This window comes from Hippopotamus amphibius, chromosome 3 (assembly GCF_030028045.1).
Source record: "Hippopotamus amphibius kiboko isolate mHipAmp2 chromosome 3, mHipAmp2.hap2, whole genome shotgun sequence".
In the NCBI taxonomy this organism is placed as follows: Eukaryota; Metazoa; Chordata; class Mammalia; order Artiodactyla; family Hippopotamidae; genus Hippopotamus; species Hippopotamus amphibius.
Window position 1 is genome coordinate 1,390,251 of NC_080188.1, and position 72,089 is coordinate 1,462,339.

The following is a 72,089-nucleotide window of genomic DNA, read 5'->3' on the forward strand; positions in this document are numbered from 1 at the left end:
GATGCTCCTGGCCGGTGAGGGTCTTTTCTCCATGTGGTGACTTAGGGGCTCTGCAGTGCCCTGGGAACCCTTTCATCCAGCAGGCAGAAGGGGAAATAAACATTAAGAAGACATGCTTTCTAAATGCTCCAGCCTGAAAATTATACATATAACTTCCACCTACATGGCACCACCTGTTAGTCTCGTGGCCAAATCTGAATACACGAAGGTGGAGAAATGTAATTGAGTCATTCATTCAGGCAAAGAAGAAGGAAACGAGTTCTAAGAGACAGCCAGGTCTCTCTTCCAGAGACAGCTTTAACAATTCTAGCATGGAGTTGGTGTCACTAGTTAATGTAAACAATACACAACAGGAAGAGTGATACTAGGATGCTGACTATGTTTCATGTAAAGTTTTAGGACATTTTTATTGGAGATTTCCAGCAGAAATTTGGTCCCCAAGTCTGAAACTTGGGGAACACATTTGGGTTGCTTTCTGAATATGGGAGAGGATTTATAGGCTAAGCTGACTTGTAGAATTTATTCGATTAATAACAATATGTTGGTGCTAGAAATAAAGTGATAGAGGAAGTAGATATGATCCCTTTTCTTTAGTGAAAAAGAGGGAGACTTAGGAAATTGACAAGAGAGCAGTTTAAGTCAGCACTGTTCAGTGGCAGGTTCTGTGATGGGGGATGTGGTCCGTTTCTGTTCTGTTGAATGTGGTAGCCACGAGCCACGTGCAGCTGTTGAGAACTGGAAACATGACCAATGTGACTAAGGCGACCAATGTTAAATTTTATTTAATTTGTATTCATTTAAACTTAAAATCTAAATAGATTGCAATCCGTAATGGATGGAGACTATATTTCAACTCATCTGAACAATAACAGCCAAGAGCAATGATGCCAAGTCCCTCTGGGGCACTTACCGCCCACCCAGCGCAATTCAAAACACTGTAGGTATCAACATACAACCCCGTGCGGTTGGTAATAGTATCATCATTATCCTTTTTTTCTGGCAAGGGAACCAAGGCGCAGGGCTGTGAGATCGATTTCCTGTTCTTAGAAACTACAGCGTCCCATGCATGAACTCTACAAACAGATCACCCTTTTGCAACGCTGCTGAGAGCGGTGAAAGAAACCAGCAAGCACCTGTGGGAAGCAGAGGCTGGACCTCCCCCACTGAGAGAGTGGTGGGGACTAGGATGACAGATGCAGTGTGCTAGGTATGGACGAAGGCAGGCCGGCAAAGCTGGCTGCACAGACGTGCTCGCTGGTCAACATGCAGGCAAGAGTCCTCATTCCTTCATTTCTCTATCCTGGAATTATCAAATATTCGGGATACGCATTGGCCGATCAGGCACATGCCTGTTCTCGTTTCTGTTTACTTTGATCCCATGTTGGATTACAGCCTATGGAGCCCCTGACACTATGGAAATGTTGAAATTTCAAAACTGAAAGGTCTTTCCCCTCGTCTGTCCTCTGCCTTCAGTGGATCCGACTCTCGGTCTGCTTAAAGCTGGACATAGCTACCATGGCCTGGCTGCCCTTTCCTCAGAGTAGGTCAACCTGCCTGGAGCTGAGCTCAGCCCATTTCCATGCATCATTAAGGCTAGATAATGATTAGCTAAATTATTTCTTCTCTAAGCTTAATGAGCTGTGATGTGATACATTTGTAGTTCATTCTAAAACATATAAAAGTAGATGAAGTTTTAGTTCAGAAAACCTTCCTCTAGACACCATTCACCTGGCTCCTTCTCTGTCATCCTAGAGAAATAGGGCCCACATGGTAACCCAAGTCGCTTATGAACTATCATCAACTTTGAGACGATAGCAGGGGATTTTCTTAGTTACACTGTGTATATATGTGTACATATGTGTGCATTCCTTTTATGAAAATGTGACAATGTAGGGTCCTGGAGGTCCCGCAACCGGGATAATATTAAATACCTTTCTTTTTTGTTGTTGTTCTTTTCACTTTCCCTTTGAATTAGTCTTTTGTTTATGCCTTACTTCTATGTTTAATATAGACTTTTTTCTATCTCAATTTGTGCAATATAATATTGTTTCTGAAGGGTTACATTCCCATCTTTTGCGAATAAAAGAAGAAACTGAGAGTTTAAAGGAGTTGTGGGTGCATGCTCATGTGTGACTGTTTAAATCTGCACAGATAGAGTTGGATATTATTTAAAGAAAGTCACAACTGGATTTACCAATGTCACATTTTGCGCCAGAAATCCTATGTGTTTGTTAGGGCAGGCTCAGCTATGCAAACAAAAATGTCAGTGGCTTGACGAAATAGAAATGTATTTCTTCCTCACATAACTGTCCTGGGAAGTTGTTCAAATAGAGCAATTCTCCTCCCCTCAGTCATGCTGGTACCCTATCTCCCTCTAGCCTGGGGCTCTGTCATCCCTCAGGGAGATAGAGGAAAGGAAGTGTGAAAGTGGAACCCCAAGTCTCTTAAGAATTCTGGCCAAGAGTTTTCCCACATCATTTCTGCTCACATTCCAATGGGGAAAACCTAGTTTCCTGACCTAACCGCAGGGAAGATTGGGAAATTACTCTAGATTTGTGTCCAGCTATAATCCCCATTTTGATGGAAGGAGAAATTTGATTTTGGTAAGCAGTTGCATTTCTGTCACATTCTGGATATGTAAAATACGATACAGATCCAATTGACATATTTTCTACTTTTTTAAAATAAAAATATAACTCATTTTTCGATATTCCAAACTTACAGTCTCACTGTCTTTCCTATTCCCACGGTTTCTTTTGTCATATATACGTGACATTTTGTGTATGACACATATATATGACCTATGTATATACATTTTCATTTATCTGCCCTTGAAATGTTTCGACTCCTCCAGTTTATCCCGGGCTTCAAACCTCGCACACAGAAGGAGATCTCTACAAGGTTTATCACCTCTTTCTCTTTATTACTATTCTTTCTGCCATTGCCTTTTAGACTTTGAGTCCATCTTAACTGAATTTGCTGTCAGTCTCCCAGGGAGACTTCCTCACTCCTATGTTTTTCTCTTCCAATCCATTCTATATACTGCTTCTAGATTAAATCCACACAACCCCCCACCCCCCAAATCCCTAGTTGAAAATTTATGATGATTTCTCACCATAGTTCTGAAGTTGACTTGCCTCACCCTAAAAGTCAAGGTGTTTCTCGCCATGGCACCACTCTGACTTCCACGCACTGCCTTAAATTCCATAGGACACACTGTGATTCAGTTCTTTCCTGCAATTCATGTTTATTGCTTTTCTATCACTGCTCTAGCAAATTACCCCAAATTTAGTAGCTTAAGACTAGACAAATTTATTATCTTACAGTTCCGGAGGTCAAACTTCAAATGAGTCCCACTGGGCTAAAGTCAACGTGTCATGCTCTGTGTTTCTTTCTGGAGGCTGGAGGAGAGAATCTATTTTCCTGACCTCTCAGCTTTTAGAAGCTGCCCCTATTCTTTAGCTTGGGGTCTCCTTCCTCCATCTTCAAAACCTACAATTTCATCACTCTAACCTGCTTCTTTTGTAATCTATTTCTCTCTGTCTCTCTCTTGTGATTACATTGAGACCACCCTGATAACCTAGGGTAATCTTTCTATCTTAAAGACAGGTGATCAGTAATATTAACTCTGTCTACAACATTAATTCCCTTTTGCCATGTAGGCTACCATATTCACATATTCTGGGGATTAGGACACGGATCTGTTGGAAGGGGCAGTATTCTGCCTGCCATGCCATGTTTTCCTTCCCTTTAGACTCCTGTTTATCCTCCCCCAATCTTCCTTCCCTTCCCCCACCTCAGAACGTTCTCTCTAAGACATTTTACTTCTTGAAACCTTATCCATCCATTCTCGAATTTCATCTTATATTCCACTTCCTCTCCAGATTCTACTCACTGGGATAAAATGCATCCTTTTATTTTGTCTCTTTTTAAACACAGCACCTGCGTTGCTTAGAATTTTAACTTTTCAAAAATTGAGTGCATTTTGAATTATCACTGTGGGTTGATTGTAGTTGTCTAGGAGGAAAGGCATTATGCTTTGTTTGCTTTTTATAGCCTTCATAGACTTTAAAAATTTTCTTACACGTAATAACCACACGTAATTTCTGTTGCATTGAATAGAATTTACTCATTTACCAGGAGCAGCAAGGGGGCACAGCAGCATAAGTCATCCTTTAAGAGAAGGCAACCCACAACTAACTTTCATGCATTTTAGGAATGCTTCTTATGTGACTTTTGCAAGAGACGTCTAGTTAAATTTTTTCTCCCCATGCTGATTTTATTTTATATAGCTTCTCTCCTGTAGGGACTCATGAGTAAACGTGAAGATATCTTTGACAGTGTGCTTACCCACATTGATCACATTGATTGGCCTTCTCCTTAAAACGGATTCTCTGGAGAAATAGGATTTAGACACTTGTCTGAAGATTTTCTCACAACAGAAATGCTTGCAGAGTTTCCCCCTGTGTGAGTTCCCTGCTGAATGACAAAGTTGATTTCCAAACTCATTTTTTTCTATAAGTATCCAAAGTATAGATTTCTCCCCATGGGAGCCCCTTGGTTGGCCTTTTGGCAAACTACTTTCTCAGTCTTTCACCCTGATGTGGATTCTGTCTTATACTTTGATCAGATGTTAACGTAGCTCACTTAAATCCTATTTTCTGGTGTTTTTTGTTTGTTTGTTTGTTTGTGTTTTTTTTTTTTTTTTGCATTTTAATCTCAGCTCTTTTTTTTTTTTTATTTCTAAATCCTATTTTCAAACACTCTAATTACTTTTCTTTACTTTAGGGATTTCCTATAAATACCAGGTTATCTATATGTCTCAGTTTTTGAGGCTCTATATCGTTAACTTCTTTAACTGGAGTTTTACTGAAACTCTTCTAAACTCTACTTAAAACCTTAATTCAAGAGTAAATTTCACATTTATGTATAATCTCATTAGAGCATGTGTTTTGTGAACCCAGTTGCTTCCTCTTGTTTTACTGGGATAGGGACTGTGGAGTTCGTGGTCTAAGCCATGTTAATTGGGCTAGATAATTGGCTCTCCAGCTTGAGCTTGCATCACATGCATCAGACTCACTGGGACAACTTGTCAAATCAGAGAAATCAGGGAGCTTACTCTCAGAGTTTCTGGGAGTGGCTGAGAATTGGCATTTCTATCAAGTTCTCAAGGAATGTTGATGCTTCTCGTTGGGGACCACACTTTGAGAAACCCTGATAGAGGTAATATGCCGCAGAAAGAGGGGCAATGTAAAGAAGAGGAAGGAAATGTATTAATTTATGTATTAACTTATTCATTCATTCATTCATTCATTCATTTAAGAAATATTTACTGTGTACCTACTATATCTGATTCCAGAGTTTATATTCTTTTCTTTATATTAATTTCATCTATTCAAAAGGCAATATGGAAGTGTCTATATTTTACATAAATTAATATTTAAGATAAATTCATGCAAGTCAATCCATACATTAACATCTAATTTATTATATGCTTTTTACAAACTGTAACTCAATTCAGTGATTACTTATTGAGTGCCTCCATTATACAAGGCCTTGTACTAGCAACAGAGAACAAAATAAGAAATTAGAAACATTAGAGGTATTGAAAGCTCCTCTACGTCTCTGTATTCTCCCATGTATCATGTAAGGATTTGTAAATTTGGCTATTACCTTATTATAATAAAATATAATAATTGGTTTAAACTTGTCACACTGCTGTCATCCATTGTGCTAGTTGAATTTCATTTGCCTTTCTTTTTAATTTTAGCTTTTGCTGCTAGAGCTAAATAGAGAAAAAATACTGCTGGGTGCAGAAGTACGAGGTGTATAGAAATATTATGTTAACTATACCTTCATTTTAATGTTTGGTTGTGTTTATATCAGTAGGCTTTTATTTACCATTCAAACATTATAGTAAAATGAAAAAAAGAAGCTTTGAAAAGAAAATAAATGACTCAAAACCCCAAATTTAAGTTCATCAATAGCTCTCTGTGTGCGTGCGTGCACGCGTACACCCAAATGTCGTCTGCTGGCTGTTGTCTGTATGCATATTTCTTCCTTATAATCTCAAGGTATTCATGATTTTTATTTTGCTTTCTTCACTTATATTACAAACAATCTCCCATTTTCTATAGTCTTCATAATTATTTAAATGGCTCCATAAATTTTCATTTAGCTAAAATTGCACAGCATTTCCCTTCATTTTAAACATATAAATGGTTCTATTTCTCTAATTTAGAAAAAAAAGTGTTGAATAATATTCTTATGAAATATTCCTAGTAGAAAGATTCTTGGTCAAAGCTATGAATATTTTTATGACTTTTTAAAGGAGAATTTTATTAATATATAACATAAACATATTCCATCATCATTGGAAGTTTATGATTTTTAGTCATTTGCTAGATATTAAATGTGCTTTTTATTTTTAATTCAAGTGCATTTTATTACCAGTGAATTTAATCATTATGCTATGTTTTTATTTTAGTTTAGTTTATTTATTTATTTATTTATTGGCTGTGTGTGGGCTTTCTCTAGTTGTGGCAAGGGGGGCTACTCCTCATTGCAGTGTGCGGGCTCCTCAGTGTGGTGCTTCTCTTGTTGCGGAGCACGGGATCGAGGCACACAGGCTTCAGTAGTTGCAGCACGCGGGCTCAGTAGTTGTGGTGCACTGGCTTAGTTGCTCTGCGGCATGTGGGATCTTGCTGGAGCAGGGATCAAACCCATGTCCCTGCATTTGCAGGCAGATTCTTAACCACTGCGCCACGAGGGACGTCCCTATGCTATGTTGATTTATAATTTTCTTCTTATTCTTGAGTAAAGAGGTCATTTGAACGAATAGAGTGTGTTCTACCCCCCCGTTTGCTTTCAGTGATGAGACTGCGTTCCTCGCCTGTGGACCCCGGCACAAGCCACAGCCTCGCGAACCTCTATGAACACTGAACAGGAAGAGCACGTTGCACTGTGAACTGAAACTGCGTTTTCAAATGAAAATAAACACTTTTCTCATCAAGTATTGAGATTTCAAAGAGCACAAATATCTATAATGAGCCACTCCAAAAAGAGTTCACTCTAGTAGTAAGATAAGAAAATCATAAAAAAGCTTTTACAAGGTAAAAATGCATACAAAATAGCACCACCAATGAGGTATTCTATTGTCTGTTAGGAGACTGGACAACACTACAGAGGGAATGCTTGAAAAAGAAACATTTTTCATTGTGTTAGTGCGATGGACTGAATGGTATCCCCCAAAATTCATACGTGGAAGCCCCCGTCTCAAGTGTTACTGTATTTGCAAACAGAGCTTTTAGGAACAAATTAAGGTTAAACAAGATCAAAGGGTGGGGATCTTTGTCCAATAGGATTGATGGTCTTACAGGAAAAGGAAGAACAAGATCTCCGTCTCTGTGTCTCTCTCTCTCCACAAGCATGCACGGAGGAAAAGAGCTCTCACCAGCACCTGCCTGTGCTGGCAGGCACTAAAGTTGGACTTTCAGCTTCCGTATTTCTGTTGTTAAAGTCCCCCTGTCTATAGTCGTGTATTATGGCAACCCGAGCAGACTAAGGCATGTGATTCACAATCATTATAATCATGCAATGAAAGTGTGTATCACATCTAACAATAAAACACACTACTGATAAAAGCACACCTTTCCCTGCTCCTCAGCTGGAGCCTCATGCAGAACTGTGTTTTGGAACAGTCCAGAAAGTGTGATTTCAAGTTCTGACAGGATTTCCCCAATTGTGTAATAGAAATGATAATATCTGTCCTATTCTCTTTCCTTTTCCCACAAAAGGTCATTATGTTATTGTATATGAAAGTGGTTTGCAAGCAGAAAACACTAATAGATGAAAAGAGATTAATGAATGATAAAATCCATTGGTATCTAATGAGCAACTACTATATTGCCTGGGCCATAATTTTTTGGTCATAATCTACATCATCAGAATCATTTTCTCTAATGCAAATTACAATATAGAAAAAACTGAATGCATGTTGGATACATCCATGGGCAGGTACTTCATGGTCAGAAGTGTCTGAAGCCTTAATCTGGTTCTTAAATTGAGGAATATGGCAATTTTTAACAAGACAGCTTCTGAATATACTTACAGACATGTCATTACCCTTATACAGCAGTGTGGGGGAATGCTTTCAAAGGGCATCATGCAATGTGCTGTCAATTCTGTTACATAAATAAATATAGCAAAGGATGTAATTGCTGGGGAAGATTGTCATCTGAGATAAAGAAAAAAATTGTCAGCTAAACCAGGGACAAAAGTCTTAAAGCGTCTAGTCCCAGATTTATGCTCTAGAATCACTACCAAAAACTATTCCATCTGTATTAGGAAGAATTCATATCCCTCGAGGTAAAAAGGTACAATGAATATTTATCATGGCCCAGGGTCTTGTTCTCGTTTTCTTATGCCTGCTTGTTTTTGTTCCTCTTATGTAACTGGGAAAGCTTGCTGGGATGGAAAGCCAGACCAGGACACCAGGCCTATGGGGTGGCTCTTAAGACCTATTTGTTGAATTGAATGCATTTCCTGTTATCAAAACTTCAGATAAAATCCTGGATTTACTTATTTACTAAACTTGTGGCCTTGTACCAGTTACTTTTATTCTGTGAATCTCATCTAACAAATGGGCATAAGACTAGGTACCCAAGCTTGATGTAAAGATTAAGTATAAAGTAATATTTATAAAGTGGGTGACCTGGGTCTGGAACTTCCTAGTTACTCCCTTCTTCTTAGTTACTCTATCCCAGCCCCTCCTATTCTAAAAAGAGAACTAAAAATCTATTGCCATTTATGTCAAATCATCTCATTTAAGAAACTCTGAAGAGTTAAAGGTGAATTCCACAACATTAAAAGATGGGGGCAGTTTTTGACCTCTCATGTCTATAGATAATTCAGCAGAAGAATGAATTACGTTTTCTTGCTATTATCTGGATAATTGCCTCCATTAAGAGTTGGTGTTTTCAGAAGGCTTGCCACTTTTGAAAGGCACTTTTCCATAAAATATCTTATTTGCTCATTATGGTAAAACTCGGAGGGTCGAGCAATTATCAGTCCAGTTTTAAAATTTTGAAGATAATAAATACAAGTAAACACTTACCTGAATTGAAATAGGCTCCGTCTTATTCCCCCAAACCTGTTCCTTCTTAGTCTTTACCATTTCAAGTAATCATAATTGTGTAATTAATCAAAACTACGACCCAGGAGGCAGCTTTCCCAATTTTTCTTCTTCTCTCTCACTTCCAGTTGCCAGTTCCATTGCCCTGTTTCTAAGATATATTCTGAGTCCATCAAATTGTCACCATTTCACATTCATTCCTTTAGTCATTGCTACCATTATATATTATCTTGCACTGTTGTGATAAGATAAATATGGAAAAAATTAACTGAAAAGTTAAAAATAAATGTGTTATTTTTATTATTGAGGTTTTAAACTTTCAATAAATAATACCCCATTTCTCCACCCAAATTCTTTTTTTAAATTTTACTGAAGTATCGTTGACTTACAATGTTGTGTTAATTTCTGCCGTACAGCAAAGTGACCCAGTTATACATATATATTTTCTTTTCATATTCTTTTCCATTATGGTTTATCACAGGATTTTGAATATAGTTCCCTGTGCTGTACAGTAGGACCTTGTTTCTAAATTCTTAACTGCTAGGAAGAGAAAAATAAGAATTTGGCAGACAGAGATTAAAGTACCATCTTTATCAAGTCCCTGAATGCAGTCCAACACTTTCATTTGTTCATTAATGAAACGTATGACCCTTCTCTGGGTGAATTTGTGGCCTGAGTTTATAAAATCTCTCTTATTCTGTCCATAAGCCTGGGTGTTCTAAACCAGCCTCACCATTTGATTCTCCTTTAAGCCATGAACAACCAGGTTAGAGCTTTTCTACTTTATATTAGTTGGAGGGTTGGCAGCCAATTTAACTGCCAGACCACGATGATGCCTACCAGGCTTCCTTTGTGTCCTCTCGCCTTCTCTCAGTCGGGATCTTGCAGCGTAACATCTCTGCCCCACCCGAAGAAAATGCTGTTCTTTCCTGTCTGCTATGCGGATGACTTGAAGTCAGACTTGCCAGAGATCTTTACAATTTTACACTTTTTCACCTTAGCATCATCTTACTATAATATCTAATCTATGCCCCACTGGCTTCTGCAGAGGTCAAACCATGCTCTTGAAGTTCAAGATCAAGCTGTATCTTTATGCAGTCAAGGTCAACATGAACTGCTCAGTAAGGTAGAGCTGTCCCAGTTTGCTAAGGTCCTTGCAAAGTTTGTTTGCTAAAGATCTATATTTTCTATGAGCTGTGCCTGCTATAAATAGCCCTACCTCTATCAATGAAGCCACTTGACTGTGAACAAAGCTGCCATAAACCATAATGATCCACCAAGGACAAAATTCCACTTAGGCCACTCTTACTAAAGCCTTAAGAATAAAGCTCTCGGCCAGTCTCTCTCTCTTTCTCGCTTTCTCTCCATGCCATTTTGTTCTCCATAGCTACTTCTTGACTTTTCTCAAGGTTCCTAACCAATACATGCATGTATTGGAGTTTGAGAGAACTTAATAAACAAGTTTTTTCCTAACATTAATTCAGAACAAAATGAAATCCAGGAGACAGAGGGAGGTAACCTGCTTTATTGACATATGGTAAATGTAGACCCTGGCTATATGTCTCTAGGCAGGTGAGACTGCTAATACTTTACCCTAAATTGAGCTGACAAATCCACCTTACCAGAGGCAGTACTGCACGATTGAAGACTTTGTACAACATGGCAGAGTCAACCCACTAAATTATTTGCTCTGTGGAAGAACAGAATGCAGTTCCATGTGAGCAGGAACCCCGAAGGGAACAGAGGAGGAGACTGAGACAACAATGCTGACTTCCATTTCTAACCACACCTATTGGCTGGCTGACTTCTCCCAGCTCTGAGAGGAATAAGATGGGTGGGGACAGAGCCAAGAGACGTTATTTAGCGGACGTTTCTCCACCTGGAAGCATGAAGAGTGGTGAATTACTGTTCTGCTACCAAAAAAATATCATCATGATTCTGAACTTCATTTCTTAAATGAAGAAATAAGCAGTGAACCTAAATGATCTGAGAGACTAATGTTCATTAATTGCATGCTAATATCAATGAAAGAGATGCTCATAAATATGCAGCTGGTATAATTTTTTTTCACATTCCACTTATTTTGGTGGCAATAATGATGATTAGAAGATGCTGGTTGCTTAGGATAATAAACAGAAGCTTCCCTATAGAGCATTATCTTTTTAAAATTCTTGGTGCTTTTTTTGGACCAATGCTTCTAAGTGTAGTAGTAAGGAACATGGTGACATATTGGAACGAGGGGAAGAGGAGAGCTCTTTTCAGACTAAATTATTCAGATAGAGATTCTGATACTCAGTTTTCATCTTCAGTTGAAAATCTCCTCTCAAGTGGGCTACAGAGCAGCAGTTTTGGAGATGAGCATGTTTTATTCTTTAGATTCCTGGGCCTGGAAGTATTTGAAGACAGCTGCTTCGGAGTGCTGTTGATTTCCCATCACCATGCCCGTCTGTGGCCCTCTAGGCCCTCCATTGGCTCTGCACCTTATCCTTACCCTCCAGCTACCTAAGGTTTGCTGCCTCTTATGAGCCTTTCCTCCCATTTTGCTCCTTTGTATTCCCTTACCCCACATGAGCACACTCTTCTCAACCTATTAGAAAAGGTACCTGACTTGTAAACCTTATCACAGATCAAGGCTCCCGAGTGGTCCATTCTTTTACACACCCACTTAACCTAGGATAGTTGTGGGTAGCTCCACGTGCCAGACCCTGCACAAGAGCTCAGGTTACTAAAGTGGGGAAGACACAGAAATGACCATGAAGGACCTTAGGTTGCAGCCAGAACTGTGTTTCCTGAAGTATCTTTCTTAAAACCTTGCTACTCAAAGTGTTGTCCCCATGGTATTGTGTTAAACATGCTGAATATTAGGTCCCACTCCTGACCTACTGAATCCAAATCTTTAAAAAGAATCATAATTTTGGGGTATATGCATTAAACTTTAAGAAGTATTGCCTTAAAACACCTTCTCTGATATGCTCTGTCTTAGTCTGCTCAGCTACTCTAACAAAATACCATAGATTGGACGGTGTAAACAACAGACATTTATTTCTCACCATTCTGAAGCCTGGGAAGCAGGGTTGGTTTCTGGGGAGAACCCTCTTCCTCTCTTGCAGATAGCTGCCTTCTTCTTCTATCCTCACATAGTGGGGAGAAAGAAAGCATGCTCTCTGGTCTCTACTTATAAGGGCACTAATCCAGTCATGAGAACCCCACCCTCATGACTTCATCTGAACCCAATTACCTCCCCAAAGCCTCATCTTTTAATACTCTCACACCTGGAGTTAATGCTTCAATGTATAACAAATATATAACAGTGCTTCAATATAACAAACATTCTGTCCATAATACTCTACTATTAAAAATATTTAATATTCTATTCAAATTCAAAAATTCTGGATGAAATGAATTTAAAAAGCTTTTTGTATTACATAATCTTCCAGAGGCTTTCTATGGTAGTTTACCATTTTAATCTCCAAGAAGCACATATAGTACATTGTGTTTCCAAAATTTTTGACCAGGGAAGCACACTTAATCCAAAATGTTCAATGGAACTAAAACATTAGAGAGTGCCTTTCGAAAAAAATGGGGTCACATGGGTTTTTTTTCTGCTTTTCTCTTTTAACTTTCATATTTACCACCTCCATGTCTCGTATCAGAATGTCAAAGTGCATTACACGCGTTATCTCACCCAGTCTCCTGCACATTTCCTCAGTAAAGTACACAATGCTTAGTTAAATTTGAATTTCAGACAAATAATAAGTGTGTTTTTAGTACGGATATGTCTCAAACATTGCATTGGACATATACTAAAAATATATTAGTTTTTGTATGAAATTCAAATGTAACTGGGCTTCCTGTATTTTTATTTTCTAAATCTGGTAACCCTATGACCTCATAACAACCTATGAGGGAGGCAGAACAAGGATTTGTCTTATTTGATTTTATAGATGAGAAAACTGATATCCTGCAAGCCTGTGACTTTCTTCATGTCACGCAATTAGTGAGCTATAGAGCAGAAATCATATCTAGGCTTTCTCATTTCTAGCCTAGGACTCTAGCTTTCACTTTTAGCTTGAGGGATGATCTAAGAATGATGATACTGTGCTCCTGACTGCTGTAGTTTATTTCCGCATACATTATTTCAGCATATATCGGGGGCAGAGGGTTACCTGCTTTTAAATTGATGCTTGGATTATAAATATTCGGGGATGGAAAATTACATATTCCTATAAACTAGTGGATAATTGGAAGAAAGTAGGTTTATTTAAATACTGGTTAAATAGGAGTCTCTGTGGGTCTGGAGAAAGTCCAGTGAACGTAGCTGAAACCATAATATGAGTAAGAATTCAGTATAAAGCTTTATTTAATTAAGGAATACAAGGCTATCTTCCTTAATCGAATTGGGTAACTAGTAATTAATATGATGGTCCAGGGATTGAAACCTTTGACTCTGAAGTCAAACTATATGGTTTAACTTGGATCTAGCTCCCTTACTCTGTGCCCTTAGGCAAGTTACTTAACGAATCTGTGACTCGGTTTTTCCCCTGTAAAATGGATCTAATCCTTGTAAACAGCTCATATGGTCGTTATGAGGATCAATTAATTTAATGCACATAAAGTGCTTTACAACAGTGACTGGCAAGTAGTAAACACTCGATAAACTTAAGCTGCTGTGATTATTATTTTCCTTCTGCAGCGCCTGCTGCCCACGTGTGGCATGGTTATTCCAAGTCTCCTCTTGCCCCAAACTGCTTTTCTTACTGGTTCCACTAACAGCAGCAGTAAATCACATAACTTCAAATGAAGGTTTGCAGGTTTGCCTCAAGTGCTCCATCTATTAATAGCCAACAGTGGCTATAAATGGTGAAAGCCTAGAGTGGTGCCTAAGCTGTCACATTCTGCCCCTAATTCTAAAAATTCAGCTAATACTCTGCTTATACTCACCCACAATGTGGTTTTATATAACCATCTCCTAGCTTTTCAAGGTAGATATCTTCAGGCAAGGAATCACCTTGAAAACACAAATTTGTCATAAATTCAGCCTTTATTTCTAATCTTTATTTAATCAGTGGAAGAAGACTGGAAATTAGAAGCAATAAGATATACAGACAATTTGGAGTTCGTGAGCCTGAGCACGTCAGACTAAGGTTTAAATCCTCTGGACACGTACTCTTAAAATGAGTCTGGTTATCACAGCCAGCTTCTGCAGTCCGGCATATTTTCCTCCATCTGCCAGGAGCGTTTGCTAGGTCTGTGCCCTTCCTTCAGCTGATTGCACTGCCCCATTACTGCTGACTTTAAAATATTCAAACCACGAATGTAATATGCAGCACCTGCAAACACTGTGAAATATTAGCGGAGTGGTAATGAGAATTGACTGCACATATAATGACAACAGGTGAAATTATTCATAGCCTGCTCGTGTAGCAAACTTAAGATATAAACTCAATGAACATAGATGGAATAAGGTCATGACAAATATGAAAATATCCCAAACTGCTAAAGTAATAAAAGAAAATATCATAAATCTTGCCTGCAAATATAATAAGGTCCCTAACTGCAAATGTAATAAAACCTATCAACAGCTGCAATGTATTTGGAACATATATAGCTTTACAAAGAATTATACCCCCTGCTGGTGTGGCCTCAACAATGTCATGCTTTGTCTTTTGCCAGGGAGCCCAGATCTAGCAGACGACAGGTTGCCCAGTGTATATTAAATATGACAGAGCGTTAATACGACCAGGTTTGGATTGAAAATGAAATGCTCAATCCAGATGTGCTCTTTGGCCATTCTGCAAGCAGAGCCAGCGGCTGTGCAGCTCCCACCAGGGGCTGAAACGCAGCCAGGAAAGCGAAGCTTGGGGGGCGAGGAACTGATGAATCGCTGGGTAACTTTTGGTTGCTTGGATACGGTATCCGAATCAGGAAAGTGAGCAGTACGTGGACCAAGGGGATGCAGGGCAGAGGGACTGAAGCGAGAGAGAAAGATGGGGGTGATGACATTCTGTAAAGATCATTCATGTGCCAGGCCATTTGCTAGATGTTTTGTCCCTCTTCTCCCATATCTGTTGAATACCTACTAGTTTACATTCAGGGAGAAAAGAGGAACGAACCTCATTGTCCTTGGCCACGTGAGGCCCTTACGTCCTGTGGGAGAATCAGAAAGTAACAGCACCAACACAGTCACAGTATTCATACAACCCTAATACACGGCAAATACACCTGTCACTGGGCAGGAGGACAGGCTCTGGGACAGAAGCGTAAGGAGCATCAACTTTAAGGGATGAGTGGGGTTAGATACACACATGTAGGGGCCTTGCAGTTTTTTATATACATGTATGTTACTTTTCATCTTGCTTCATCCACCTAATACTGTAGCACGGATATCTCTTTAGGTCAGTAAAAACAAAACCGATTCATTATTTTGACATACGTCATAATATTTCATGCACTGAACTCCCTCAATTAACCAACATTTGGGATATTTTCAGGTTTTTTTCCCCTTGATTTCTAATTGCTTGCTGTTTTGCTAGCATCGCCCTCTGCCAATACTACAGAAAGTGTCTTCATACATGTTGCTTTGCATACCGGAGCTTTCATTCTGCAATACTGGTAATCGAAAGTGAAAATATAAAGGCAATGGGATTTTTGTTTTTAATAGATATTGCCAGATTACGCTCCAAAGCGCAGTAGTAACTCATGTTCTTACCAGCAATCATGTGGCTGTCTGACTCCCATGTACAGTCACTAGACTGATCTATTTTACTTTATGTGTACATATACACATACATAGAATTAGAGGTAAAATGTGGTTTTTCATCACGTCTTCAACTTCCAGCTGCCAGCGAGGCCCATGATCTTTGTGTTTATTGGCCATTTGGATTTCTTATTCTGTGACTTGCCTATTCATATCATTTCCTTACTTTTTTGGGTATTTTTTTTTCTTATCAGAGAGTTTTGTGTATATTTGAGATCGTAATCTATTACCTACCACGTGAGTTGCAAACATCGTATTTTATTATTTTATTTTATTATTTTATTTATTTATTTGTTCTGTTAATGGAATTCTTTTTATGTCCATTTTCCTTTATGACATCTGGATTTCTTCGCACTTTGGTGGGTCTATTCTTTCCCAAAAAAAGCTATAGGAGAGCTCCTAAATTTTTCTAATATATTGTTTTATTTTAAAAATAACTTTAAAGATATGTACAAAGCTATAAAATATATTATATAAGGGCATCACTATTCATTATTGACTTTATTTACATGTATTTACATAACAATTGTTTTATATTAGATAATCACACATTGAGTTACTCTGAAAGGAATTTACTTTTTATGTGGCATGTACTTTGTTTTCTCATAGATGGCTAACCATTTGTGTTGGCTATGAAATAAACTTCTATTTTGCTGCCGTATTGAACTGTATCTTGTCATACATTCAATCACACTTTCAGGTGGGTCTATTTTGAATGTTATTCTGCCCAGTTTGTCTATACCTATACAGTTGCCAGCCTATGTCTATTGTAATGGGTTTATTATAAGCTTAGGTATCTACTTAGGCAGTGTTCCCTTCATATTCCTTTCTGTTTGGTTTGGTTTGTCATATCAGATATTTTATTCTTTCATATGAACTTCAACATCATATTCAGTTTTAAAATAATAAGACAATATTCTAATTTTCTTCAATTTCTATTTTTTTAGCTTTTTAATAGACTTTATTTTGTAGAACAGTCTTATGATCACAGCACAATTGAGAAGTTACACAAATTTCCCAATTTCTAATTTTTAACTTAGAAATTGTGCATTATTAAAAACATGATTGTAAAGTTTTTGAAGTCTTTTTTCATCCTGACATATTTAAAGTGTTCATTAATTTCTAAAAATGGTATGGGGGATCTCAATCTTTTGTGACCTGTAAAATTTTTTAATAGCACTGGATTACATGTTATTTAAAGATTATATAGAACTCAGCTATACAAGAATCTAAGCTAATAACTTTATAAATGGTAAATTTTTTTTTATCAATTCCACTACGTTTTTACAATTGTCTATTTAAAATTTTCTACATACTTTGGGATAAATTTTGATAATTTATATTTGCTAGGTAATCATCCATTTTTCTTCAAATATTCCAATTAGTTGCCTTAATTTTGCACACAATATTTGTGTTTAAATATTTTTAAACTCTTTTGAATATGTGATTATGCCTTCTTTCTTATTCTTTGTTAATACGTTTTTGTTTTCTCCTTTTTTCTTAATTAGAATTTTATCAATTTTGTAGTCTTTTAAAAAACCACACTGTAGAATTCAAAAAATAATTTCTACAATTTATTTTTGCCTTCTGTGTTTCAATGATCACATATTTTTTATTGATATATATAACTGATTTTTAAAAACAGTAGACAATAGCTAAATTCTTTTAAATACTACCAAAAATTACTGACAAATATCATACGCTCTCCTCTCCCAATATTTATTCAGATAAACTTTTGTCTAGTTACTATGATCACTTATTCATTATTTTATCTCCTTTCCCCTTATTGTTGCCTCATTTATTTTTCCAATTATATGTGTGTAAGCCTCTTAATTTTCATGTCTAATGTAAATAATGTGCAATTAAATTCATTTGCCAGTCTAGTCATTTATATCTTCTCTTTTTGCCCTTACCTGTTTGTGAATTGAAACTGCTCCCAGTTATCAGAAATAATGCACAATACACCAATAAACAGTATCATCTAAATCTTTCTCTCCCTCTCTTTTTCTTTTCTTTTTTTTTGTTGAATTCCTTCCTTAGAATGACTCTCTAATGTGGCTGTGGCAGACAGAATCTTGAGGTGGTCCCGTGATCTTCGCATTCTGTTATTCACAGTCTTGTGTAATTCTCTTTCTTTAGATGTGGGGGTGTCCTGTCACTTGCCTTTAAACAGTGGAATATGGCAAAGGTGACAGAATGTGTGTGATTATGTCACAGAAGACTGTAGTGACCATCCGTCTCACTAGAGCCTCTCCCTGGTGGCTCTGAGGAAGCAGTCAGCTAAGCTGGGGAGCCCCGTGTGGCAAGGAACAGTGGGTGCCTCTAGGAGGTGAGGGCAGCCACCAGCCACCAGCCAGCAAGAAACTGATGGCCTCCACATCACAGCTGCAAGGAACTGATCTCCCAGCAACTCCGGTGAGCTTGGAAGTGAGTCATTTCCCAACCAAGTCTCAGATGAAACCCCAGTCCTGGTTGACACTTGATTGCAGCCTTCTGAGACCCCAGGAAAGAATCCAGCCAAAGGATGCCCAGAGTCCTAACCCACAGGAATTGTGGTACAATAAGGATGTGTTGTCTTAAGCTGTTAAGTGTGTAGAAATATTGCCCTGCAGCAATAGAAACACGGTAGTATTATCAGGTCACATGGTAACCTTACTCTGATATAGTGAGACATTTGAAAATTTCTCCCCAGAAAAATTGTATCCTCTCAGTGCAATCAAAATATATCAGCACTATAAAAATATATCTATTTCCCTGCACAATTTCAGTTATTGAATATTTCCATTTGCTAATTTTTGCTGTTATTTGTTCATTTAATTTGTATGTATATATACACACAAATGTTCATGTATACATACATTGTGTGTATAAACAAATCAAATGGTGTGTATATATATATATATATACGTACATACATATGTTTGTTTACTAATGAGGCTAAAAAACTGTCAAGGTTTTATCTGGTATTTGTTTTATCCTTGGTGTGAACTGTCAGCTCCTATACTTTGCCTATTGGCTACTGAAGTTTGGGAACTAATTCAGTATACATTTTTAATCAGTTCTTCTGTATTTTGTATTGCAAATCTTTGTCACAGCAATCAAAAATTTTCTTCCACTCTATCCAGGCAAATCATTTTCACTTTCAATAGCCTCTCTATATACACCCACCAAATATGGAATTCAAATTTTTAAAAAATACATATAAAATTAACATTTCTTGAGCTCTCACTATGAGCCAGACAGTTTCTGCATGACATAGGGTCCTTATATGACATGTTCATGATTGAATCTTTAGCACTGTGCATAGTGATTGGCATATACCAGTTGCTCAATAAATCGTTATTGGGTAAAAATAATCAATCATATTTATTTGAGTGATTAATAAGTGTAGTCAAAGAAGAACTCAACTTGAAAGCGAATGAAAAAGAGAACTCAAGTAGAAACCTCTGAGTACGTGGTTCACTGAACTGTCGTTCCTTGCAAGGAAATTACCTTGACTCATACTCTGTGTATTCTTTTGTAATTGTAGAATCGCTTTTTAAATTTTACCCTTTCCAAAGTCTAGAAAAGTTGGCATAACAGGTATATTTAGCTGAACTCAAAATTTAGAGACTTTAAGTAACTTGCTGTATGTCATCATATGTGGTACCACATGTCACGGTTGGGACAAGAACCCAGATTTCTGACTTTAGTGCTTTTACCATTATTCATAAGCTGTCTAGAACTGCTTCTTTTAATGTATTTCTCTGTGTAATTGAAGTCTCTTGTGTTGCTGTTTTACATTCTTATTTATATTCCGTGTATTATGTTCTATCTCCTTGGCAAGACCCTGCGTTTATAATTATGGCGGGCACTTGGTCCCATGTCTCTGTTTCAGGTATATGGGAGTTTGTAGGTCCACAACACATAGCTAGGGAAGGTAGCATAAATGGATTATGCCTGTGATTCAGCTGTCCATACAGTCACTTCTTTGAACATCTCAGCTCTCTCGTCTACCTTCAGGCATAGACATTGTGCAGCTGAACCTGGTGTTAGACTATGCTCATGATGTGGAACATGGAAAGTACACCATTGGCCATCTCCCTGTGACAGAACAGAAATGAATGGGTCATGCTTTGATTTGTGCAGTGCCTTTGGCTAGACCATACATGCTGTTTTCTAAGTACCTAGATTATAAAGCACAGGCATAGAAAATTCAGAGACAGCCAATACATCAGCGGGAATGACTAAACCTCCCTACTGGACCAGTTAAAGGAAATATATATCTGTCTATTATATACCCTCAAGCAGTTATCTTAATGGCTTTATGGAAGGTTACATTTCTTATATGATCTTTTGTTAAATATAACATATTTCAATGTCTTCATAGTCATTTTTTTGAAAGTGAATCTTCATTTTTTGAGGATATAACTTTGTGAAGGAAATTAACATGAGATTTTGCTCCTTCTGGGCGCTGGGGAGTAAATACGTATTTTCCAGTGATGAAGGAAAAAATAAAGTAGAGGAAGGCATTTGAACAAGGTAAAACAGCACATGCAATTATACAGAGACAAGTTCAGGGAAATTCAAGAAATTAAGTACGTCTAGGATTTAGGATGAGTGTAGAGAGATTGAGATGAAGGAAAGGGAAAATGTAAACAAACAACCATGAAGGGCCATTAAGCAGCTTGAACCTTCTACAAAAGGCAAAGGTGAACCATCAAAAGCCAGAAGAATAACATACTCCTTTGGTGAATCGGTGTAATTTAAATTACAAGCAAAAGTATTTGCTAATAACTTAAAGAGGTTTTAGGGAAAGGCAGAAATGAGAAAGAGAGATAATGCAGTTGTAGCTCATATTTGAATTCGAGTGCATCAGAATCTGTTAGAAATGAGTTACATCAGAATCTTAGTTTTTCAGTCTGTAAAATCAAAATATCTTTCAAAATACAGTTACTATGATGAAGTACACAAGTGTCTAATCAGATATGGCAGTACAGTAGGAATTTAGTAACATATTATCAACGTTTTGTTGTTTTTGTTTTTTTTTTAATGGCACACAAAACTGCATGACTTGGCCTCTGCTTCCCTCTGTAGCTTTACCTCTCATCATTTCCTACTCCCAAAATGTTAAGTTTCAGCCGCGTTGAATGGAGCTCGTAGCATCTTGTATCCATGCCTTTGCTAACTCTGTTTTCTCTGGAATCGTTTTTCTGTGGTGCTTTCTTCTCATCCCGAAGTCTCACCACAGGATTGTAACCCACCCGGAAGGCTTTCCAGCCTTCCCCTCTGATCCTCATATGCTTTGTGTGTGTATCTTCAACACACCCTGAATTCAAATTCTCTCTTTATGTCTCTATCTCTTGCACTAGGTATGATCCCACTGGAGCCTGTGGCAATGTCACAGTGATGGTTACAGCCTCAACATGTTGCACATATCTTATCATAAGTGCCAACAACTTCTGAATATAAAGGGTAGACAATTATTCAATAAAAACTGGCTATAGGTTTTCTCCAGATTAAAGAGAAAAGGGCATTTAAATAAGTAAATGTTACTGGAGATGAAGAAGACGTATAAGCTTCAATAAACACCTAGCAGATGGGATAGAGAATGTTTGGTGCTTCCTTTAAGATTGTAGTTAAAGGAGAGGGAAGAGTCAGGTTTAACTCATGCTGTCTGGAATGTGGGAAGAGGTACTCAGGATGCTTTTGCCTGAGATGGGGAATCCAGATGGAAGTGCACGTGTGCAGGGCTGTGGATGAGAGATGGTCACGAGACGTCCGAGAAAGCACAGGATTTAGGTGGAAATGCGTCATGATCAGACTGCACTAATGTGGTCTGCATGCACCTCTCATTCTGCCTGCGAAGGCCTTCCTCCCAGTCCTTCATCCTGGTAATTGCTGCCTGTTTTCAAAATTCGACCCTGGTCCCTATTCTCTGGGGAGCTTTGCCTAACTTGCGGGTTGGATGAAAGTGCTCTCCTGCGTGCACATCTCACTTCTCTCTGGCACGGGACTTATCACACTGTCTCTGAGGAGATGTTCAACACTTATTCATTCATTCTTTAATGAAGACTTATGGAATCAATAAAGAGTGATCTCTTTAAAAGTAAAATAAATTGTTTAGTTCCACAGCACTAAAAATTAGCCCTCACTGTAAAAATGTAAAAGAAACAATATACCCCTACAACCCGGAAAGCGCACATCTTTATTAAGGCCAGATGGATTTTTTTTTTCTCAAATCAAGGCCTGCCACAGCACTACATTAGAGAAGGTATCATTTTACTTTTAATTTGTATTCCTCCTTTCAGAATTATGAGACCTCAGTCTTCTTCAGATTACGTTAAACTGAATTTGTTTTGCATTAATTGTTTTAAATAAAGGTTCTTGCTTGAGGGTTTCACTGAACTGGTTGAAAGGAAATTCAGGACTCCAAACTAGCATAAACCTTCCAACACTGAGGAAATGGTTGTACTTCTTGTAAAATTTTAGAAAGAATTGTGTCAGGTGGCCCTCACTTTAGGAAGCAACCCTTCTGGAAAGAAATGATCAGAAATAAAACTCTTCAAGCGTCTCTCAGTAAAAGAAGTTACCCACTCCGGGCATGAGAATTTCACATTCATGATTTTGAGTGCATCTATCTGGTTTCAAGGTCTTTCCAAAACAGGCAGGAAGAGTTGTTCAAAGGGGCTTTAGAAAGATAAAAGTGTTACTTAAGAAAACTGAACATGTTCAAAACATATCCAGTTGAACATACCTGTAGATGGAATCTATATGTACATATATAGCTGTAAGGGATATATTATAGGGATTTGAGGCAAACATCATTTTTTAAAAACATTCACCAAATATAGCTGGGTAATTGTTCTACATGGTTCAGATTTTCTTTCTTTTCCTTTTAGTTTTGTGTATCATAGTGAGGATGATTCAGACATTATCCACCCACAGGGATGTGATAACAGTAAGAATCGTATAATTCAAATCATACGCATCAAATATATCACACATTTCAGTGCCTGCACAAAAGCAGGTGCTCAACGAATATTCTTTCCTCCACTCTTCTGCTCAGCACTCCAGTGATAGAATAGTGCTTGCTTTGTGAATGTGATAAGGTACTAATTTAGCTTTTGGTAAGTATGTTTCACACCCTGGTTTCTCTTTCATTGTAGTATAACTAGGAAAAGTGAGAGGATTTAAGTTCTAGCCATCATGGAGATCTATATATCTGCTAGCTATTGATCCAGCTTACAGAAAGGCACCGAGAGCCTAAATTGTGCTGAGCAAGTGATTTTTTTAAACACAATTACATTTCTTTGACTAGAAGCTTTGGTACAGTAATTACTTTTCTTCAAAAGAAACTTCTTAGCCCATCACAATAGCAACAGACCTAATAAAGCCAAATAGATCCCTGAAGTTATTGGAGCTGATCTTCTAGCTGATACAAGCTATTTCCTCCACTTGAAAAGGAACACATTTCTGGCCTTTATTTTCTTGTTATAAAATTCAAATAAAGTATTTGGTAGCATTTCACTACAAAAACTTTCATGCTGTGTCTCTTTCAAGCATTTCTAAGTGTACTTACAAGTTCTTTGATTTTGGAATACATTTCCCGTTGAACTTTAATTTGTTATCATGATTGTTTAGGGGACTGAAAATGTCTAAGGCTGCCTTACAAGTTGCATGGCATTGAGTATAAGATATATGGGAATCTTGCTACCTCATTCCTGGCAGAGGCAGTTTTGGAACTAGTATCCTGAAAACGCCCCCACACCTGAATAGGACCCTAAGCTCAGGAATTCCACTTGCTCTAATGGCTGCTAATGGAAGAGGAACTTGGTAAGTGAGACACAAAGTTTAAAAGGTTTATCAGGTTTACTGGGGCTAGGATGAGGGTAGAGTGAAGGCAAGTGAGGCAACCGAGGTGAAATATTTAAGGAAATGTTCCCTCTCGGGGTCATTTAAGTCTATCACTTACTTCACCTCAGTCCTGACCAATTTCTCAAGATATTTTGTGATTCAAGCAAACAATGATGGAGGGCATTCCAAACTAGAGGTTATAATAATGAAAATCAATATTGTTCTATGTGTTCACTGTAAATAAACATCTACCCTAAGTGTTTTATTTTTCATTACCACATTTTGTCCTCTCTGCGATACTACGAGATTGATACAGATATCTTTATTTTAAAGTTGAGAAAACTGAGGCACAGAGAAATAAATGTATTTGTCCAAGGTCTCATGGTAAGTTTAAGATAGAGCTAGGATTAAAACACAGATACCTCAGAGAGCTGGGATTCAAATCCAGGTTGGAGGACTCACTACATTTTAAATGGAACTCTAAAGCGCCTTTCCCGTGCAAGCAGGAGGCCAGAGTGCCCATCTCCAGAAGAATTAGGATAAAGCTTATCTGTGGTAGTGGAGTCTGTAATTAAAAGAAATTGAAAAGACGATTGTGAAGCCTGTGGAAACGAGATTGTATTTGTTAGGGCTGCAAAACACCGCGGGCTGAATGGCTTCAGCAACAGACACTGATTTTCTCACAATTCTAGTGGTTGAAAATCCAAGATCGAGGTGTTGCTAGATGTGGTTTCTCCTCTTGAGACCTCTTTCTTTGGCTTTGCCTATTTTTTCTTTTTTTTTGTTTATTTTTTCCCTCATGGCCTTTCCTCTGTGTTTTCACCCCCCAGGTGTCTTTGACTCTTACAAGGACACCAGTCCTACTGGAGTAGGGCCCCACCCTTATGTCCTCATTTCACTTTACCTTCCTAAAGGCCTATCTCCAGATACAGTCACACTGGTGTTAGGGCTTCAGTCTGTGAATTTTGGGTGGATACAGTACAGTCTATAAGAGGTACATAGAGACCATCTCATTCCTATTCTCCAATATTGCCTAGTATCAGTCAGGCTAGGCTAGGCTCTGATGTAGTAACAAACTTAAAATCTTAGTGAGTTAATGCCATAAATGTCTTTTCTTGTTCAGGCTATGGGCACAGTGTGGCTTGGCAGGGGCTCTGTTCATGTGCTTTCTCAGAGACCCAGGATGTGACAGCCTTATCTTGACATAAGCTTTATCAGCTCAGAGACTGGAAAAAGAAAACTTGGAGAACTGTGCACTGATTTTTAAAGCTTCTACCTGCAGGTGACATATCTCACTGTCTTTCACATTACAAGGGCCAAAACAAACCATATAGCTATGTTTAAATGGAAAGGAGATAGAAAGTTATAATCCTAGTACTACAGGTCTGGAAGAAACACAGCGTGCTAGGGTGAGAAGCAAGAATCACATCTTGAACAAATGTCTGTAATTTCCTTGATGGGGAGGTAGCTTTATTTAAGGATGTAGGCTGTCTCATATATTTTTTATTTGTTTATTTGGTTTGGTTTTGGTTTAGAGAGAATTTATAATTTGTATTGCAAGGTATTCAGCATTTCTGGCCATGCCCAATAAAAGCCAGTAATTCCTCCCCACCTCATTGTGAGAACAAAAAACACCCCCTACTTTTTCAAACCTCCTGAAAGGGGGAGCTGTGGGCTAGAAGAACCAACTACTAGGATAGAAAGTGCTGTAATTTGAGGAATATTCACTAACACTCAAGGCTTGCTCCTCAACCCCAGACGTTGTCTGTTTGTTAGTAAAAGCAACCAAAAGTCACGTGCTCACATCTATCACTCATTTTTGAACACAAGCAATGGGAATGGAGTGAAGACATTAAAATGCACCTACCAAGAATCAGGTACTAGGGTATGAATAATTGTGTAAGAGATATGATGTCAGGGAAACCAGAAGGAAGAAGGGAGAGAATATAGAGCAAAGGAAACAAAGCAGGGTTTGGTGTAGCCCTGACAGCTCCAGAATTTGCAGGGAGAAATTTGCCTAAATGCCTGCAATATTTGGACTTAAAAAGCAGACCTAAATATTAATTGCAACAAATCATAAATACAACAGTTGGAAGAAACCATATGGAAACCTTCAGCTGGCTGTGTTACGGTCTGCATACGTAAGCAGGGAAACATTGCTGACTACCGCCAACATCAAACCTAGCGAAATGTACAGATTTTAATACCCCATTTCACTGTTGTTTTGCAGCAGTAAAATACTTTTGCAATTATGTAGCTTCGAGTACTTCTTATGGAAAATTACTTTTTCTGAACATAATGACCTTTTAAGTTGTGGTAATACTTCATTTTAATTTCAGAACTATTTATACCACTTATAGTTAGTGCCACGTGATTTATAACTCCTGTTTTATGGGCTCTTGTTCTCTATTCTGTGGTATGAATATTTCCCCCTTAATATAATTTTTTAAATTATACTGGTATAAATATGTCAAAGGAGGAGCCAAAATTAACATCTTTTGTGTTTCTATGCATTGTAAAAACATAGCAATGAACAGAAATACAGAAAATATTAGAAAAATGAAGGAAATTTATTGATAGTTCAATAATCAATATATAAAGCATTAATATCTTTTCTATATAAAAATAATAACCAGATAAGAATCATAATAGAAGGAAAGTTTCCACAGACAATTATAAGAAAAAAGATAAACTGCCTAGGAATAGACTTAAGATATATGCATGATTTATATAAAGATAAATTTTAAAATATATCGAGCATAAATGAGGTTTTAAGTAATTGAATATTTTGTGTTGGCAGACTCAAGGTAGTAAACATTTAAATTCACACAAAATTCATCTCAAAACTCAGTGCAATCTCAAAACACAATTAGATTTTGTTGAAAAAAAAACATGGGATAATAGCTATGAAAATAATAAAAAATTAATAATGAGAATATATTACACTAGCTATTGAAATCTCTGTGGTGATTGAAACAGTTTTCTAAGAATGAGTGCATCAGGATGGACTAGGATAATTCCATAGCAACAGACTGTCTCAAGGTCTGCATGACCTCCCAAGGGCTTAGCTTTTGCTTATTCAGCAGAAGGACCATTGCAGGTCACCACAGAGCACTGTCCACCACTCCTGACACCAGGACTCAAGCTGACAAAACAGTATCATCTTGAGCATTTCGAGTTACCATGCAGATGGATAAAAGAGTACTAAAGTCTCTTGCATTAATAATGAAATGCTCCAGCATCTTTCACCTCTGTTCACAGATCATTGGACAGAAATGGCCCATCCAGCTTCAAAGGGGGCCTGGGACATGGTGTCCTGCCACGTGCCTGGAAGGTAGGAAGCAGAAACATTTGGTGATGCGTGGTAGTGACTGGCACCATTAGAAATATGCAGTAAATAAAGCAGACAGAAGCGCCCAAGGGTAGGATACAATAAAGTTTCTAATAGAGTCTGAACTATAATATTGAAATCTTATGTCTGCCTGTGTATGTGTCCTGTACGTGTTGTTTGTGTGTGTGTGCGTGTGTATTGTCTACTAAGTAGTTAATCATTCATTCGAGAAAGACTGTACCTCCTCCCTACAATACGCAAGGTGTTGGTATAGGCCCTAGAGATCTACTGAAGAACAAAACGACACATACCTTGCCTTAGTTTATTTATTGGAGACACAGTTCTGAGGGATGCATGCCCTCATAGACCACAATCTGTCCATGAAAAAAGTGGATATTCCTAATAACGTACATAACTTTACACGAGTATTTTCATCACATGTACATTATCCTTCTGAATATATTGCGTTTAATTCTCTACTTTCTTTTGGGTTAATATCCAATTCTAGTTAAACTGTTTCTTTGTAACACAGAAATTTATACCCTATTTTTAAATTTGATTTTTTTATTATTAGGCCATAGACTATAAGTTAAATGTTTCATTTATACATTTCAATTTCAGAAAATTTCATTATTTTTTGCATACTTATGTGCGTTAATTGCAGACATTTAATAAAACGCTAAAGTTTTAGAAAGAAGAAAATAATTTCTTATGAGCTACCATATGTTGATGTTCACTTTTATCATTTTGATGTCACTTTATCCCTTTTCTTATGTGGAAAATATCATACAGGAACTGGCTGTTTTTTTAATGTTTGAAAAAACTAAGTAAAAAAAACTTGTGACCTCTCTTGAGTTTTTAATCTTAATATCAAATAACTATTTAATAACCTGTTCAAATTACCTCCATGTATTTTTCCATTAAGATCTTCTATTTTTTCTTCCTGGATAAATTTTATTACATATACCTTACAAATAATGGATTTTATAAATATATAAAATTATAATATTTTCCATATCAGTCATATACTTATTTTTAACTCATAAATAGACTTTATTTTAACTTGTTTTATTTTTCTTAAGCTCTTTATTGGAATATAATTGCTTTACACTCTTGTAGCAGTTTTTGGGGTACACCAAAGTGAATCAGCTGTATTTATACATGTATCCCCATATCCCCTCCCTCCTGTGACTCCCCCCTACCCTCCCTGTCCTGGCCCTCTAAGGCATCACCCATCATCAAGTTGATCTCCCTGTTATACAGCAACTTCCCACTAGCTATCTATCTTACAGTTGGTAGTGTAAATATGTCTATGCAATTCTCTCACTTCATCCCAGCTTCCCCTTCGCCCCTCACCCCCCATCCCAGCCCCGTGTCCTCAAGTCCATTCTCTACATCTGCATCTCCACTCTTGCCCTGTCACTGGGTTCATCAGTACCATTTCTTCAGATTCCATATATATGCGTTAGCATATGGTATTTGTTTTTCTCTTTCTGGCTTACTTCACTCTGTATGACAGACTCCAGGTCTATCCACCTCATTACATATAGCTCCATTTCATTCCTTTTTATGGCTGAGTAATATTCCATTGTATATATGTGCCACATCTTCTTTATCCATTCATCTGTTGATGGGCATTTAGGTTGCTTCCATGTCCTGGCTATTGTAAAGAGTGCTGCAATGAATGTTATGGTACATGTTTCTTTTTGGATTATGGTTTTCTCTGGGTATATGCCCAGTAGTGGGATTACTGGGTCATATGGTAGTTCCATTTTTAGTTTTTTAAGGCATCGCGAAACTGTTTTCCATAGTGGCTGTACCAACTTACATTCCCACCAACAGTGCAGGAGAGTTCCCTTTTCTCCACACCCTCTCCAACATTTGTTGTTTCCAGATTTTGTGATGATGGCCATTCTGACGGGTGTGAGGTGATACCTCATTGTGGCTTTGACTTGCATTTCTCTAATGATTAGTGATGTTGAGCATCTTTTCATGTGTTTGGTGGCCATCTGTATGTCTTCTTTGGAGAAATGTCTATTTAGGTCTTCCTCCCATTTGTGGATTGGGTTATTTGCTTTTTTGGTATTAAGCTTCATGAGCTGCTTGTATATTTTGGAGGTTAATCCTTTGGCAAGTATTTTCTCCCATTCTGAGGGTTGCCTTTTAGTCTTGTTTATGGTTTCTTTCACTGTGCAAAAGCTTTTAAGTTTCATGAGGTCCCATTTGTTTATTCTTGATTTTATTTCCATGATTCTAGGAGGTGGGTCCAAAAGGATATTGCTTTGATGGATGTCATAGGGTGTTCTTCCTGTGTTTTCCTCTAAGAGTTTTATAGTGTCTGGCCTTACATTTAGGTCTTTAATCCATTTTGAGTTTACTTTTGTGTATGGTGTTAGGAAGTGTTCTAATTTCATTCTTTTACATGTACCTGTCCAATTGTCCCAGCACCACTTATTGAAAAGGCTGTCTTTTTTCCATTGTATATACCTGCCTCCTTTGTCAAAGATAAGGTGTCCATATGTGCTTGGGTTTACCTCTGGGTTCTCTATTCTGTTCCATTGATCTTCCTTTCTATTTTTGTGCCAGTACCATACTGTCTTGATCACTGTGGCCTTGTAGTATAGTTTGAAGTCAGGAAGCCTAATTCCACCAACTCCATCTTTCCTTCTCAAGAGTGCTTTGGCTATTTGGGGTCTTTTGTGTTTCCATACAAATTGTAAGATTTCTTATTCTAGTTCTATGAAAAATGCCATTGGTCATTTGATAGGGATTGCGTTGAATCTGTAAATTGCTTTGGGTAAGATAGTCATCTGCACAATATTGATGCTTCCAATCCAGGAACATGGTATGTCTCTCTATTTGTATATATCATCTTTGATTTCTTTCATCAGTGTCTTATAGTTTTCTGCATGCAGGTCTTTTGCCTCCTTGGGCAGGTTTATTCCTAGGTATTTTATTCTTTTTGTTGCAATCATAAGTGGGATTGTTTCCTTAATTTCTCTTTCTGCTTTTTTGTTGTTAGTGTATAGGAATGCAAGAGATTTCTATGCATTAATTTTGTATCCTGCTACTTTACTAAATTCATCGATTAGTGCTAGCAGTTTTCTGGTAGAATCTTTAGGGTTTTCTATGAATAATATCATGTCATCTGCAAAGAGTGACAATTTCACTTTTCCAATTTGGATTCCTTTTATTTCTTTTTCTTCTCTGATTGCTGTGGCTAAAACTTCCAAAACTATGTTGAATAATAATGGTGAGAGTGGCCACCCTTGTCTTGTTCCTGTTCTTAGAGGGAACACGTTCAGGTTTTCACCATTCAGAACAATGTTGGCTGTTGGTTTGTCATATCTGGCTTTTAATATGTTGAGGTAATTTCCTTCTATGCCCATTTTCTGGAGAGTTTTTATCATAAATGGATGTTGAATTTTGTCAAAAGCTTTTTCTGCATCATTAAGATGATCATATGGTTCTTATCCTTCAATTTTTTAATATGATGTATCACATTGATTTGATTTGCGTATATTGAAGATTCCTTGCATTCCAGGGATAAACTCCACTTGATCATGGTGTATGATCTTTTGAATGTGCTGTTGGATTCTGTTAGCTAGTATTTTGTTGAGGATTTTTGCATCTATATTCATCAGTGATATTGGCCTGTAATTTTCTTTTTTTGCGACATCTTTGCCTGGTTTTGGTATCAGGGTGTTGGTGGCCTTGTAGAATGAGTTTGGGAGTGTTATTCCTTCTGCTATATTTTGGAAGAGTTTGAGAAGGATAGGTGTTAGCTCCTCTTGAAATGTTTGATAGATTTCCCCTGTGAATCCATCTGACCCTGGGCTTTTGTTTGTTGGGAGATTTTTAATCACAGTCTCAATTTCCGTACTTGTGATTGGTCTGTTCCTATTTTCTATTTCTTCTTGGTTCAGTCTTGGAGGGTTGTACTTTTCTAAGAATTTATCCATTTCTTCCAGGTTATCCAATTTATTGGCATATAGTTGCTTGTAGTAGTCTCTCATGATCTTTTGTATTTCTGTGGTGTCCGTTGTTACTTCTCCTTTTTCATTTCTAACTCTGTTGATTTGCATCTTCTCCCTTTTTTTCCTGATGAGTCTGGTTAATGGTTTATCAATTTTGTTTATCTTCTCAAAGAACCAGCTTTTAGTTTCATTAATCTTTGCTATTGTTTCCTTCCTTTCTTTTTCACTTATTACTGATCTGATCTTTACGATTTCTTTTCTTCTGCTTTTTGGGGTTTTTTTTTTCTTGTTTCTCTAATTGTTTTAGGTGTAAGGTTGGGTTGTTTATTCGAGATTTTTCTTGTTTCTTGAGGTAGGACTGTATTGCTATAAATTCCCTCTTAGAACTGCTTTTGCTGCGTCCCATAGGTTTTGGGTGGTTGTGTTTTCATTGTCATTTGTTTCTAGATTTTTTTTTATTTCCTCTTTGATTTCTTCAGTGATTTCTTGGTTGTTTAATAGCTTATTGTTTAGTCTCCATGTGTTTGTATTTTTTACAGTTTTTTTCAGGTAATTGATATCTAGTCTCGTGATGTTGTGGTCAGAGAAAATGCTTGATACGACTTCAATTTTTTTGAATTTACTAAGGCTTGATTTGTGACCCATGATGTGATCTATCCTGGAGAATGTTCCGTGTGCACTTGAGAAGAAAGTGTATTCTGTAATTTTTGGATGGAAAGTTCTCTAAATATCAGTTAAGTCGAGATGATCTAATATGTCATTTAAAGCTCGAATGTCCTTATTTATTTTCTGTTTGGGTGATCTATCCATTGATGTAAGTGGGGTGTTAAAGTCTCCTACTATTATTGTGTTACTGTTGATTTCCCCTTTTATGGCTGTTAGCATTTGCCTTATGTATTGAGGTGCTCCTATATTGGGGGCATAGATATTTACAATTGTTATATCTTCTTCTTGGATGGATCCCTTGATCATTATGTAGTGTCCTTCCTTGTCTCTTGTAATAGTCTTTACTTTCAAGTCTCATTTGTCTGATATGAGTATTGCTACTCCGGCTTTCTTTTGACTTCCATTTGCATGGACTATCTTGGAATATCTTTTTCCATCCCCTTACTTTCAGTCTATATGTATCCCTTGGTCTGAACTGGGTTTCTTGTAGACAGCATATGTAAGGGTCTTGTTTTTGTATCCATTCAACCAGTCTGTGTCTTTTGGTTGGAGCATTTAATCCATTTACATTTAAGGTCATTATTGACATGTATGTTCCTATTACCATTTTCTTAATTGTTTTGGGTTTGCTTTCCTAGGTCTTTTCCTTCTCTTGTGTTTCCTGCTTAGAAAAGTCCCTTTAGCAATTGTTGTAAGGGTGGTTTGGTGGTGCTGAATTCTCTTAACTTTTGCTTGTTTGTAAAGCTTTTGAATTCTCCATTGAATCTGAATGAGATTCTTGCTGGGTAGAGTATTCTTGGCTGTAGGTTTTTCTCTTTCAGGACTTTCAGTATATCCTGCTCCTCCCTTCTGGCCTGCAGAGTTTCTGCAGAAAGATCAGCTGTTATCCTAATGGGTTTTCCCTTATATGTTATTTGTTGCTTTTCTCTTGCTGCTTTTAATATTTTTTCTTTGTGTTTTATTTTCATTAATTTGATCAATATGTGCCTCGGTGTATTTCTCCTTGGGTTTATTCTGTATGGGACTCTCTGCACTTCTTGGACTTGATTGTTTCCTTTTCCATGTTGGGAAAGTTTTCCATTATAACCTCTTGAAATATTTTCTCAGATCCTTTCTTTTTTTCTTCTTCTTCTGGGATGCTTGTGATTCGAATGTTGGTGCACTTAATGTTGTCACCAAGGTCTCTGAGACTCTTACATTCTTTTTATTCTTTTTCCTTTTTCCTTCTCTGTGGCAGTTATTTCCCCCATTCTATCTTCCAACTCACATATTTGTTCTTCTTCCTCAGTTATTCTGCTGTTTATACCATCTAAAGTATTTTTAATTTCAGTTATTTTGTTATCTATTACTGTTTGTTTGCTCTTTAGTTCTTCTGAGTCCTTATTAACTGTTTCTTGTATTTTCTCTGTTTTGTTATCGAGATTCTGGATCATCTTTACTGTCATTACTCTGAATTCTTTTTCAGGCAATTTTCTTATTTCCTCTTCATTTATTTGGTGTTGTGTAGTTTTACCTTGTTCCTTCATCTGTGACATGTTTTTTTGTCATCTCATTTTCCCCCTGCTTTGCATGGGTGGGATTATGTTCCTGTCCCAGTGGGTGTTTGGCCTGAGGTTTCAAGCACTGGAATTTGTAGGTTGTTGAGTATAGCTGGGCCTTGGTGTTGAGGTGAGAACCTCTGGGAGACCTCACTCTGATGGATATTCCCTGGGAACTGGGTTTCCCTGCTAGTCCAATGTTTTGGACTCAGAGCTTCCACCTCAGGAGCACAGGCCTGACCCTGGGCTTGTGAATCAAGATCCCACAAGCTGTGTGGAGCAGGAAAATGAAAAAAGAAAAAAAAATAGTAGAACAGCAGAACAATAGCAAGATAAAAAATATGATAATAGGAAACTAACAGATGTGTTAGAAAGAATTAAAAAAAAAATGGAGCAACAACTGGAAGGTAAAATAACTGCACTAGCCTAAATGAGGAGGTGGGAAGAAAAAAAAAGGAAAAGAAAAAAAAAAGCCAGAAAATGCCTTGGCTGTGGAGGCAGGGCTTAGACAAGGGCAGAGGTGGGGGGGTTGGGGGGGAGGTTAGGTAATGGGCAGGGCCTATGCTTAGAAAAGGCCCTGGGGTGGTGGGAAATGGGGCTTAGGCCCAATGAGGCAGAGGAGCCCAGGAATGCCTCTGGTCCTGGGAGCAAAGGACCCAGTGGCTCGAGGTACCCAGCAGGCTCCCTGGGCCTGAGTTGGTGGGAGAAATGCTAGGCACCTCCCATAGTCCTCCAATCTCCGAGGGTCCCTCCCCCTCGGGTTCTCTTTTTCCTCACCCCATCCCTTCTATTCCCCTAGGACCCTCACAGCTGCAGGGGGCACTGGAAGGCAGGAGGCCAGACTCTGACACCCAACAGGCTTCCCAGGGCCACCTGGGCTAGGGTAATGCCTGCGGCACTTCCCCAGATCTCCCAGTCTCATAGGGTCCCTGTCTGCCTCTCTTCCTCTCCCCTGCCCCCCACTCTCCTAGGTCCCAAGCAGCTAGAGGGGCCCTGGAGTGTGAAAGACCAGGTCCATGAGCCTCACAGCCTTCCCAGGGCTAGTGGGCAAGGGAAATGCCTTCTCCACCTCCCTTGATCCTCCAATCCCAGAAGGCCCCTCCCCTGCCCGCCTCTCTTCTTCTCCCCTGCTTTCCTTCTACACCCCTAGGACCAGTGAGACCTAGATGGGCCCCTGGAGGACGGAAGACCAGGCCTGGGGGTACAACAGGCCTCCTGGTGCCAAGTGGGTAGGGAGATTTCCTGCAGCGTCCCCCCAATCCTCCGGTCCTGCAAGGTCCCCCCCACTGCTGTCTGCCTCGCTTCCTCTTCTCCTCTCCTCCGTCCCTCCCATGCCTGTACGACCCACTCAGCTGGAGAGACTGAGGGACCAGACTCGGGAGCCCAGCAGTCCTGCCAGGCCCAAGTAGGCAGGGAAAAGGTCCTCCGCACCTCCCCTGGTCCTCTGCTCCTGAAACATTCCACCACCGGTCTGCCTCTTTTCCTCTTCCCCTGCCACGCTCCAACATCCCTGGGACCAACGCGTCTGGGAGGGGACCCTGGAGAGTTGGAGACCAGGCCCGGGAGCCCAGCAGGCTTCCCGGGCCAGTGGGCAGCAGAAATGCCTTCTGCTCCTCCCCCAATCCTCTGATCCCAGAGGGTCCCTCCCCACTTCTGTCTCTCTTCTTTTCTCCGCACTGCTTCCCTCCTGTACTTCTAGGACCAACGGCCGGGAGGAGCCTTGGAGGTTGGAGGACCCGCCCAGAAGAAATACCCAGTGGTGCCTCCCTATTCTTCTGACCTGGAGAGATCCCTTCCCACCCCCACTGTCTGCCTCTCTCCCTCCCCCCCCATTGCCCTCCCCCACACAACCCCCAGGATCCTCATGCTGGATGGGGGCTCAGAGAGTGAAGGACCAGGCCTGGGAGGCCAGTCGGCCTCCCTGCCCAAGAGGGCAGGCAAAACGCCCTCTTGCCTCCCCGTCCCCCAATTTCAAATCCCCCACCCCCACCTGTCCGCCTCTCCACCTCCTCGCCCCTCCTCACTCCTTCCCAAACCCCTCCGACCCAGGCAGCACGGAGAGGGCCTTGGAGGGTGGAGGAGCCCTCTGGGGAGCCCAGCAGGCCCCCGAGCCGGGGAGCTCAGCAGGCCTCCTGGCCTGGGCGGGAGAAACCCAGTTGCGGTTTCGGGTCTCCCCAGCCCCCGACGGTCCCTCCAGATAGGATCCTCCCCCTCCCCCAGCCACCCCCCCAGGGACACCAGTCCCCTCTGGCTTCCCCTTCCCCACCCCCCTGACCTCCCCCAGGTCCTACGCAGGTGCTCTGGGGTTCCTGCAGTCTGCTTGGGCCTCAGGTCCCTCCCCCCGCAGCCTGCCCTCCGGCAACCTGTCTATTTGTGGGGAGAAGCCATCTCCTCGTCTTCCCATGCTGCCATCTAGACTCTATTTTTAACGTCGTTTTAGATTCATAGTTGAGAAGAAGCTGTAGAGGCCCACACACTCCCTGAGCCCATGCAGGCACAGCCTCCTCACCATCAGCATCCCTCACCAGAGCTGCACATTTGTTAGATTGCTGGGTCACGTGGTAAGAGTGTGTTTAATGTTGTAAGAGACGGCCAGACTGTCGTCTAAAGCAGCTGCACCACTCTGCACTCCCAGCAGTGATGTATGAGTGCCACACTCTCACCAGCATTTGGATTGTCCACGTTCTGAATTTTGACCACCTCTAATAGGCTCATAGTGACATCTCATTGTTGTTTTAATTTTTAATTAATTAGTATCAGTTCCTAATGACATATGATGGCGACCATACTTTCATGTTTATTTACCACCTTTATATCTTCTCTGGTGAGGTGTCTGTTCAGGTTTTTTGCCCATTTCTTAGTTAGGTTGTTCATTCTCTTATCGTTGATTTTAAGAGTTCTTTGAATATTTTGGATAATAGTCTTTTATCAGATATACACATATTTGCAAATATTTTCTCCCAGTCTGTGACTTGCCTTCTCAATCTTTTGAGAGTCCTTCATAGAGCAGAAGTTTTTCATCTTCATAAAGTCCAACTTATTAATTATTTCTTTCATGGACTGTGTCTTTGCTCTTGTAACTAAAGTCATTGCAATATCCTGAAATATCTGGATTTCCTCCTATGTTATCTTCCAGGAGTTTTATATTCTTGCACTTTACATTTAGGTCTAGGATCCATTTTGAGGTAATTTTCACATGGGGTAAAGGTTTTTGCCAAGAATAGTTTGTTTACAGATGGATGTCCAGTTGCTACAGCGTCATTTGTTGAAAAGGCTATCTTTTCTCCATTCTATTGCCTTCACTTCTCTGTCAAAGATCAGTTGACTATATTTATGTGAGTCTGTCTATCTCCAAGCTCTCTACGGTGTTGTGCTTATCTGTGTGTCTCTTCTTTCACCAGTATACGGTGTCTTGGTCAGTGTAGTTTCACAGGAGTATTGAAGTCAGGTAGTGTCAGTCCTCCAACATTATTCTCCTTTAATGTTGTGTTGTCTGTTCTAAATCTTTGTCTCTCCATATAAACTTTAGAATCAGTTTATTAATATTCACAAAATAACTGGTTGGTATTGTGATTGAAATTGCATTGAATCTGTACATCACTTTGAGAAGAACTGACATTTTCACAATATTGAGTATTTCTATTCATTTATATGGAACATCTCTCCATTTACTTAGTTCTCCTTTGATTCTATGTGTCATATTTTTGTAGTTTGCCTTATATAGATCTTGTACATATTCTGTTTGATTTGCACTTGAGCATTTCATGTTTAGAGGTGCTAATATACATGGTATTATGATTTAAATTTCAAATTCTACTTGTTTATGGCTGATATATAAAAACAGGATTGTTTTTTGAATATTACCCTTGTAACCTGCCATTTTGCTAGAATCGCTTACTGGTTCCAGGAATCATACCCATTTTTACTAAATTTGTGTTTTTTCTTTTTGGTTTTCCCAGAATTACTATAACTATAACTATTTTTTTTCTTTAATCTAAACATTTAGCACTAGGCATTTAAAAATATATTCAATTTTCTAATTCACTAATTACTGTTATCTCTCTTTAAAATATTTCCTTCCATTTTTTTCTTTCATTGATTTTATGCTAATTTTACTTCAATTTTGGTCTGAATGATAACAGCCAATATTGCCTTTGTTATTTTTTATTTTTTAAAGTTATTTATTGATTATATTTATTTATTTTTTAAATTTATTGTCTGTATTGGGTCTTCGTTGCTGTGCACGGGCTTTCTGTACTTGTGGCAAGTGGGGGCTACTCTTCATTGCAGTGTGCAGGCTCCTCATTGCAGTGGCTTCTCTTGTTGTGGAGCACGGGCTCTGGGCACATGGGCTTCAGTAGTTGTGACACATGGGCTCAATAGTTGTGGCTCATGGGCTCTAGATTGCAGGCTCAGTAGCTGTGGTGCAGGGGCTTAGTTACTCTGCAGCATGTGGGATCTTCTCGGACCAGGGCTCAAACCCATGTCCCCTGCATTGGCAGGCAGATTCTTAACCACTGCGCAACCAGGGAAGTCCCTTGTCTTTTTTAATTATAAAAATATTTATGCAATTTGATTTGACACTGACTACAGTCTTATTTGTGTCTTATTCCTAGGCTGAAATAGGAGATCAGCTGTGCAGTTAAATGACTGAAAAACTTACTGGCTCTGTGACACTGGACATGTAAAATAAGACAACAGCACTTTCCACAGAAGGTAGTTGTAATGATTAAACAAAATAATCAATGGAAATGACTGAGTAGAATATTGGGTACATAATACACACACAATGGGATATTACTCAACCATTAGAAAGAATGAACTCCCGCCATTTGCAACAGTCTGAATGAAGATACAGGGTATCATGCTAAGTGAAACCAGTTAGACAGAGAAAGACAAATGCCACATGATTTCAATTAATATGGAATCTAAAAAAAAAAGAAATAAATGAACAAACAACAAAACAGAAACAGACTCATCGATACGGAGAACAAACAGGTGCCTGACAGAGGGGGAGGGGGTGGGGAAATGAGTGTATGTATTTGATAGATATCTTTGGATATATATTTATTTAGGTTCAAAATTTGAGAAGCTTCTACTAAACATACTTACAAGTTATTGCATTCAAATTAATTGTCTTCCGTTTTATTCTCTGTTCTATCAGTAAATGACAAATAGAGGTGGTTTATAGAGATAAAACTACCTCATAAGTTCAGAATCTCTTCCAGTGTCATCATTCTATTTTCAGGACAAGTTGTTTTTCTATATCTAGATGCTGTGAAGCTTATAAGACACATTTGACATAATATCATTATGGACCATGTGGAATACAGCTACACCCATTTGTTTGTGTATTATCTATGGCTGATTTCACATCACAATGCCAAAATTGAGTAGGTGAGACAGATAAATGGGCTGTAAACCCTAAAATATTTACTATTTGTTCTTTCATGGGGAGAAAAATCCCTTGTACATTCCTTTGGAAACAGCAGTAATTGGCGCCTTCTATATGACATATTGCACTCTTTATTTTGCTAAACGAGGGTAAGATTTTTTAATGGGGTAACATTTTTAGGCTCAAATGGAATCAGGAATGGTGAAAGACAGACTAGAGGATCACAAGAAGGACAGTTACTGCAAGAAGGCATCTGGCTCTCTATCTGGATCTAGCTATAGATCTAGAAACATATCGGGAGAGAGCTGTCTGAATTTTTCATTCAGATCATCTTCTTGAGGATTTAAACCCTCTCAACATATTTGTAAAACGGGAACTGAGCCCATTAGAGGGTGATTTGATGGTATCGTTTGCACAGAAGAGATGGAAGAAGGGAAGGGGTTACAGATAGAATTTATGAAAAAGTTTTCAATAAATTTTAGGATTAAGTGAACTTTCACAATAATTTTTAATGATAAACTGCAATGCTATGAAAAAAATATGATAAACAGGACATATAAACTATTTTCCTCGTGTTCCCCTAAAAGTGAAGATTTTCCCAAACAGCCACTTTGGGGCTGCTCTGCTCCCCTGACCTCAGTACTGCTTTTGAAACACTAGTGTTGTATCTTCATTTATTTCAAGAGGTTTTGGAACATTTTTTGAAATAGTCAAGAGAGAGTTGATTTGAAATAACTTTAATTTATGAAATAAACACATGAAATATAGCAATTTTAGGAAAACCTACGATATGACATTCAGTTAAACAAAGAGAAAAATCAAATAACCACAGAGTCGAGCAGCATGAACTCAAAGAACAAGATAGTATTTACTGTAAAAGGAAAAAAAAAACAAAACACAATTCTTCTTGTAATATGCTTGGTTAAACTATCTATGCAAAATCAGAGCACGTACTGTCTCTGATTATTCTGGCACACAGTCATGTCCAGTCTTGTTGCGTTATAGTAGTATTGTTGTCTTGAGATAATATCTTGTTTTAAGACCTAGATTCAGACTTTCTGAGACAAGGGGCTGAGTTTTTTACATGCACAAGTTCTCCAGCCATGAATTGTAAATAAAACACAATGGAGAGAGCTGATAGGCATCCTAGACACTACTTAGAATACACTTCACTTGCGTAAGCAATACAACCTCCCTGCGGCTGGTCTCCTGGGTGACAGGGATATGTCAATGAGAAAGCATGGTCTCTTCTTCCGTGAGCGTACCTTCTGGTGGAAAAGTTAGACTCTACACGAGTACACAAATAGACAACATCTTCGTAAGTGATGATAAAGAGCAGGGGACAACGAGAACAAAACCAGGGATGCTACAGGGTGACAGCTACGCTAGAGAGAGCACCTTCAGAGTCAGTGCTCAAGAGGCCTTAGAGCCAAGGGTTGAAAAGGAGCCAGCCTCAAGACGATGGGAGGAAGGCATCTTTCAGACGCAGAGAAGAGTAAGCGTGACGTTCCTGAGGAAGGACCCGATCTGCTTGCTCCGGCAATGGCCACAGTTTGCTGTGACTTGAGCACGGTTGGCTAGAGCAGGGAGCAGCTGTGGGATTCCGTGTTGGAAAGATGTGTGGGGAGGGCACCGCAGGTTTTAAACCAGGAGGCACACGGATCTGATGTTCACTTCAAAGAATAATTTAACTGCTCGTGGAAAATGGATGATGGGGTGCAAAGAGTGAAAACAGTGACCAGTTAGTGATCTGTTTTTGAGTCTTGGCTAGGAATAAAGAGGGCTTGAATGTTGGTGATTTTATTAGGTTTGAAGCAACATGGGGGGGTCAGGACATGTTTTGGAAAAAGAGACTTGCAAATCTTACTGCACTGCAGAAATGTAATGTACTATTATTACAGTTAATGGATATTAATAAATTCATCTCAAAAATCAATTATTTAAGCCCCTTCCCATTTTTTTACTGGCTCACCGCTATGCACATTGCTATTCAGTAGCAAACTTTTAATTTTTTCCTGGTCCTTTTTCAGTATAAGAAACTAGCATCTCATAAAATAAGATCCGGGGACATGGCTGTTACTGGATAAATATTTGCGATATTAATCACTGCATAAATAAAATATGACAGCCTTGCTACGAGGCTACTGGGTCAAGGAGATATTCGCATGAATGAAACATAGATTGAAGGAGTTTATTGTTACAAGATAAAAATCTGTTGACAGTCTCTTCATTTCAGGATGGGAATTTTTACAATGTCACTGACCCTGGGATATATTTTTACATGAAATTTCTTGGCAGCATTGGGCTTAGTATGTTAGCATGAAATAATGTATATAAATGAGCTTTGAAAAGAACAAAGCTTTGTGTCAATAATACTAAGAATTGCTATCTTTTATTTTCTAACCCCTATGTCTCAGATCTCGTGCTAGACATTTGCACATACATTACCTTGTTTAATTCTCACAAAAACCACAGAGGAAAGACATTATCCCTTTGTTTTAAAATTGAGGTATCTGCTACTCAGAAATGTTATTTAACAGCTGGATGAAGCTTTCAAATCCTGATCTGACTAGTTTCATTGCCTCAATAAACATTACTATCTTGATTTTGAAATAAATATTAACACAAAAATATTGAGTACATTGTTGATTTTCTTTGGAGAATGTCATAGAAATTATGCTATATATGCTTCTAAAATAATCATAGAATTACAGATTTTAGCTATGTGACCAGATAGTTCTTTATGTGTAATTCCTTGCTTGACTTTCATATGCTCGAGGTCATTGGAAAGCAAAGCTCGGATTCAAATCCAATTTGGTGCTCTTCAGACCATAGCATACTGATTCAGAATTTGACATTTGGTTCATCTCTATGTTTATAAGAAGACTAAGATAAAAGACCCAGAGAAATCGATGAAAGGGCTCATTTTGCCATTGGTGAAAAGAATTCGTGGTTTACTTGGAAGAAAAAGATGACATGATAGCAGTAACACATAGCTTTTGCTTTTTTTTTTTTTAAAAAAAGGGTAAGCCCTACAAAGTGCCCACCAATAATGAAACCACAGTGCTTCGCATCGCCGTGAGAGTGCAGTGCGCCGAGGTCCAGAAATGTAGGAAGGACGTGGAAGCCGCTGGACGTCAAAGGCAAACTTTGCCAGTGTCACCAGTGTCGATCGCAGAAACCACTAGAATGCGTGGCGGGACAAGGGGGAGGACGCGATCAACAGCAGGAAGAAAGATGATTGCATTGAACATTTCAGAAATTTCTCAACTGGAGAAGAGCCTTTCATACTCCTGATCTGTGCCGTTCCACACGGCCCCCAAGTCACAAGCACCCAGGCTGCCTTTCTCGCTCTCCCTCCTGCACCGTGACCTCGGAGGCAAAGGAGCACCTGCCGGGAAACAGAAGCCTGGGGAGGGCGGGCTCATGCAGCCAGGATGCCGCAGTACCCTAAACGTTTACTCTGAACCCGTCCGGAGCAACACATTCAGAACGTCTCCTCCCCCCACCAAGTTCCTCAGAAGTGACCAGGCTGGACGATGCAGCGAAGGCAACGGATTTCTCAGAACACCGTGCTGGCGCTGAGGACGTTGAGTACAATTTCCTTCAAACGAGGGTTGGTTTTTCCCTGTCTCAGATAAGCAACGCCCCAGGATTGTCATGGGTCCCGAATCCAGAGCATCCCCTGACGTCGCGGGAGGCTCTGCCTGCTAATCACACCCGTGGCCATAGAAAGAACGGAGCAGAAGAATATGAGAAACGAGGTCACCTGGACAGGCTGTAATGTATCACAGGCGAACATTAGGAGTCAGCTGGAACCCTAAGTTCCATATCCTTTTTTCAGGTTTCCTTGCCATTTGCCACATGCATGGTTAAAAATGAGTTGCAGGCCCTCAGCGGGAAGCCTGGTAGGGTGTCATCCGCAGTTGCACAGATGAACATTTGAGAGGCTTGTGTGTAAATGTCCATGGAAGTTTCCTTGCTTATACTGACTTAACTGCTTCCCCATTGTATTGGGAACAACCACAGATCAAGGTTTATTTTACTTTGTTCCCCCGATGCATCGGGCTTGGAGATCCTTCAACCTACTGTGAGTAGAAATGTCAAGGTGAACGGATTTTTATGTAGGGAAACAAGATCATTAAAACAAGAGCCAGAAGAAATTAAGAAAGACCCAAAGCAGTAGTTTTCCATGAGAGATGTATCCAGATCACCTCAAGGCACTGCCCCCAAACCATCTCATCCCACTTCATGCCTAGGCTAAGGCAGTATATGCTTTACTATTGTTCTGTGTAACAATTATCACCTTGTAGTTAATTTTTATGTAATTTCTTGCTTGACTTCAGAGCCAATTCTAGGCCATAAAAAACTGAAGAGAAAAACTTGTGTCTGTATTGTTTTCCATCTGAATCTATCACCCAGTAATCTATCTCCCTTCAACATAGGAGATATGTAGTAGATATTTGTTGAAGGCATGCATAGGATAAATGGAATATTTATAAATGGAATATTTCCCGCCATATCAATAAACAAAGGATGTCACCGTCATCGATGACTGCAGCCTTCCAACGTGAGCTGGGGAGCCCTGAGGAGACTCAGGAGGTGAAAACACAGGACACCGGCCCCAGATGGCTGAGGTGCAGATCAAAGGAATGACCTCAGTGAGCCCAGACTCCGGCACCTTCCCACACCCAGGAAAGCCCTATGTTCCCCAACTCGGGATGTCTGGGTTTCTTTATTTAACAATAATCTGTTGCCGTCCGACTACCTGCCCCTTGTTGCAAAACTTCCATATTTCCTGGCTTCACCCTCGCCCCCTTGGAGCCGTGGCTCAGAGCTCTTCTGAAGTGCTGTCTCCGGGGCTGCTGTCCTCATTTTGCCCCAAATAAAATTTAACTCGCAACTCTCACGTTGTACATTTCTTCAAGTCAACACATGAATGAATGAGTGAATGCGTGCATATTCTTTGCTTTGCCCTACCAACGGTATATTCCAACACTGAGTCTAGATGGATGGAGTCATATATATTTTCATAAGGTTTCTAAAATTTATTTTTTTGAAGTACAGTTGATTTACAATGTTGTTAGTTTCTGCTATCAGCAGGGATTCAGATATATATTCATAAATTATATTCATAATATATATTTATCAGATTATATATATATATTCATAAATTTGTAGGAACTTCTGCTAAGAATTGGTCATCTCCGTGCCCTGATTTTTTTTTTTAAGCTTCTGCTTGTAAGATCGTGTCCATATCATCATTTGCCTAAACTTTACAGGGCCAAAGTGCCCATAATAAATCCCATCATTGTCTTCATATGTTTTTTTTTTAAAGTATTTCCTGGCACTTACTATGCTCTAGTGTCCTGCCTGGGACGAATGGCACAGGGTGAATGATCTGGGTCTTGCATTCAAAGACCTCTCGTTTGTCTGGTGGATGAGACAGATGGACAGAGATTCTGTAGGTGACACCACAACCTCTGGAGCAGTGCATGGAAACTCCCAGGAGCACAGAGGAAAGCACCAAGGCCGGCTTTGCGGGTTTGTCTCTGTTCAGACCTCTCCTGGCCTTGCTCCCGGGCCTCAGGATACTTCCGCAGCAGTGCTTGGGACGACTTACCCTCAAAGGCGCTATTTCCTGGGCCAACCACGAGCCTTAGGTATCTGAGACCTCCCTCCACCTTCCTCCCCATTCCAAGTTTCAAGGACAAACCATACCAGGTGTCACTTTTACAAGTGTTGTGTTCATTCTGTCCCACATCTGAGATGACCTCCAGTCGGCCTCTTTCATGCCGCACCAGAAACCCGCCTCCTTGGCTACTGCTCTGATTCACAGTGCTTCGCCCAGCGAGCGTTTATTTAAAATGTATTGCTTTGAACACTTCCTTTCGAGTGTACAGATGCCTAACTTCCTTGTCGCTGGGACACACACTGGAAGGCCAAACACTGCCATCTTTCTAACCTTTGGAATTGTAAACCCACTCCATCAAAAGTGATAGAGGCTAACGATTTGGGGTCATTCTGATTTTCATACGATTTTAAATTTAAATCTTACGTAACATTAAGAAATCTTTTGATTAAATACTAACATTTCTTTGGGAAGAAACTATTTGGAAAGATACAATCTTGTGCAAAATTTCCCCCAATAACCTCGCTAATGATTCCCTCCAAAAGCAAAGCAAGAGTTATGTCAGTATTTCCAGGTGACGTGCAAATAGAGCAACTTTCACTGTGAATGGGAAAAGTGACAAGAATCTCTTCAAATCCTTACTGTCCTCTATAATTTAATCCTTATGATTATTCTCATTTTACAGAAGAGGAAACTAAGTTTCACAGAATTCTGATGATATTTCCTAGATCATATAGCTAGTAAGATGCAGACGGAGGGATCTGACCTCAGCTCTGATCCTCCCCCAAAGCCCCTATTCTTAGAGAAATAGAATTAAGTAATTGAAAAATGCAGTGTCTGGGTCCAGCTGGCTATAGTTTCCGTCCCAGCTCTTCTATGTGACCCTTATTGATTACGGAATTTTCCTGAACACTCATTTCATTATCAATAATATAGAAATTAAAGTGACTAAATGACTAAATTAGCTGTTGAGTGTGCTAAATAAGTCATAGTGAGAGCCAATGCCTATCCAGTGGTTATCATATGCTGCGCACTGTTTGAAGCAAATGACATGTATTATTAACTCATTTAACAGTAACCATATGGCTTAGGGGCAAACGTTATACCTATTCTACAGCTCCAGAAACTGAGGCATGCAGAGTTTAAGGGATTTCCTTGTCCAAATGTCTTAAGCAAGAAGTGAAAGAGAGGGACTTGAACCCCGTCAAGCTGGCTCTATGATTTTATTTATCTTTATGCTGTATAGTCTGTGCTAGTTTACAGCTTGGCATATTAGGCCATAAGAAGCCCTCAAAAACGGAGTCTCCCTTACTCTGTCTATTTATTGCCATATATTTCAAGCAATAAGTGTGCCACCTGACAACAGCTTACTCCAAACTAGCACAATGCTCTCTTTAAGACTACAGCAGGTAGCAAGTAAAATAAACATATTCAAATCAGTACGGATGAATTAGAAGTCAGTAAAATGTTTTAATTCCTGAAGAGGTGCATATTCACACTTTATTTCTGTTTATTTGGTGTTTTGTGTTTTTTTTTTTTTTTTTTTCAGAGTAGCCCTTTGCACACCACGTGCACACGTTATAATAATCACTGTCTGTCTGGGCAAATACCCCCACCTTCCTATTTGTATTGGGGAAATCCATGCTTCACTACCTAGGTTTCTGCTACGCTTTGGTTCGCGTATTGCACGTAAGTTTCTGGTGCGAGTTCAGGTCTTTGGAGGGCCCTACGGAGACACCGATGACACGCGCCACCGCGGCGAACAGGGGGGGCCCTACAACCGCTCCGTGGTGCGTCTCCCAGGCCTGACAGCTTGACCTATAGCATATGTGCGTGGAGAGCTTTCGAGGGACAGCAGACTACATTTTTGGCCTTATTGTCTCAGGCTGCCAAGGCATGACGGGGACAGGACTGTTCACAATAGGGCCTGCCATTGTTTTGCCGTTACTTTTTCTCAAGGCTTTCTGAGTGACAGTCCCTGGGGGGAGTGAATTATCATCCTTAACTTGTAACGTAACTGCTCCGTTTGTCATTCTGCATAATTGCTGTCACCCAGGTGAAACGAAATGGTTTTTCTCCCTGGTAGGTTCTCCCACACTCAGCTTGGAGCCCTCCAGGCAAGACAGGCGGTGGGGAAGCTGGGCACGTCCTGTGCGGATCTAAAATCACTCCCAGAGAAAAGGAGTCTTTGAAAAGCTTTGTCTCTGAAAACACATGTCAAGCACAGGGAAGACATTTGTTTAAATAACTGAAGTTGCCATTTATTTAGGAATTACAAAAATAGGTATTAAGCTAGCGTGCGCCGCATAGAGTTGAGAAGATTACTGCACTGAACGTGCCTAGCCCCGTGTGTGGCACAAAACAAGAGGTCAGCAAGTGTGAGCCTTTACTGCTTTGTGACCTGTGTTTAATCATTACAACCATCGTTCAAGGTGATGTTACTTGTCCCGTTTTCAGATGAGAATACTGAGCTTTACGGGAGCTGGGATTTAGAAATAAGTCGGCTGAACTCTGAAGTCAGATGTGCTTAACTTCCAAGACGCTCTCTGACGCATCCAGCGACTCGTGTCAGGAGAGAGATGGAGAGAGCTGGCCAGCGAAGGGACATGGACAATCTTTGGGGCCGATCACAGACCATCAAGTGTACCGGTTAGTCCCATTGTTTGAAGTTTTCCATTTTCCCATAAAGCTATATTTTCATAAAACTAATATAATTGGTTAAATACAATAATCTATTTTGAGAAATAACTGCTTGGATACTGTTTTTTTCCATGAAGGCCTTGAGGCTGATAATAGATATCGATAATAATATTTATAAAAATACTGACAATAATATTCTCAGTGTTGTATTGATAATAGTCATATTTGGCAATAGTCCCAGTGGAATAAGAATGATGCCAACAGAAGCAGTTACCATTTACTGAGCACTTACTATGTGCCAAGGATTGTTCTAAGAACGTACCATCAATTATGTCATTTAACCATCTTTAGGCAGGTGCTATTATTATCCTTGCTTCATATGTTATAAAACTGAGGCTCAGAGAGGTAAAGTAACATATAGAAAGTAACAGATGAGACAGAATTTGAATCCAGGCAGTCAGACCCCGGAGTCATGCCCTTTACACGGGTAGTACATGATGCATCGAGACTCAAACCCAACACTCCCTTTCTCACGTGCTCCCACGCTGTCCTTCTCATTCAAATCCACGATAAGCATGGATGCCTCTTGAATGCACCTTCTGCTGTACTTACCTGTGGTTAGATGAGAGAAAGCGAATATTGCAGTGGGTCCATTTCTTGATGAAATTCCTCGTAAGGGGTCTTAAAATGTACAAAGGCTTGGTTCCATGCTGATGGAAAAATACTTAAAAATAGTGTGACGCCCAGCCTGTTCCCTAGAAATGCACGGAGTTGGGAATTCCAGCTACATCCTTCGAGGGGTTCCAGTCATCCCCGGGGAGAGCCCCTGAGAACACATCACCACAGTGACCGGTTGGCTGTGATACTGCCACCTTCCCGTGAGCTGGACCTTAGTTGCCGGGGTCAGATACTCCGCAGCTGTCCTGGCAGTCAGAGGCAGGAGTTGATGTTTAACCTAGGGCCGCAGCCGAGAGCTATGTATCTGTCACGTGTAAGTCAGTGTTCCTTTGCCGGCTGAGCCCTAGACTGTCTGCCCGCCTGATTTCCACGCGGGAGACCTCCAGATAATTCCTATAAAGGCAGGAAAGGGCAGCCTCACCGCAAACGGTAGAAAGAGAAGTAAGACACTCTTCCCTGACTCTTCTCTTCCACTAAAAACAAACGAGCATCCTTTGGCTTTTGAACGCGTTGTCTCCACAAGCAGCAACACTGACGTCTGAGTCAGGAAAGCAACACCTTCCTTTCCCCGGGTCCCCTCCCAGGACCTCTGGATTTCAAAAGTCAGCTTTGAAGCACCTGGTTTTCCAGGAGTTTGAAATGTGCCAAACGGACTCAAACCTGCCTGGACACGCCTTTCAAGCGTGGGAACGGTGACCTCTTGCAAGTCACCCTCTATGCTCTTTTTCACGCTTGGATCCCCTGAGCTGCAGCCCAGATGGGACCCGCTGCTCCTGTCTCAACCCCACAGTTAAAAGGGCACATTTGGTTTGCGGAAGATGACAGCAGAACGCTTGTCTTGGATTCCGTTCTGTTAAAATTTTCTTTGATAACAAGTTTGATTAGGGGAAGGAGGAGAAAAAAAGGAAATCTGGTGTATGTGTGTGTGTGTGTGTGTGTGTGTGTCCTAGGAGGTGGGGGTACACTTACAGCCCTACTGATAAAAAATAGCAGATATGTGGAAGCACATCATGGTTTTATTTTTCAACCAAACCACAGTGCTGAGGGGTTTGACAGCTGGGAGAAAAGAGGGCACATTTTCAGAATTTTCACTTCGATGCACGCTTGTGCAGTTAGTAAATACAATGCCTGAGGGGATATGATTTGCTCTGGTGTCCAGCGGCTTTAGGGCTAAGATCTACCTTATGGTTTTGCAGGTCCGCCCTGTAGCTTAAAACCGCTTCACGTTGAGTGGAGATGTGTGAGACCCATCACCCTACAGAAAACCAGCTGAAAAATTAATTTGCATATTGGAGAGTAAACTCACAGGTATGGAGAGAAAAAAGTCGATCAAGGTCATTGAAAGTGTTTTGGAGAAATTCTGTTTCTGCCCCCTGTGCGATTTTGGTGCAAATTTTAGGACATAGTAGGTGCTTGATAAACGTCTTGGTTGAAGCTGTGTACTATGTTATGTTTACGCAGCACGCTACATAACTGTTTAGTATTCTTCCCTTGATCTAAGTAACAGGCCAGTTACGAGTCCATGCAATATTTAAAAAACAAAGCTAGTTAGTAGAAACGATACCAACTCAACTTAGGTGTTCACTACATGTTGCTTGGATACATTGAAAATTCACTACTGAAAACTATTGCCAGTAAAGTAGTTTTATGCTGCCTGACCCCAGACGTGAGCAGAGCATACATTGAACATATATTTATGGTAAACGCTTGCAATTCCTTTTAGAGAAAATAATTCCCAGGGCAATCTATTTCTGGACTTGTCGAGAACATTTGTTGAAGTCCACGATTAAAATGTTTTCCTTGATTCAGAAAGGGAGAGGAATTGGGCCCTTGGTTGTCCAGCCGAGAGGAACGGCCCTTTATGGGGGAGGAGGAGGTGACATTCTTTCCATCCGTAATTCAGTGGCTTAATCCTTAGCAACAGACCTAATCATTGCTTCGGGCTTTCCAGCTGAGTTAAACCAACAGCGTGATATGAAGACTGTTAAGGAAATGTCTAGTTGTTCACATATTGATTAAATCCTATACATCATCACCTCATTTTTAAGGTCAAAATGAATAGAAGTTAGAAAACTCTCCCAGCATCCTCAGATGACTGAGTGTTTAATTACTGAGAGAGCGAATAGCCTAAGTCTGCGGCAAAACATAGAGCCCGACTGCCTGTTTAACAGTCCTTCATCTTACCTTGAAAAACAGCCTCTCTTAGGCTGCGCTCCTTTCAGAAAAGAGTTCTAGGGAATACCTGCCACCTCTTGAATAACATCAGCTGATTTCCTTTTGTCAGACCACAATATCCATGTACTTAATGATGTTTTCTTCCTTGTTTTAGCTTAGAAGGAACACAGGGTCAAATCTCTTGCTCTGCGACAGACTTCATAAGGACCAAGGATTTTTCATACTATTTATGCCCTTCTGCTTGCTGAAGGCTTAATGTGTATAACATTTAAACACTATTTCCCCCTTTCTATTTTAACAGTCTTATTTGTGAACTATAGGACACTTATTTTTGTATTACATGACCTATAAATCACACAGTTTGAATTATAAATGTAGCCACAAGCTATACTAAAATCAACGCTAGCTCTGCCATCCTTGGCAAGTTTCAAAACTCTTCTATGCTTTTGTTTCCTTATCTGCAAAATGGGGATTATAATGTTTATCGTACAGTGTTGTGATGGCGACCGAATGACTTAATGATGAAAAGTATGACTGTAAAGTGCAACCTTTACCTCTGACTCTAAGCTGCTTGATACCATACAAGGTAATTTAACAAGCTTCAAATTCGCAGGGTTTCAGGACACACCTGGGATTCATGGTCAAGGTTTTTGGCCATGGGCTCTAACACGCCTGGGATGGCTTTGTATTTTCCTCAGACACCTCTTTACCATCACCTTCACAACGTCTTCCTGCTTCCGACCGACCCGAATGGTACTGAATCCCTGGTCACTGTTGCTATTCGGCTGCTCTGGGTATACCAGCACTTCTCAGCCTGTGTGTTATTGACATGTGGGCCTGGATGATTCTCTGTTATGGGTGTCTGTCCTATCCATTGTAGGACATTTAGTAGCATTTCTAGCTTCTACCCACTGATGCCAGTGACATTCTCCAGTTGTGGCAAGCAAAAATGTCTCCAGGCACCTCAAATACCCCTTGGTTGGCAAAAATGTTTTGCTTGAGAAACACTGGTTTATAACTGGTTTATAACACTGGTTTATTTTATGGTACTTATTTAATGAAAGAAAAGTTTTCTGGAGCCAGAAGAGAATCTTAAATTATTTAGGAATTTAAGTATATATATATACACATATATATAACGTTACTAATAAGGCAGGGTCACAGTCAAATGGTAACATCAAAATAACTACATGCAAGTAGGTATTTTTTACCTTTATTTTATGTGATTTGTGGAACACCCAGGAGGTCCTTTTGCTTCCTTTAAATATCTACTTACTTAAAGGCTATAAGGTCTTAAATTCCAGCATTAATAAATGAGTCCTTTTACATGTTATGTTCTTTTAAAAGCCAGAAGCCCTGGGAAGGAAGTGCTAATTAAAATTAATTCACACTGAGGTATTAATAGCAGGACATAGTGAAGCAAATTTGTAGATACAGAGTTGAAAGACTTACTGACCTACCTTGTTACTTTGAATAAGTCACTTAACCTTTCTTAGTTTGAGTTTCTTCATCTGGATAATAGAAATAATGAAACTGACCCACAGGTACCTATTGTGAGCCTGAAATAGTATAATGCAAGTAAAAACACTTTTAAAGGCTAATATTGCTAATTTTTTTCAGCTTTTGTGCCATTCTTCTAGCTAAAAGCCCAGAATATAAGACCATCGAATGCCTAAGATGGAGATATTTAGAATAAATTCCATGGACTTCAAAGTTTAAGCCACAGTAATCTCTGCATGGCTTTTTTTAAATTTTTAAATAATGAGTTTGCAGGATTTCTGGAGTATCTGAGAGAAAATTGAAGGCCAACTGACTAACAATGGAACTGCAAAATGATTTCTCTAGTGACCCTCTGCCTTCTAGATATTACACTCCATACCAATTACCCGTTACCCTCCAGACTTCTGGCTGTCCCCTTTGCATTTGAAAGACTAGAAATCATTATTCAGCTTCTGATTGGACTTTTACGATCCAAAATGGAAGTTATATTACTATAGTAACTCAGGGAAGTGTTATTGAAAACCATCTATTACTTGTATGGAACCAATGTTTGATATCAAATGGCCTAAGAAAAGAGACTGTAACCTATGCTTTTGGAAACCAGCATTTGTCTTGATAGCCACCAATTTAAATCTTAACAGTAGAGAAGAATAGCTTCTTGCATTCTGGGCCGGTCACCCAAACACTATGCTTACCAAGGATCTGGGAAGCTCCTATCAGCTCTCCCTCTCTAAGATCACACCGTTAGAGACAGCGTAGTCCCAGCAGGCACTGGTATAAACGCCCGCATTACCTTGGTGGGGGTTAGACGAAGTTCAGGATTGCCCACCTACACCAGGAGCAGTGACCTGGACGTCATTTACCTCTATCTAGAGTCAGTCACCTGCTATCACCAGCCATTCTGCTCTGCCACATACTTTTACAAACTTGGTCGAATTTAGTTTTCCCAACAACGCAATGAGAGAGAGAAGTATTCTTGCCTTCTTATGTTATTGATGAAGTTACTGAAGCCGTACGAGCTGTGTGTGTGAGGTGTGGAACTGAGATTCAAACTTTGGTATCCTTGATTTAAGTAAGCACTCTGTCTGAACCTCACACACCAGAGGATAAATAAACCTTAACATACAGTCCTGAGAAGCTCAGCACACATAGCAGGACTGTACCTAACCTTGAATTAAAACCTCGATCTTCTCAACTCCTAGGCCTCTTTATTTCAGCCTCTCAGTACTTATATTATCTTTTTTATATCAAAACCATTCATGACAATTGCCCTCAGTAGAATGAAAGGTGTGGTATTTCCTGCAATTCCAGTCTTTCCATGGCACTCATTCGTTCATCCATCCATTCACACCTCCCGTGTGTGGGGTCCCGGGAACATGGAAATATATACAACGGGTGTGACCCAGTGGATCTCACGTCAGTTTCTGTGAAATGAATGAAATACAGCTTTGCTCGACTCTGTTAGTTACTTCCCCAAATCCCTGGAGATGTACATTATCCTTTCACAGCTCTTCACTCACACGTGTTTTTTATTTTAGGGTTTTTTTCCCCCACCAAGTATGTATATCTAAGCAAGTGATACTCAAGGTCTGGAAAACAAGTTCTCACGTGGTGGAAGCTCTTGTTGCCTATTTCTAAAACAAAACCCATATTTCTCCTTCATCTCACGTTCGCTTGTTCAGCCCTAAACCTGCCAGTGTTCATTACAGTCGTGGTCGCGGACGCAGGTAATCAGCCCAGTACGTGAAGCAGATTTTCAGAATTTTCACGAAGCTGGAGAAGAGTTCCCTGGGTGACCTTTAACCAGGTCCACAGAAAATTCTTGTGCCTGCAAGTAATACATTTTCAAGCTTTTACTTCCTAACTTATCCACTCCTGTGAACAGGGCCTCCACACCCTGCTAGTCTGCTTATTTTTAAATATTTTCTGCCATTGTTTATTTAAACACGTTTGCTTTTACAATACTTTTAAATATTCAGAGAAGTTGCAAAGATAGTATAGAGTTTCCATACATACTTTGCTCTGTTTTCCCCATTGTCAACACCTTATATTTCCATGGTTCACTGGGCAAAATTAATAAATTGACATTGATACATTATTATTACCTGAAGTTCAGAGCCAATTTCAATTTTGCCAGTGTTTCCATTAACATACTCTTTCCCAGTAGCCTATGTGAACCACCCTGCATTGCTGTCTGTGAGAATCTTTCTGGTTTTTCATGGGTTTGATAGTTTTGAGGATTGTTAAAGTTAGAATTTCCTTCAGTCTGGGTTTGTCTGATGTTTTCCTCATGATTAGACTGGGGATACAGGCGTGGGGAAGAAGACCACAGAGGTGAAGTGCTTCTCTCATTTCGTATCATATCAGGGGCACAGGACATCACGGACGATGTTAATCTTCCCCAGCTGAATAGCGTAGTGTTTTCGAAGGTTTCTTCATCGTATAGCTAGTATTTTTTGGAAAGAACTACTATTCTTTGGAAGGAACTACTAAGTGTAGCATATTTTCAAGGGAGATTGAGAGAATCTAAACTCTGCCTTCCTGACAGTTGGAATTAGAATTATTCTGTAACAAAGTTTGCTGCTTCATAACTATGTATTAATTCATTGTTTAGGATCACAATATCCCCTTAAATTACCTGATAGAAATGACTTCCTCTTACAACTGTATCATCTCTGTTTTTTCTTTGCTAAACTCTGTCACACAAATATACGTGCATTTGTATACATAACCCTTACGGAGCAGAAAGTCAGTTTCCACTTCCTGCCACCTCCTTCCTCCTTCTCTTCCTGATTTACTCTCCTCAATTTCAGAATCCTTTTTCTAGTCTTTTCCAATCTTTTCCCAGCTCATCTTTCTTACTTCCATACTATAACAACCACTCTTCTATGAGTCCCCAGTCACGGAAGGGCCTGTGGACAAAGCGAGCACAGTATCTTCCATAAATAAATAAATTTGATTGCAGGAAAAGGGTGCACTCCCAATAGATTCATCCCAATAGATTAAATTTATCCCAATAGATTAAGAAATGGATGTTATTTGTTCTCTAAGAGTTGAAAATAGAACATGCCTTTGAATATAAGCCACTCTCATAAAAGACTTTCTATTATTTATTCTGTTTCATGCATCATTTATACAACACATGTACAAAAAGTGCCTAACGTGCAGTGAATTGCTACTATGCAAAAGGGGACTCTGCCTCCCACCAGCAACCCCAAGAAAGTCTTAGGAGTTAACTGGAAATTATTTCCAGATTGAAATTATCATGCTGAATAATTATAAAAAGTTAAATCCCTTTAAAAGTTGTTGAGTGACTTTCCAACAACGTCTTTCCCGGTAGATGGCAAGCAATAACGTTCTGTTTGCATCCCTGCCCTTCCACCAGCCTCCAAAGAACAACTTTCCTTTTATACCTAGTTTTATATTATCAAAAAATTAGGAGCCTAGCCTCAACTATTTCAAAACCCTCTTCCAGCTAAAAAATTATATTTTTAGTGGGAAGAATAATCACTTTGAATCAACAGACAAGAATTTGAATTCTGATCCCATTATTTTAGGCAAATTACCTAACATCTCTGAGACTCAGTTTCTTGATCAGTAGAAACTGATTGAATATAATGATACCTCAGATATTTTTGAAATACATAAAATTTCTAATTTAAATACGCATTAACTAAGTGCCATTTTCCTCCTTGTCTTGAGATTTCTCATGGTCTAAAGAAAACTTTAAATTAATAGATATGGTCTTAAATTCAGATCCCATCCTTAGGCAAATTATTTAAATTTTCTGTGATTCAGTTTCTTCACCTACAAAAGTGGAGCTGGTGTAATGATGCTCTCATTATTTGTTGATCCTTAAATGAGGTTGTGGATAGGAAATCTCTGGTTCAAATACGTCATCACATGTGCTGGTTGTTTTCTCTCTTTAGACCCCATCCTGCCTTTGGTTGTGTTTGCCCGAAAGAAGAGACAGCATGAAGACAGAAGTCTGTTCCAAGGGAGAGAGAGCGTAAGTGTTGGGGTCAAGGAGACGCTGATGGAACCCTAGCCCACCAGCTCATTGATGCTCGCGATATGCCTTCAGGCTTCTCTGATTTCTCGTTTGTGAAACGGTACAAATAATGTTGGGAGGATGAAAGCAGGTAATGCATTAAAAAAAGTGTTGTTTATTTTTTTCGAGGTAAGACTGCTAAAAAATATAGTGCTTTTGATACATAAAGAAAGTGAACCAGATTTTTCCTTCATTATAGAAATGATATTTTCAATGTCTATTTCTGAAACTGTAACTAGATTGACCTCACCTTGAATTACAACTCTAAATAATTGTCAGAGAAATGTTCTGGGCGACAATGGCGTTACACCCTTCGATGCTAGCCACTTACTGATTTATTCAAAAAATCTTGACTGAGCACCTGCATGTGCTGGGGTCCGTGCTGGTTGCTAATTTTTTCTAAGCTTTTTGAAGGCACTCTTTCCCATACATGTTAAGATGATGTCAATAGAAAAAAATCATCAAGCTAAGTAATTATGTGATTATAAACATTTGGTTATCTGACCACAACATCATGAGCTGTATCTGATATAGTAATTAAATATAAAAAAAAGATATTTCAGGACAGTAAATGAGTATTTGCAAGGACGCTAACCAACTGTTGAGAGCTGCTTTCTATATCTAGGAGTCTTCTTGATAGATGACAATATGATATACCTCAGGTAAGAGAGATAAGGACTGAAACCTTCTCTGAAGAGCATCTAGGAAGTACCTGGGTTTTCTATAAACTTTATGGCTATTTTCCACTGAGTTTGAAAAAAAAGGGTCTCCAATTCTGGAGCTGAAAAATTCTGGCAAAAGTTTGATGCAGGTCCTACTTCTGCTGTCAGTCAAAATATTTTTTCTCATGGACTCCCGGAGCTCTGAGGCCATGACTTTGATCCAAAAGAGACCTAGTTGTGTACTTCTTATTAATATGTACATATGTCAATAATAATTCTCTTTGGAAAATTAGCCTAAAATGGGCATAATATTTGGGTGCCAGCAGTGCTTTAGAATTCTCAGGGTAGGGGCTTCCTAGGTGGCGCAGTGGTTAAGAACCCACCTGCCAATGCAGGGGACACCGGTTTGATCCCTGCCCCAGGAAGATCCCACATGCTGTGGAGCAACTAAGCCCGGGCGCCGCAACGACTGAGCCTGTGCTTAAGAGCCCGTGAGTCACAACTATTGAGCCCGTGTGCCTCAACGACTGAAGTCCACATGCCTAGAGCCCGTGCTCTGCAACAAGAGAAGCTGGGGCAATGAGTAGCCTGCACACCACAACTAAGAGTAGCCCCCGCTCGCTGCAACTAGAGAAAGCCCATGTGCAGCAACAAAGACCCAATACAGCCAATAAATAAATAAATAAGAATTAATTAATTAATTAAAAAAGAATTCTCTATGTGGGATTATTCATCTGCTAGATAACGTGATGACTAGAGAAAGATAAACGTACATGTGTGCAGGGCAAAGAGACATGAACTATATAATAAGGTATTTTGATTAGTGACATATGACATATTAATATGATCATTAGAAGTTCCTTCTCTAGAGTAAAAAAATATATATTAACCCACGATCTACTCTTTTCTTGTTGTGTGGCCCTGGGAGAGTTTCTCTAATGCCTTTAAAACTGTGTTTCGCCCTTTATGCAATAGAGCTGAGTCAATTCCCTAACTTAAGGGGTTAACACGATGATGAACTTCAGCGAGGCCTATAAAGTGCTTAGTGCAGAGTTCTGTGCATCTTCAGTGCCAGTGAATAAGGTTCAGTGTTTGTGTGGTTTTTAGCATCATTGTTGTCATTGCTGATAGTGGTGCTGATGGGCTGAGAGCAACAAGAAGTAAGATCGCCCAAATATTCTCCACTGTTTCAATTTTGCACCTTGTTTGTTCCCCAGCCATTTCTAGAGTATTCTACCTTTTTCTGCTCATTTCCACGCTCTGCTTCCTGCAATGCGACTCATACTGCAGTTGTTCTTTGCAGAGAATCTAGGGGGAGCTTGTGGTACAGACGTTAAGAAAGAGCTCACAAAAATAAAGAAGGGCCGTTTGTGGGAAGCCACCTGAGCTCTGAAGGAAATAGAGATGGCTCGGAATTGCCCTCTGTCATTTGCTATCTGCGCAACTCGGCACGTAGCTCCTAGTTTCTTACTCCTCAAATTCTCACCTGTAAAGGAAATAAATCACACCCATGTCCCAGGGTTAATACAAAAGTTCAGAAGCTAAAAAACCCATAGGAATTAAGAAAATGAAACAAAAAATTCAAATAGAAAAATGAAAAAAAGATATAAGCAGACATTTCACAAAAGAAGAAATATGACAAATATACGGGAAGATTTTCAGTTTCACGAGTATTCTGGAAAATGCAAATAAAACCATGAGATAGCATGTTACCTATTAGATTTACAATTTTTTAAAAAATTCTGACAAAATTAAATACTGGTGAAATGTGGCAGAATAGAAACTCTGATCCATGGTGGTGAGAGAATAGAACAACCGTTTTGGAAAACAACTTGTCATTAAATAGTAGAGCTAAAGGTTTGCATATACTAGGACCTAACAATTTTGCTACCTACTCATTATACAGAAGATGTCTTCTAGGAAAAAAGAAAGAACATGAAGATGACTGACATTTACGTCACCATCTATATGCCAAGGGCTTTACAATGTCTTTTACTCTCTCAGACATTCTATAAATGCGGCTCTTAACTCCAGATAAAATATTCATGTGGTGAGAGCCTTGTAGATCATACTCTAGAGTACCATTTATAATTTCACGATTTAATTAAGTGCTGGCCCCTGTACAGACATATGTACAACGTGTCAGTTATTCATCCAGGGGACTGATTAGACACAGTTGTCAGAAGGATAGGGCAGGGGAATCAGTGGAGACACCTGCTTTGCATCCCACCTCAGGTCTACATGAAATTTGAGTTTTAGCCTCTGCTGTAACTTAGCCGGTGGCTGGCCTTTCCAACAAGGTTCATATATTGCTCTTAAACAAACTTAATTCATAAATTCCTAGTTTCTAGTGATTCTCCTGTCTGCAAGACACCATTCTACTTGTTGATAGGAGAGGAACACACATGAAATTAGCCGTCACGTGCCACCATACTTTTCCTAACAGAATACTTTGAAACAAGCCCCCTCGATCAAGCATCACACAGCAGATGCACCGGGCACATGGAGCTCCCACTTCAGGGTATAAAGCATTACATTTATAATGCATTCAGTCTCAGGGTGTGAAGACTCACTTCTAGTTTGCTGGCATGCTGGCACTCTCACTTGCTGAGTGGTACGCGGACCCACGGCCGCTTTACTTTGCTTCCCAGTGCGATCGTGGCAGTATTCCTTCTTATCATACGTAAGTAATTTTACTCACTATTACATACATTGGTGAGATAAAAATGAGAAAGGAGCTTTTCTAATAGAAACTGTATTAAAAGACGATAAAGAGAGTTCCTTAAAATACTGTGGAATTAGGTGTAGTTGAGAAAATTGACAAGACAGAGAAAACTGTAAGGTAAATACAAAAAACTGATGTTTCACGAACATCTTGAAATTCTTACTTCCATTTACAGAAACTGGAATTGGTAATTGTATAAGATGCAAATTGGGTGAAATTTATGCAAGAAAAATGAAGGAAATGCAAAGATGGACATAGGCATGTCATCTTTATATGTTTTACGTTTAAAATGTTATGTTTTCCTGTTGTTTCAAACTTTTCAATTAATTGCTCAATTACTCTTTCTGATCAGGTTTGATAAAAAGGATTCTACAGTAGAGACAAAGTTTCAGCATCTAATACAGGAAATTAGAAAAAAAAGAGCCCCATTTTAGTAGCATTGCATGTGCAGAAAGTATACAAGGATATTTTCTCAGCTAATTCTAAGATAATGGGCGCCTATAGCAGTGCAGAGTCCCATTTCTGGAGGTGCTTTTAATCTAGGTACCCTTCCTTTCAGGTTGCCAGAGAAGTTATTCCTTGTTTGGGGATCAGACTTGATGTATTCCAAGGTCCATTATGTATTCAATAAAAATCTGTTCATCTGAAACCCTAAATTCAAGAATTTTTTTTTCTAAGAGTAAACACAACGATGTTGCAGGCCCAGTGTTAAAGATAATACTTTTACTTGAATAGACTTTTCTGGGTTAACATAGTAGTGGGGGCATGTGATTCCCCAGAGCCCCCTTGTGGGTCCCCCAGGATATCTGGAAGTAAGTTGGAGGAAGGATCTTTCTCTCTGTAGAGTTACTGGGAGTGAATCACACACAGACTGCCTAATTCAGGCTACAATTGAGATAATACTGATAGTGGCCACCAATCATCCTTGTCAAGTTAAGCATGGTACACACAGAAATTCTCACAGATTCTTGGCATTCCGTTTCCTAGTGTCACGATGGATTGATGAGCGCTCTGCTTTTTCAGAGAGGCCACCCTTCAGGGACACCTGTCTCTTTGACCACGCCCAGGTTTCAGGTGCTTCATATTGCCATGTAAGCGTGGACACATGCATGTTTTCCATTGTGTAACTGTAATGGTGCTCCGAGGGAGGTGCAGGTGGTCGTGGCTTATAATAGAATAGATTGTCACCAAAAGGAATAAGAAAACTTAAAATGCAATGGGGATCTTGAATTGTGGGAACGCAGAATATCAGTGCTGCAATCCCTTTTCTTTTACCCTGCAACTTGCTGGGTCTCTACTAGCCGTTCACTTGGAGCCATTGGAACACCTGAATCATTGATCAAAAAGTCAAACCTAAACTCTGCTCTTCTACTCTCACAAAAATAATAGCCCACATATATCGAGATCATATTATCTTCCATGGGCCGTAATAAGGGCTTCCTATTTTCTTCAGGGTTTGATATCCGTGGTTATTGAACATGAGTGGGCACAAGGATCTCCTGGTGAGCTGTTAAAACTCAGACTCGTGGCTACTGCATCCCATCCCTTAGTTCAGAGTCAGAGTCCTGGGACTGGACCCAAGAGTGTGCATATCTAACAGGTTCACAGATGACATGATGCTACAGGTCTAATAAAGGCATGTTGAGTAGCTCTGCAGATGATTCTCTGAGCCAGCTACTACTATAAATATCTCTATTTCATCCATGAGAAGACCCAGCCTCAGAAAAAGGAGGTAAGTCATTTTGCCAAAATCAAAACATAGAAAAAGGTAGAATCAGGATTTGAATTTGACAAGAAAATCCACTACTTTAGCTTCTGTATATATTACACCTTGACACTGGGTTCTACTTCCTCTTCAGTTTGATTAGTGAATTAGGTCCTGGATTTGCCTGGTTTCTATTTCACCAAAAGAAGCAGAGTGGCTATAAAGACTAGAGGAATGATATCCTGGTAACATTTTCTGGTAATCTAAAAGCATAGAGTTCCAGACTCAGGTTGCCAGGGTTTGTGAATAGCAGCTGAGCCACTGGCAACATCCCAGGATCTCAGCAGGACCTCAGACTTTGAATGGACAATATTTCTTTGTTGAGCGTCTCAGAGTAAAATTAATCATGGCTGGACATTGTTTAGAAATTGTCTGGGTGTATACTCTTCAGTAATTGATTTGTTTCCACATGGACACCTTGTTTTCCATACAAATGGTTCTCCTATTCCTCTTCGTGTGTGCCAGGGGGCAGTGTGGTTTAATTCTAGTGATGGTATGTTTCTTGAGACCATGTTGCTTTATTCTTTCTCTCTGAAATCTGTGCTTAGAATCTGTAGGAGGGTGCAGTATGGAACTTCCTGTGACTCTCAGTTAAGCCTCACTTCTGAAACCAGCTTCTCTTTTGCCTGTTCTGGCTTCTCAAATATTATACTATTTCTCCAGTCCAGGAACCCTAAACAAATCTGACTTTCTGAGGATAGTTTTATCAGCAAGAAGGTAGCCCCAAGGTATAGAGTAGAAATTGTGCAAAGTTAGTGTTGAATATCTATTTAAACATTGGAATGAAATGCAGGCAAAGCAAAGTGGAATCCAGCAGTAGTATGAATGTGATCCCTGAGCAGGGCACTGAGCCAGGAGATGCCGTAGAGCGGGATTAAGAAGGATTTAGTGACCTTTCAGGACTTTGGGAGAACCACTTAGGACAGTAGGTCTCGACTATTTTCGACACACCAAGGACAATCCTTGACATGCAGGGGCACCACGGCCAAAAAGACATTTGTGTCGTGGCTTCAGAGCTCCATAAACTACTGATACGTTTGACCGTGACTGTAGCTGTCTTTCTAGGAGCCCTCAAGGGTACATATACAAGGAAAATCTATTTGGTATTATAAATATTTGGCCTTGGGGAACCTCCTATCTCGTAAGTTTAAATTCATGTGAGCAAAAAGGGTGTTGATATGTACAGTAACACAGTGTGATGCTTGAGTGTACAGACTCCTAAAGTCAGAATGCCCGGGTTTGAACACCAACTGTTCAAATGATCTTGGGTAAGTGAGTTATCCTCTCACCTGTAAAATGATATCTGTAGGGTCAATGAAAGGATTACATGGGTTAAAGTATGTAAAACACTTAGAAAGTGCCTGGTAGCCAGTAAAAGCTACATTGCAGGTGGATAAGCCACTGTGGGCTCTTTTCTGAGGTCTCCACCCTGATTGCTGGTGCAGGCTTCTCGTGCCGACGTGAGGAGACACGTGAATTAAAGGGTTCTGCGGAAAGACAGCCGCTCTTCCAAGCACCCTCCTCTAGGGCTCCTTTGCTCTGGGCCCCACGTTAGTTTCCTCTTGGAAAGGGGTCCCTCTGAAGGGAGGTCAACTCCAGGCCTGTTTCACTGTAGTGACTCTGAAGGAGAAGCATTGCAAAAAGGAAAGAACCCATTGAGTGGAAAAGAGTTTTTTTTTTTTTTTGAAAAAAACTTCTTTATTCCTCTTGCTAAAGGTTTTGTTCCCTAGTGCCTTGGTCCATTTTTTTCTCCTTGGAATAAATTTGTCCGTAAGAGGCACTGTTTGAGGTCATCTTCACGTTAAAACCCAGTCTCGAAAGGGCATTGCCAAGAGCACACTGTGCACTGCACTCAGTGACGAAGTTGCTATTGCAGCTTCAGACAGATCTTTGTCATCTTACTTCATAATTTTTGTTTTATTTATTATTTTATTTTACTGGAGTAAAGTTGCTTTACAATGTCGTGTGAGTTTCTGCTGTACGGCAAAGTGAAGCAGCTATGTGTATACATATCCCTCCTCTTTTTTGAATTTCCTTCCCGCTTAGGTCACCACAGAGCACTGAGTAGAGTTCCCTGTGCTATACGGCAGGTTCTCATTAGTTGTCTATTTTATACATAGTAGTGTATATACGTCAATCCCAACCTCCCAATCCATCCCACCCTCTCCCCCTTCTCCCCTTGGTGTCCATATGTTTGCCCTCTACATCTGTGTCTCTGCTTCTGCCTTGCAAATGACTTCATCTATACCATTTTTCTAGATTCCACATATATGCATTAATGTACGATATTTGATTTTCTCTTTCTGACTTACTTCACTCTGTCTGGCAGTCTCCAGGTCCATCCATGTCTCTGCAAATGGCACAATTTTGTTCCTTTTTATGGCTGAATAATATTCCATTGTATCTATGTACCACATCTTCTTTATCCATTCCTCTGTTGATGGACATTTAGGTTGCTTCCATGTTCTTGCTATTGTAAATAGTGCTGCAATGAACATTGTGCAATGAACATTGGAGTGTGTGTTTCTTCTTGGTTTATGGTTTTCTCAGGGTATTTGCCCAGCAGTGGGATTGCTGGGTCACTCTGTTTTTAGTTTTGCAAGGAGCTTCCATACTGTTCTCCATAGTGGCTGTATCAACTTACATTCCCACCAACAGTACAGGAAGATTCCCTTTTCTCCACACTCTCTCCAGCATTTATTGTTTGAAGATTTTTTGATGATGTTTTATTTTGTTTTGATGATAAAATTTTCAATTATTGTAATTGAATACCATATATTTAAGAAACTTTTTTCTTTTGTTTTATTATATTGAATCCACTTAAAAGAAATTCAGGTGTTAAATCTTTGGTATCACAGAGTTATGCTGTCATTATCCCTTTTTTCCAGCTTTCTTGAGATATAATTGACGTATAACATTGTGTGGGTTTCATTGTACACCCATGTTGATCCGATACATTTATATATTGCAAATGATTACTGTTATAGTGCTGGGTAACACCTCCATTACATCATGTAATTACCATTTCCTTTTATGTGATGAGAACATTTAAGATCTAGTCTCTTAGCAACTTTCAATATATGATAGTACTGCTAACTAAAATCACCAAGTTGTACACTAGTTCCCCAGAACTTACCTTACAACTGGAAGTTTGTACCCTTTGACCCACATCCCATTTCTCTCACCCTCCAGCCCCTGGAAACCACCATTCCACTCTGCATTTGTTTATGAGTTTGACTTTGTAAAAAATTTAGATTCCACTTATAAGTGATATCATACAGTATTTGTCTTTTTCTGTCTGACTTATTTCACTTAGCACAATGCCCTCACGTTTCATCAGTGTTATTGCAAACAGCAGGATCTCCTTCTTTCTCACAGCTGAATAATATTCCACTGTGTATATGAACCACATCGTCCTTATCCAGTCATGTGTTGCTGGACACTTAAGTTGTTTCCATAACTTGGCTATTGTGAATAATGTTGTGATGAGCATGGGAATGCAGATGTATTTTTGAGATCCTGTTTTTATTTCCTTTGGATAGATATCCAGAAGTAGAATAGCTGAATCTTATGGTAGCTCTGTTTTTAATTTGCTGAGGAACCTCCGTACTGTTTTCCATAGTGGCTCCACCAATTTTCATTTCCAGCAACAGTGCAAAAGAGTGACCTTTTCTCCGCATCTTTTTCTGACATTTGTTATCTCTTGTCTTTCTGATGACAGTCATCTGGACAGCTGTGAGGTTTTGATTTACATTTCCCTGGTGATTAGTGCTGCCAAGCACCTTTTCATGTACTGTGAGTCATCTTTATGTCTTCTTTGGGAAAATATCGATTTAGTTCTTCTGCCTATTTTATAACTGAATGTTTGTTTAATTGCTAATGAGTTGCATGAGTTATTTATACACTTTGGATATTAATCCCTTATTAGATATATAATTTACACATATTTTCTCCCTTTCTATAGATTGCCTTTTCATTTCATTGATTGTTTCTTTTGCTTTGCAGAAGCTTTTTAATTTGCTCAAGTTCCACTTATGAGTGTTTGCTTTTGTTGCTTGTGCTTTTTGTGTCATATCCAAAATATCCTTGCCAAGAAAAATACCAAAAGTTTTTTCCTTGTGTATTTTTTTCCTAGAAGTTTTATGGTTTCAGTTCTTATGTTTATATCTTTAATCCATTCTGAGTTAAATTTGTGAATGGTGTAAGTAGGAGTTCAATTTTATTCTTCTGTATATGGCTATCCAGTTTTCCCCACCCCATTTATTAAAGAGACTGTCCTTTCCCTATTGAGTATTCTTGGCTCCCTTGTCAAATATTAGTTGACTGTATATTTGAGGGTTTATTTCTGGGCTTTCCATTCTGTTCCATTGGTATAAAAATTTATTTTTTTTGCAAACTCCATATTGTTTTGATTATTCTATCTTCATCAGATAGTTTGAAATCAGAAAGTGTGATGCCTCTAGCTTTGTTCTTCTTTCACAAGATTGCTTTGGCTATTCTGTTAGATTGATCCGTATTTGGATCTATTTGGCTATTCTTTTGTAGATCCATAGGAATTCTAGAATCCTTCTTTCTAATTCTGTGAAAATGCTATTGGAATTTTGATAGGGATTGCATTGAATCTATAGATGGCTTTCAGTAGAACAGACATTTTAACAATATTAATTCTTTTGATTCATGAACATAAGCTATCTTTCCATTTATTTGTGTCTTCAATAATTCTTTTCATTAAAATCTTATAATGTTCAGAGTACAAATCTTCCCTCTCCTTGTTTTATTCCTTGGTATTTTATTGTTTTTGATGTCATTTGAATGGGATTGTTTATTTCTTTTTCAAGTGTTTCATTGTTAATGTATAGAAATGCAACTGGTTTCTGCATGTTGATTTTGTATTTTACAACTTTATTAAATTTGTTTATTCTAACCTTTTTTTGCGGAATCTTCAAGATTTTCTGTATATAAAGTCATATCATCTGCAAACAAAGACAACTTTACTTCTTCCTTTTCCATTTTGATGTTTTTTATTTTTTATCTTGATTGATTGCTCTGGTTAGGACTTCTAGTATTGTGTTGAATAGGAGTGGTAAACATGGGTACTTTTGCCTTGTTCCTAATCTTAAAGGAAACCATTTCCATCTTTCATTGTTGAATATGATGTTAGCTGTGGGCTTCTCATATGTCTTTCATTATGTTGATGTATGTTCTTCTACATACAACTTGTTGAGCATTTTTATCATGAAAGGATATTATATTTTGTCGAATGGCTTCTGTGCATCTGTTGAGATGATCACATGAATTGTGTCTTTCTTTCTATTAATGTGATGTATCACATTCATTGATTTGTGTATATTGAACCATCTTTGCATCTCAGGGATAATTCCCACTTGATCCTAGCATATAATACTTTTAATGTGTTGCTGAATCAGTTTGCTGACAGTTTGTTAATAATTTTTGCAGCCATATTTATCAGAAATATTGGTCTGTAACTTTCTTTTCTTGTAATGTCTTTATTGGGCTTTACTATCCAGGTAATGCTGACCTCACACAATAATTGAGAAGAATTGTCATTAATTCTTCTTTAAATATTTGCTAGAATTCACCAGTGAAACCATCTAGTCCTGGGCTTTTCTTTGTGGGTTGGCTACCTTAGTTTGAATTAGTCAGGTCAAACCCTTTGCTAGTAATATTTAGGTGCCAGGAATCTGTTTTTCCTTCATCTTGAGAGAAGCTTGACTAAATCAGAGGTCTAAGAGAAGGTATGATATACTCTTATGAACATATAAAGAAGAAACTGTGGAATACAGGGATAGTATTAGGGAAGCAGCTTGTTGACAGTTTGGGTACCCTATAGAGTACTGTTTAAATACCACCAAGTTAAGGACAGGATGCTGTGGCTTTAGGACTGTAATAAAGGCTATAGCACCTACGGCTAACTCACCAGTGCTGTAGGTGCTATATCACACTACTCCCGTTATAGTCAAGCCATTCAATCCAACTCAAGTTACGGGATCCCATTCCAGTAATAAAATTTCTGTTGCAACCATCAATGGCACCCCTTTTAATCAGTTAGAGCACCTCTTTTCATGTGATCAAAGCATATGAAAATGAGTAAGACTGAAAGCATTTTGAAAAGGTGAAAAATGTTTCTCAAATGCGCTTTAGTAGTTAAATATATTCTGATCAATTAGATGTCGTATACAATTCCCTATTCTCCCCTAAAATGACCTGTTGAATACTGAGAGATAGAATAATTTTGTAACTAAAATAATCATTGCACAGAGTATAGAACCTACTAAAACTGTTTTTCTTTCTTAAATTGTTCATCTAAATGTGTGTGTGCCTGTGTGTACATAGAATCTAACCCAGGAAGCAGGGTGACCTGCTGTTTTATTTAGCAGATGTGCTGAACAAGAGCAAAGCAACATCTCCATCCCACATGAGATGGGGTCTTTCTTGTGACTGGACTATGTTTTGCTGGCAACGGGCTTTACATAAAACTACGTCAACAAGTTCAAAAAACATAAATGGTGGAATAAAGAAGATTCAAGGGTGAAAGCAATCTTTCAAAGGCACTATTATAAGTATTTACTGTTTTCTATGCTTCTATCTAATTCATAAATCTGTGACTCAGAAGTTTGAACAAATACTCAAAAATGACTTTTCCTAATGCCATAGTTTTTGTTAAGAGTGTCTAAGTTTGTGTCCAAGTAAACACATTATCTCCCACGGCACAGACACAGGAAATAGTATGTTAATGTATGTTCTGCCAAACAGGTTTCCTAACTGAAGGCACCCTCTTTTCCAATGAAATGAAACCCTGAAATGTCAACATGAATAAAGTACTAATAAGGAACTCTTCATTTATCCTTAATGCTTTGCCAAATACCAACTTGATTGAAATGCTGATATTTAGCAGAAAGAAGAAAGGGGGTATCTTGAGGAAGAATCAAAGGAACAAGGGTAGTAGGCTAGAGTATTTCTGTGTCAAATTCCATCTGAACAATCCTGTTTTCTTAAAGGTCGGAAGCCCATACATACTTGGAATTTTTGCTCTCTGCCTTTGATTTAAAGCGCAAAATCAAAAGCCTGTTCTATGAAAAGAAGTGCACTTGAGCAACTCAGGAATGTGCTGAAGCCTTTCTACAAATTAATCTCTTCTTTAGTGAAGTGAAACATCGGGACCATTCAGGAACATTGGGAGGGGCTCAGGGGCTTGAATTTGAGCCAAGCTTAATGAGAGGGAGTTGGAGGCAGAATGGAATTGAACTGTACCTTATTAACTGGTGAAAGCTGTGAACGAGGTGGACTTACTGGCCAAGAATTCTTTCCCTTTGTTGCAACTAACTACAGGGGATATTTTGAGGTCGTTTTCATGCCCTTTAAAGATCATGCTACATTTTAAAATTTTTGAATGTTTTTAAAATTTTGAGATAATTTCCTAATTCTGGTTTCCAAATTTCTCACTGCCTTGAAGACATACAAGTTTATGTTTCAGTTGAGTAAACATGTATTTATTTGGCCATTTTATTTTTCTAGCCACTGTGTCAGGTGCTGGGGGAGAAAAAGCAATTGGAGTACTGGCCCAGAGTGACTGGCATTCCAGTGAGAAATGCTGGAATCTCTCCGACCCAGAAGGAAAAGCAGAAACCAAGAGGCTAAACATGCATCAGACGCTGAGCTTAAGTTCTCTGAGCAAACTGTTGCTCACAGGGGCCATGACATGCCTCTCCCAGAGAGACCCTTCTGTGGGGAAATGCTGGTTTACTCCATTAATTTCTTCTGTAGAAAATTTGCTGGGTAGGAAGGGTGGTATTATGAGAGGGAATGTTCAGCTGGAAGTTAGGAAATCTGACAGAGGAAGATAATCTTGAGTCAGTTCCTAAACCCTTCTCCGTATGCCTCCATGTCTTATTTTGTAACGTGGAGATGAGACGTTCAGCAGTGTTAGTGTGAGGCTAGTTATTTGCTTAGCATCTTCTGATTCTTCAGGAAATTTAAATGTGTTTTCTTAAGCGCCTGACTGTTAAAGTGTGTATGGGGTGGAATAATACTGCGTCTATAGAATGGCCATTGGATGGAGTATGCAGTCACACTGGTCTCTTAAGAGACGCTCCAGAGTGAAGGAGTCTCCGAAGCTCGAGTGAGGAAGAAGCTTTGGAGCTGGGAAAGTAAGGTGTGCACTGGGGTGGGGAGAAGATGTTAAACTCTATGTTTGTTTTATCTCCTCTGTTATTACTTCCAATTTTACCTTTCACTTATGTTTAATGATGCATAGAATATATTAGACTAGTCAATTTATGTACAAACTTTCTTAATAAGTACACATATATTAGGACAGCATGCTCAATGTTTCTTTGTTGGCAGAGTTTATAGTAAAAAAGAGTTAGGAGATTACTGTTTTAGAGAAGGAACAACTAAATTATTGGGACTATATTGGGGAAAGGAATAGAGTATCCTAAACTAGTTTAATTCAAATTCTCTTTGACATGAGCCTAGAAAATCCTTCAGATATAAAGACGGAAGCAGTCTCTCTGTCGTGTGTCTATTTTATTGTGTTTACAATCTGAAACTCTGATTTGGAGAGTTTCTCCAAAAGCTGGAGGCCTGTTTTTGATACCAGCTTTCAGAATTCTTTTATGGCACGGGGAGGACTACCAACGTGGAATACATCAGTGCCTTCTCCGGAGTCTTTCCGGACTTTGTAGGACATGTGCCTCTCCAGCTCTGCTTTCCTTCTCCCTTATTATGAGCTCTGGGGAAAAGGACCACAGTGACGGCATCACCAAAAGTTCTTTGGCGTCTGCCTTCTGTTTGCACTTGGCCAATGAGACGCCCTGGCAAGGTGCGGGGCGTGGCAGACGCGCACGTGCGGGACACACTCCCGACAAGGTGGTGAGTTGACAGTGGCCGAGCGGCCACCGAGGATGCTTCCAGCAGGCAGAGCTTGCCTGGTCCCTGGTGCTGGTCCTGCCCTTTGCTCTTCACGTTGAGGGAGGCTGAGAGCAGTCTTGCCGTTGCTGTGTTACCTCTTGTTGCCTTCCTGAATGTTGCCCTTGGGTTGTAAGTAGACCTATCGTTACACTTTTCTTAATCGCTCCTTTGCTTTACATCAGTTTCCTGTCAGGACCTTGACGGTCTCCAGTGCATTTCAGCTTACATCTCTTACTAGGCTGCAGGAGATAGGTGGGTGAATGGATAAGATGCAGACTCGAAACCGCCAGATCTGGCGCTGCCCCACGTTTATTTGTTCTTATAATCAAAGAGGATTTTTTTTTTTTAAGAAATACCACTTTATTTTTTTTTTAATTGAACTTTTTATTTTTGGCTGTGTTGGGTTTCTGTTGCAGCCCACGGACTTTCTCTAGTTGCGGCGAGCAGGGGCGACTCTTCATTGTGGCGCACGGGCTTCTCACTGCGGTGGTTTCTCTTGCTGTGGCTCACGAGCTCTAGAGCGCAGTCTCAGTAGTTGTGGCGCATGGGCTTCGTTACTCCGCAGCATGTGGGATCTTCCAGGCCCAGGGATGGAACCCGTGTCCCCTGCATGGGCAGGTGGATTCTTAACCTCCCCACCATTGGGGAAGTTCCCAAAGAGGATCTTTTGATGTTGTTCTTGTGGAAGCAAAGTTTTTTTGTTTTTTGTTTTTTTTTAAAGGCAATATATGTGAAAGTAATGTTTTCGCAAAAAATATTATGTTCCTGGTTTTTCTTACCTGATGCAAACGTATCCCTAAAAAAGGAGACAGGTATCTGCTCAGACAATCGCCTTTCAGGAGGTCACATGACATGCAAGGATGTTATCCTGTAAAGAAAAAGCACAAACATATAGTGATAACATGCTTATAAGAATAAGAGGGTATGCTTATTTGGAAACCAGGGGTCAGACCCATGCTGGTGGAGTGAACTGACCTCCCAGGGAACGTGTGTAGTTCATTGCGCTATAATTTACATAGAGAAACACATTTAGGAGAAAAGTATGCCTTGTGTTAACATCAGATTTTTGAGAGACTCTAATAGTCCTACTGACAGTGACCTCTCACATTCACTGCGTGTTTGTTTCATGCTGTATTTGCATCAGCGTAGTTAATTCTCACAACCACCCACAACGGGTTCGTTTTAATCCTCACTCTTTTGATCCAAGAAACTGAAGACGACAGGAAGACATTCACTCAAGCTAGGGACCTGTACAGTCTAGCTCCACACATGAGCTGATGATTTTACAAGAGCAGCAGGGAAAAATGTTGAATTAACAAAAAGATTTTATGAATAAAAATATTTTTTCCTCCTGCCCGCCATGTAATATACTTGCCTCATTAGCAGAATAACTCAGAAAGGGGTTTATGGCTAGATTTCCTCTCTTCATTCTAGGAAGTCCTTTTCAGCAGTTATAGTTGGGTTATTTCAGAAAGACGGAGAAAGGAATTCTGTACTTACTTTGAGATATATTAAATGACTACATTTTTAAAAAGAGAAGTTTGGCTTTTCAATAATGAGGAGTTTCGTGTAAAAGTCATTTTTGAAACAAATAAAAGTACTCTTTTAAAGTAAAGACCGGATCCTCTAAAACTTCTCGCAGCCTGGTCACATATGCACGTCCTCGATGTCAACCAGTAGTCTGGGATATTTAAGGCACAGAGACAAATATTTCAGCCTATGTTTACAGCTGGAAATCCACATGAACATCTATTCCCTTTGAGAAGCTGTGACGTCTCCTGGATGTTTAAAATATGTCACACAGACTGTTTTATTTTTTTTTTAAGCCACATTCAGCGCTGAGTTTCGCTCAGGAGAGAACAGATCCCGTTGGCAAACAGTGGCCCCAGCCTTGCCGAGCTACGTGATTTATTCTGCGTGGAGCAAGTGGGAGGGGCCCGAGGGCTCTGGGTTCTGTCCTGATGCTGAGCAGGCCTGCACCTTGCTCCTGAAATCTGGCTTTGGATGTCTTCTGGTCAGGTTATTTTGTAGATCAAATACATTCCATCAGAAGAAGTCTCACTAACCTCCTAGAATTATCCTGCACGTCTGATTTCTGAGACTGAAGTTCAGAATCTGTTGAAACAGCATTTCCCACAGAATGCAGAGTGTAAGATCTATCAAAAAAAAAAAAAGGGACCAAAAACAAAAAGGAATGCGATCATTATTAAGAAGGAAAACTATTTCTGATGGAAAATTCCAAGTTGCCTTTGAACAACTGCCTTGGGGAACGTCCTTAGGAAACAGAGGCCTGACTTCTAATATGCCATTAACTGTGCTTGTGATTTCCTTTGCGTGTTTATAGGTATGAGTCAGGGTATGGAATGCACAAATATTACACCAAAATTACAGTGCGTTGATTGCTTCCTTTGCCAGTCCACTCTCCAGAAAGTCATGAAACACGGCAGTGGCATCTCTGGTATGCGTGGAAACTTACGCTTTTACCTTTATTTAACCTCACAAGCTAGGTCCGACCCAGTCTGTGCTGCATGTACACTAAGACAAGCATTTTGCGTGCATGTGGAAACGTGGGACACTCGTGTTGTGGATAGGTTTGAAATCTCTCTGTTCCAGAGAGTTCTTCCTCAGCCCTACTCAGGCTTGACCATGAGGAAGCCACGTTTTCTATCGTCCCTCCGGCCGGGCCCCACGTCGCCT